Consider the following 61,149-nt stretch of genomic DNA (forward strand, 5'->3'; position numbering starts at 1 on the left):
GGCAGGTGACACTCCTGTTAGAAATAGGCTTGGTGTCACACGAAGAAACACCCCAAAGTGGAAGCATCTCACAAGACAAAACTTTGCTCTTGGTCAAGAGGGCGCATTGCCCAGAATTAAATGAGGAGAATGAACTCACCAAGGCAGGACGCAAGCTTGGTTTTCATTCTAATGCAGGAGGTTCTGGTTTTCCTTTCTTGGCTGGGGTCTGACCTCACAGTCTTTCATCACTGGCTAGTTTAAAAAGAATCAGTTCAAAGGAAATGAGGGACAACAGGAAGGGGTTGGTCACTTAAGACCTGAGAATGCAGCAGAGCCTTGGTGTAAACAAATGCTTTGGGGTGGAGGGACCATTAAAATATTTGCATAAAGGTTTTATGGGAGTGGGTGAATTCCTTGTCTGGAATCAAAGTTTTATAATGTTTACAGACAAATACTTAATGCTTCTTACACCACAAAGCAGACACTTGTCAAGTACCAATTGTTTCCGAGAGTGAAGGGACTACAATAGTTCTCTGTGTATTTCAATAGGTTAATATGGGTGGAGAATAAGAAAACAAGCAAGCAGTCACGGTGAGACCAGAGGAAGTATTAGGTTATTAGATGGGAAGTGGAGAGAGGGATGTGCAAAGGGGGTGGGGGTAACTGAGGCAAAGGGGAAAAATAGGGTGGGTATTCCGGGTCTTTGGCTAATGGTAGACTAAAAAGAAGAGGTAAAGATATGCACCCAGATTTCATACACTAGGCCAGCTCCTGGGCTTTGGGAGATGTAACAGTAAGAGGAATGGGGCCCACTCTATTTGGTGTTCTGTAGGCTTCTTGTACCTTCATTGGCATGTAGTAAAAATGGCAATCCTGCCAAAAGCAATCTACAGATTCAATGCTATCCCCATTAAAATCCCAGCACAATTCTTCACAGACCTTGAAAGAACAATAATCAATTTTGTATGGAAAAACAAAAGACCCAGGATAGCCAAAACAACCCTGTTCAACAAGGCAACGTCCGGAGGCATCACTATCCCTGACCTCAAGCTCTATTATAGAGCTATAGTCCTGAAAACAGCTTGGTATTGGCACAAAAATAGACAGGCAGACCAATGGAATCGAATTGAAAATCCGGGTATTAACCCACACACGTACGAACATCTGATCTTCGACAAAGAAGCTAAAAATATACAATGGAATAAAGAAAGCATCTTCAACAAATGGTGCTGGCATAATTGGAGACTGGCATGTAGAAAAATGCGGATCGATCCATGTTTATCGCCATGCACAAAACTTAAGTCCAAATGGATCAAAGACCTCAACATAAATCCAGCCACACTGAACCTCTTAGAAGAGAAAGTGGGTGGTACCCTTGAAAGAATTGGTACAGGAGACAGCTTCCTGAACATAACACCAGTAGCACAGACAGTGAGATCAACAATTAATAAATGGGACCTACTGAAACTGAGAAGCTTCTGTAAGGCAAAGGACACAGTCAGCAAGACAAAAAGGCAGCCCACAGAATGGGAAAAAATATTCACTAATCCCACATCTGACAGAGGGTTGATCTCCAAAATTTACAAAGAACTCAAGAAGCAAGTCTCCAAAACAGCAAAGGACCCAATTAAGAAGTGGGCTGCAGAACTAAATAGAGAGTTTTCAATAGAGGAGTCTAAAATGGCTGAGAGGCACTTGAGAAAGTGCTCAACATCCTTAGCCATCCGGGAAATGCAAATCAAAGCAACTCTGAGATACCATCTCACTCCTGTCAGAATGGCTAAAATCAAAAACACCAATGACAATTTATGCTGGAGAGGATGTGGTGAAAGGGGGACACTCCTCCATTGCTGGTGGGAGTGCCAACTGGTTCAGCCACTTTGGAAAGCAGTATGGAGATTCCTCAGAAAAATGGGAATAAACCTACCACAAGACCCAGCAACTGCACTCTTAGGCATATATCCAAAAGATGCCCATTCATATAACAAAGATGTCTGTTCCACTATGTTCATAGCAGCTTTATTTGTAATAGCCAGAACTTGGAAGCAACCTAGATGTCCCTCACCCGAAGAATGGATAGAGAAAATGTGGTACATCTACACAATGGAGTACTATTCAGCAGAAAAAAATAATGGAATCATGAGATTCGCAGGCAAATGGATGACACTAGAAGAAACCATCCTGAGTGAGGTAACCCAGTCACAAAAAGAGAAACATGGCATGTACTCTCTCATATATGGATTTTAGACATAGATCTGGGGAGTGCCAGCCTACAATCCTATTGCCAGAGAGTCTGGGAAACAGAAACTTCATTTACTGGCTGGTTAAGTACTGAGCTGAACTCAAGAAAGCCAGTATCAGAGAGGGAGGACTGATGATCAAAGGGATTAAGACTGGGCTGGTTGAACCCCCAGAAACAGCTGACCAGACAAAGGTTAACTCTTGAATCCCAGGCATCAGCCTGGGAATCCAGCATGGGACTGATCAAGACCCCCTGAATCTGGGTGTCAGTGAGGAGGCCTAGGTAATCTATTGAGCCTTGGACAGCAGATCAGTACCCATCCCAAGTATACACACGGTCTCTGGACTCCCATAGAACAATGTGAGGTGCACTCTCACCCTGAACTCTTGGGGAAGGGTCTAGGCCCTGCCCTATATGAAATGACAGACTATGGACACCCCCATGGAGGGCCTCACCCTCCCTGGGGGAATGAGGGGATAACGGGGGGGGGATGGGGGGTGGGCACAGGAGGAGGGGAGGGAAAGGGAGAGGGACCTCGTACTGACTTGTGAAGCAACCTTGTTTCTTATCTAAATTTAAAATGGAAAATAAAAAAAATATTAATATAAAAAAAAAAAAACACTCTGCTCTTTCAGAAAACTGTCACTTATCTCAGATGACTAACCATGAAATTGCAGTTACTATGCCATGCCTTTTTGCAAATGATTTAACAGAAGCTGACCCTATCACCCAGAAGTCCCACCCCCTAAAAATATACTCAAGAGAAATGAAAACATGCAAGTGTCTATAGAGTTTTTCTAACATTGTTATTCATAATAGTCAAAGATAGAGCCAACTCATGTGTCCATTAAAGGACAAATGGTTATATCCACACAGTGGGCAAGCTACTGGCAAAGGAAGGGAATGCATTACTGATTCATTCCACAGCTTAAATGAACCTGAAAAAAAAAAAAAAAAAAAAAAGAGGAATGGGGCATGGGGAAAGGAAAGAAAAGAAAGAGAGTAAAAGGCGTGGACAGTTGGGAACATCTGCTGCGGTGACTACTATACCAGTGTCCCATCAGGGGTTTCTTGGAGAAATTAAACTGAATCAAATTCATAAGGAATTTCAAACTGTCAGAATCAGCCAGGCTATCTTAAAAAAAGAATCATAAGATTTGGGCAGGCCATGTGGTTCACCACATGAGGGGGCTTGCCACCAAGCCTGATGGCCTGAGTTCAATCCCTGAGACCCACATAGTGGAAGAAAAGAGCCCACTCTTACAAATTGTCCTATGACTTACGTGCTTGCACTACAGCATTCACATGTGGGTACACACACACACACACATAAATAAGCAAATGATAAAAGCTATAATAAAATTATGCTGTGTGGCCGGGTGTTGGTGGCGCACGCCTTTAATCTCAGCACTCCGGAGGCAGAGGCAGGCAGATCTCTGTGAGTCCAGGCCAGCCTGGTCTACAGAGTAAGTTCCAGGACAGCCTCCAAAACAATACAGAGAAATCCTGTCTCAAAAAACAAACAAATAAACCGGGCGTTGGTGGCGCATGCCTTTAATCCCAGCACTCGGGAGGCAGAGGCAGGCGGATCTCTGTGAGTTCGAGGCCAGCCTGGCCTACAAAGTGAGTTTCAGGACAGCCTCCAAAGCCACAGAGAAACCCTGTCTCGAAAAAACCAAAAACCAAAACAAAACAAAAACAAACAAACAAACAACAAAAGAAGATTCTGGCCAGTTCTGATGCTGAACACCTTTAAACCTTTAATCCCAGCATTTGGGAAACAGAGGCAGATGACTCTCTGTGGGTTCAAAGCCAGACTGGTCTATAAAGAGTTCCAGAAGAGCCAGGACTATATGGTGAGACTCTGTCTCAATAAAATAAAATGAATTCTGCCCACATAATTCTGTGTGTGTGTGTATGTGTATGTGTATGTGTGTGTGTGTATGTGTGTGTGTGTGTATGTATGTGTGTGTGTGTGTGTGTGTTACTGGGGACAGAATACAGGATTTCAAGCTTGCTAAGCAAGCACTCTACTAGTGAATTACACTGTCACCCTCAACACAGTCTCTTAAATGGTCTCTGACTTGCATCTTTCACATGCAGAATCATGTTATTAAAGATGATTTTTTGAGATGTTTTGATTAGAAGGTTTACGGCAAGAAGCCCCCTTGTAAAGTTTTTGTTAAAGGATAACCCTTAGCTGTAAGAAAAAAATTTTGATATCTGAATGAGCTCCTTTTCTGTTGCTGTGATAAAACACACAGCCAAGGCAACTTATAGAGAGAAGGGTTTGTTACTGGTCCAGAGGAATAAGGAAGAGTCCTTCATCTTCATGTGTGATGGTGGCAGCAGGCAGGCATGGGGCGAGAGCAGCAAGATGAAAACTTCCGTAGTGGTTCACAAGCACAAGGCAGAGACGGGAAATGGGAATGAATGGCGTGTGGATTTTGAAACCTTAAAGCCCGCCTCCAGTAAGGTCACACCCCCTAAACCTACCCAAACAGCACCACCAAGTGGGGACCAAGTATTGAAACAGCTGTGCCTGCAGGGGACATTTCTCACTCAAACTGTGCCAGCATCCAAAAAATACACAGAGCCAGATACACTGACAGCATTTCTGAAGTTTTATTTTTTAGCCTAATCGCAAAGTTGAAGTCCCATCTTCCCCAGATTTAACCTCCAGGAGACATGCTCATCTTCCCTACACCCCCGCCCGCCGGGAGTCCCGTGAATGCATGACAGAATGGCTGAGCTGGTTCCCCTGAGCTGTTTCCTTGGGGAGTCTCCTGTGTGAGAGTGTCCCTACCCTGTCTTTCCATGAGAAAGTGGAGAGTCTGAGGTTTAGGCATTCTCCTCAGCCACCCATCCATCCACTAGCCAGTCAGAGAATCAAATTGTGTGGCGATGATGTTCGCAAGGTCACGGAGGGCTTATCCAGTCCCCTTCCAGCTTCAGTTCTGAAAAGCAAGCAAACAGACAAAGACGTGAGTGTCTTATTTGCCAAGAGTGCTGTCCTAAGACCCAGGACCCGTGTCACCTAAGGGTTCTCCTCCCTCTAGCTCCCTCACTTTCCTTTTCTCTGTCTGCCTCATGCATTTTATACAATGAAGATACAGTATATAAAAATAGGAAAAGTCCATCTGTTTTCTAAGCCAATAGAACAATTACTGTTTTTAAAAATCCCACAGGGAGGCTGCAAAGATGGCTCAGTCAGCAAAGCCCTTGCCTTTTAGACATAAGGAACTGGGCTCATTTCCCATAACTCATGTAAAAATAATACACCTGCATTCCCAGTGATGGGAAGGTGGAGACAGGAGGGTCCCTGGGGCCCACTGGCCAGTCAACCTAGACAACTTGGTGAGCTCTAGGCTAATGACAGACCATATCTCAAAATAAGTAATAAATAAATGAATGAATAAATAGAAGGCTGATCCCAGCACTCGGGAGGCAGAGGCAGGCGGATCTCTGTGAGTTCGAGGCCAGGCTGGACCGACAGCCTCCAAAACAATACAGAGAAACCCTGTCTCGTACAACCAAAAATAAATAAATAAATAAATGAATAAATAAAAGGCTGTCCTCTGCCCCACTCCCACAGGAGGCATACAGACAGACATATGTATCCTCACAATACACTCATAATCATATAGAAACCATCATACAAATGCCACTATTAGTTTTTTTCTGATATGGACTATGGAGACATTGTGCTCTCGTCAAGACTTTTTTAGGACAGTGTGGTACTTGGGAAACTGGAGTAGGAGGTTTACAAGTTCAAGGCCAGCCTGAAACACAAAGCAAGACCCCACGGAAGCACACTGTCACCAAAAGAAGTTTCCAAAGACAGTAACAGTATCTCAAAGGAGAGCTCTCTCCCGGAAGTCCTCTTCCTTCTGGACAGTTCCACCCCATCTGGACCTCAGCTTCCCCTCTCTGCACTCACCTCATTCACAGGGATCAGAGTACTGAGTCATGGCCTGCTCATCTGCGAAAGGAATCGACACTGTTACTCTTGGGGGAGTGCAGAGGTGATCCTTCAGAGGTAAAAGTTCTGCTTTATCCCTGTTCAGATGTCCGCATGTGTCGTGAGCACATAGAGTCACAGGCACTTTCAGTCACTAACGCTGTGTGTTACAGTGAGTTATTAATTACATCAGAAACATCAGCACTCACCAGTCTCCTGAGAACAGTGGTCTACTGCGTTCCTTTGGTCTAAAGACCACAGCATGGAAAATATCTCTTCTGTAGATGAGCTTTCATTATCTATTGATTTTATTATTTACTTCATTTGTTTGTTTTGAAACAGAGTCTTGTGTGGCCAGCCTCTACGTAGTTGAAGCTAGCCCTTATCCTTCTGTGTTTGCCTTCTAAGTGCTGAGATTACAGGCATCCACCATGCTCGGCTCCCCTCACCTCCACCTGCATTCCCAATACTGGAACTGAACACACGGCCTTGTGAATGCTAGTCAAGAGCTCTACTGGTTAGCTATAGCTCCAACTTTTTTAGATGACTTTAAAAAAGTGTTTTAGGTCAGGTAATGTGATTGCATGCTGCTTGTCTTGGGAAGGAGTGTTTGCAAACTTAAGAGCACGAAGCCGTAAAGGTGAGGTAAAACTGGCCAGGGAGATGCATGGAAACTCTCCATACTCACCCTGCAGGTAGTAGTCATAGACTTTGATGGTTGCAGGTTTCAGATTGGTGACCAACACACTTTGGCTGATGGTCAAAGTGTAAGTCTGAGTCTTCTTACTGAGCTGTAGAGAACACAGATCAAGCACATCAAAATGAGGGAGCCAGAGAGATGGCTCAGTCGTTAGGCCCTGCTGCTCTTCCAGGGGATCTGAGTTGGGCTCTCAGACCCATGTTTGCTGTCTCACAATCACTTGTCACTCCAGCTCTAGCGGATTCTATGAACCCTTCTGGCCTTCAGAGGCACCCACAGGCATATCTCTCACACAGCTCCAGGATACCTAGGACTGTTACATGGAGAAACCCTATCTCGAAAAGAAAAACAAAACAAACGAACAAACAAAACCCAAAAGCACATTTTAAAAAAGACAACTAAAATGAACCATGCATGATGACAGCATGGTAACACACACCTGTACTCAGGAGGCTGCGACAGGAGAATCAAGGGCCTAAGGTAAGCCTGGGGGACACAGCAAGACCCTGTTTCAAGGAGAAGAAGGGGAGGAGGGAGAAAAAAAGAAAACTAAAGTGAAAAGGGGGACAGAGTATAGCTCGGTGGTGGCTGATAGAGCTCGGTGGTGTAACGTACAGCTCGGTGTTGGGTGCCTCCTGAGCACATGTGAGGCCGTGGGTGTGATCCTCTGGACTACAAGCAAACGAACCAATACGTCTTTCTGGAAGATGAATGGGCTGGGCAGAGGGTTGAAAATAGGACATGGATATTCACAGTAAAATTAAATTTTAGTTTGGTACTCTCTTTTCTGTTGGCTATAAAATAAAGTACCTTTATTCCCTGTGTGGAACAAAATTTGAGTAAAAGTAGAGAAACTGTTACTAGGTCCTTGGGAACTTCTAATTTTATTGAAATAAAAACAAGCTGAATTAAAATTAATCTTATCATCAAAATAAAGCAGTATGGACATATAACATGTATTGAGAGCTTATTTTGTGTCAGGAACACTTTCAAATGCTTTTATAGTCTTAAACCATGTAAGCCTCTCAATAGCACTCCAGGGTTAGCATGTAGTTCAGTGCTGGAGCACTGGGTTCAACCCTCAGCACTCAGATAAATAAATAAAAACGGAAGAGTTCTAGGGCAGATATAGCTATCTGTCTTTTACCAGTAACTCATATCACAGTTACGGACAGAGACTTTCAACAGTTCACGAAGCTACACAACCAATAGCGAAAACCAAGAGCTCACAGCAGCAGTTTGGTTGAAGCTTTTGCTGTTAAGCATGCATTGTAATCTAGAGTCGCAATGATGCTTGTGGCTACTGAGCACTGGAAACTGGTCAGGAAAAATGGAGAAGGACTGACAGTGTAAAACATATGCTGGAATGCCAAGGTGTAAAGGTGGTATTTATTAATACATGTCTTATTTTATGTTTCAGTATATTATAAAGTTTGAAATATTAGGGAATATAAAGTTAAATTTAAAAAAATTTCTTGAGACAAGGTCTCCCCAGGCTGGCCTCAAACTCATGGAGATCCACCTGCCTCTGCCTCCCAAGTACTAGGATGCACCACCACACCCAACTAAAAGTTTCTCGATTGTGTCTACTAGGTTCAGCTTTTCCAGACACGGTTTCTCTGTGTATCTTTGTAGATCAGGCTGGCTTCAAACTCACAGAGACCCACCCGAGTGCTGAGACTAAGGGCATGCATCTCCACTGCCTGGCAAAATAATAGTGTTTTAAGATTGTAAAAATATGTAGAACTGTTGCTGGTGAAAAGTGAGACCTCAATACATGCATATATTCATATTATCCTTGTCCTATTAAGTTTCATTTAAATCAACACGTAGCATTTAACTTCTCATTTCAACAAAGCTCAAAGTTCCCAAGGATTAGTAAGTACGATGCTAATTCTCATCATATTGTTTCTTTTCTTGAATGTGTCTATTAGGAATCTGGGATGGTGTGAACAGCTCAGGGTATCAACCTGTGGGAGGACATTTGTCCGCAGGGGCAGCACCTGCTTCGTGGTGCACCATCACGGAGCAGACCTCCTCTGACACTGACACTCCCAGGTCCGGCATGTCCGTGTATGCGACAGTAGGACGTGCAGATTTGAAGGGAAGTCAGCGGATGCACACACAATCCGGCTCTTTGGTTAGTTCTGAACACCTACCTCTTCCAAGTAAATGTTAAGTGTGTCTTTGCCAGACTCAACCTTCTTCACCAGGGGTTGTTGCAGAAGCTACATTTTAAAAGGAGAAAAGGAAGAGATTAGAAGTCAGAGCCAGGCTCTCTACTATGCTGGGGGTAAAGTATTTTATTCAATTTTAAACTCCCAGTTCTAACAAGTATATATTCTTTTTTCTTTTCACTACACCCTTGAATTCCAGCATGTTTCACCTACTGTTGTACATGGCCCTGCTCTTTCTGGCCAGTTTCAAGTGCTCCAGAATAAAGAAAGCATGGCATGCAGGCCAAATGTACAGTATCCGCCTATTATGTGCAAGCCCTGGCTTCCATCCACAGCAGAGGATAAGAATAGAAACCACAACTATTACTGCTTCCATTTGATATATCTTATCAGACAGTCCATTCTTGAGTTGTAAATGTGTGCACATAGAAATATAGAATGATGCCAACTTCACCCAACTTCACCAGGTTTTGGTTCATCAATAATGTTAGGTTCCCTAAGAGATAGTTAAATAGAAGAAATAGAAGCCACCTACTAACTGCTTGGTGCCCTCTATGGGACTGAACCCAGACAGCATCTTCACTTCCACGATGGCCATGTTGGAAGAACTACGGCTCCCCACGTAACTGAAGGCAGAAAGAAGTAGACTTGTGTCAACCTACTCTTTCCACTCTTGCTACACTCTGCACGCATGCACACGCGCGCGCACACACACACACAAGCGGTGGGGGGCATATGCACACCCCCACTCCACCTACCCTCTCCACACACAAATTCAGTTCCCAAGACCCAGGTGCCCCCAGCTTTCCTTGCCTAGTATGAATAATGAGAGTCAAGGACCGAGGCAAAGTGAGTTTTTCACAACTAGCTTTTCCTGTTTCCACCTGAAGGCTAAAGGTCTCCGGAATTTTAGGAGGGAAAACGTTGTATCTCAACACCATCTGGTGGAAAGGAAAGAGATAACCAAATCAGAATAAGGAACTAAGGAAGGACTTCAAATTTATATATCTCAGATCCGAGAGAGACAGAGAGAGAGAGAGACAGAGAGACAGAGACAGAGAGAGAGAGACAGAGACAGAGAGAAGGGGGGAAAGGGGGAGGGAGTGGGAGGGAAAGGGAAAGGGGAGATACCAAAGGAGAGAAAGGGAGAAGAGCGACAAGGGAGAGGGAGGGAGTGGGGAGGGAGTATCTGAGGTGAGAATTCTCTGATGCTGTTTTCCCAAGCACTCCATTCTCCTGGCCCTCTGCTTGCCTGCACAAAGACACAGCCCTGGCCTGAGGCCTCCACAGTGTACACTCCAGGGATCGTGGGCAGCGCCTCCTGCTGCAGGACCAGTCGGTTGGCACACTTTATGTTGAAAGTGTGATGGAACTTCTCAGCAGATTTTACAACCACGCTGACTTCCTCGGAAGGCACATAGGCAATTGCAGCATACTTGGCGAGCGCTTGGAGGGCAACTACAGTATCCTGAAGTAAAACAGGCATGGTTTACAGGTTTGTGAGGCACGAAAATTAACTTGAAGGTCCCTGTAAGCAATGCATGGTCACTGGAGCTGGCTTGAGTGACAGCACTCCTCAATGTAGAGAAGTGTAGCCACCTCTTCTGGGGAAGCTGCATAGAAAATCATGTATAGACAATTATCACTAGCAAGTTGTTATTGAATAGCATTAGGTCATCTGGCCATTCTGGTGAATTCACACTCAGAAATAGAACTTGACTTCAAAGGGGTTATTTCTAGAATCAAGTGGATAATGGCTTATTGTACATTTCATAGCTCTCTTGTTGGAGGAATAGCAACTACTTGATGCCCTAGAAAATTCACACCTTCTGCAGTCATATATGCTGCAGTCATCTGTGTGATGACCTCTGTCCGGTTGGAGAGGATACCAGGACCCTTGGGCAATATTTCCTTTCAGTCCAAGGCTTCTTTTTTTTTTTTTTTTTTTTTTTTTTTTTGGTTTTTCGAGACAGGGTTTCTCTGTATTGTTTTGGAGGCTGTCGGTCCAGCCCGGCCTCGAACTCACAGAGATCCGCCTGCCTCTGCCTCCCGAGTGCTGGGATTAAAGGCATGCGCCACCACTGCCCGGCTCAGTCCAAGACTTCTTAGCTACTGGGGCACATGATATCTTTTCTTTAACTCTGGATAAGACAGACTGTCGCTAAGAGCACGTGGCATTGTGTAGCCTGAAGCTTTCCATTTCAAAAACCACCATTTATACAAATTACAATAAAAGAGCGAGAAAATGAGATGGCCAGGAAAACTGCTATGTTCTACTCTCTGCTGTGAGAATTTCTACATGCTTGACACTGTCAAATACATATTACAGAATAAAGAACCTCACTTTTCGTATCCCAAAGAGACCAAAAGAACATGCACGTTTAGACAGCATTGCTGTCCTATAAGTAGGGAGGCAGGGCAGTCCTGCGGAGGATGCAAACAAGCTTCCCCTGTAATGCTCGGTCTACCCTTTGTGAACTGGAGCCATGGGAAAGATGGTCACTGTCTCAACACATTGAAACAATTAATTCAAGAGGATCTCCCATGGGCTGAAGATTCAGGGTGTGTGTGTGTGTGTGTTTGTATATAAGTGTGTGATTGTGCATGTGTGTGAGTATGTGTATATATGTGTATGTGATTATGTGTGTGTTTGTGTGTATGTGATTGTGTATATGTGCATGAGAGTGTGTGAATATGTATATGTATATATGTATATATATGTGTGATTGTGTGTGAGTATGTGTATATATGTGCATGTGATTATGTGTGTGTTTGTGTGTGTGATTGTGTATATGTGTATGAGAGCGTGTGTGACTGTGTCATTGTGTATGTGTGTGTGTTTGTGTGTAGTAAGTATGTATGTGTGTGTGTGTAGTAAGTGTGTATGTGTGTGAGAGGAAAAGACACTTTTTGTAATCACTAAGGATTTTAGTGAGAAACAATTCTGACATGCTCTGAAGAATTCTCTCACTGCTTGTATAGAATATTGACATATATTCTAATTACTCAAGGCTAGAAAACAAGACGTCTTTCCTGACCCAGAATTTCCCAGAGGGCTAGGGTATAGCCAGCTGGCAGACTGTACCCTTAGCAGAATTTCCCAGAGGGCTAGGGTATAGCCAGCTGGCAGACTGTACACTTAGCAGGTGCAAAGCCCAGGTTTCAATCCCCAGCAGCAAAAAATGAAAATAAATAAAAACCATTTTCAAGTCATAAAGAAAAACAACAAAAGAAGTTCCCTGAAATAAGGTACAGTACCAGATCTTTTTTTAAAAAATCATTAAATTGGTTGGGTGTGGTGGTACATACCTTTAATGTTAGCACTAGGAGGCAGAGGCAGGCAGATCTCTGGGAGTTCAAGACCAGCCTGGTTTACACAGTGAGTTTCAGCACATCCAGGGCTGCAAAGACAAACCCTGTCTCAAAACAACAGCAACAACAGCAGTAAAACGTGGTGCTGGGATTGAAGGCGTGCTCCACCACTGCCCAGCCTTACGCTCATTTCAGTAAATCAATTTGTAATTTCCATGAAGACAAGAGATTCACTTTATTCTCCAGTCAAGTAATTTTTTACAGTTAGATATTTAAATTTTCAGAACAATGGACTAATGACTAATCACCCTGTTATAAGCTGCACATATGTGCACGTGTGTACTTGTATGCATGTGCAATGACTGTGGATTGAACCCAAGGCCTTGCCCATGGTAGGCAAGCGCTCTACCACAGAACTACACCCTGAGCTCTAAGATAAGTTTTGATACATTTGAATTTAACATAAATCCTACCTTTCTTCTTTAACCCCTCCTGTTACTCTCCTAGTTTAATGAAACAGTCTCCTGGTCCCCCTAGTGCTGGACCTCTCTCCTCTGAATTAACCCACATACCAAGCAACGGGTTAATCTTTCTGAAGCAAAGTTTAAAAACCAAAACAAACCACTATTAACCTCTGGGAATTATGTCCCAGCTCGAAGGCTGCCACGCAAGGCCCTGCCAGAGCGCGGGCTTCACTGACTTCCAGGCAGCTTCCGTTCCATGGGCTCCAACTAAACCAGTTTTCCCAGTAGCCAATCTGTATCTTTACAGGTTGGTGTCTGTGTTTCTTTTTCCTTTCAGTAGTTGCCTACTAAATTTTATATTCCGCTTAGATCCCTCTCTTTTAACCACTCTCTTGAAAAATGTTTTTGTTTTTTTTAAATCTGGACTGGGCGTGTAACTCAGTGGTAGTGTGCTTGATCCAGTAGGCACATACACACACACACCACACAGACACATGCATACACACACACACACACACACCACACAGACACATGCATACACACACACACCACACAGACACATGCATACACACACACACCACACAGACACATGCATACACACACACACACACCACACAAAGACACATGCATACACACACACATACACCACACAGACACATGCATACACACACACACACACCACACAGACACATGCATACACACACACACCACACAGACACATGCATACACACACACACACCACACAAAGACACATGCATACACACACACATACACACACACCACACAGACACATGCATACACACACACACATACACACACACACCACACAAAGACACATGCATACACACACACATACACACACACACCACACAAAGACACATGCATACACACAAATGCGCGTGCGCACACACACACATACACACACCACACAAAGACACATGCATACACACACATACACATACACACACACACCACACAAAGACACATGCATACACACAAATGCGCGTGCGCACACACACACATACACACACACACACCATTATCCTTCAAGCTGATGATGAGTACATAGACACACACACACACACACAGTCTTTCAATTAATTTGATAAAGTTTGCACCATTATAGTGTTTAATTCCAGAACCTCCTTCGTTTACACAGTATTTTGAGACAGGGTCTGATTGGCCTTGAACTCAGAGATCAGCTCTCTGACTCTCCCTCCCTAGTACTATGATTAAAGATGTATGCTCCTTTCCTTTATATGAAATGTGACCTGGCTTTCCTTCTATGGTACAAATATTTAGAGTAGAGTTTATATCTTATTAACTTTTCAATACCTGCAATAGTAGAGGGGAATATGTTCACGAATCCTCAATTTTTATATGTATCCCCAACAGGTTTTATAATCTGCTAACATATAATTTCTGCCATAATTATGGATGTTCTATTCCTATTTATATGTTGTCCTAGTTTGGTTGCTTTTGGGGGGCTTCAAAACAGGGTTTCTCTGTGTAACAGCCCTGGCTGTCCTGGAACTCACTCTGTAGACCGGGCTGGACTCGAACTCACAGAGATCTGCTTGCCTTTGCCTCCCCAGTGCTTGGATTAAAGGTGTGCAACACCCACCTTCCGGCTCCTAGTTTGCTTTCTATTGCTGTGATAAACACCATGAGCAAAAGCAGTTTGAGGAAGAAAGGATTTACGTAGTTTATATGACCAAATTGCAGTCCATCCCAGAGGCAAGAGCTCAAGCAGGGCAGGAGCCCAGAGGCGGGGACTGAGGCACCAGCCAAGGAGCAACCCTGCTTATTGGCTTGCCCTCCTGCTTGCCCTCCTGCTTGCTCGGCTTCCTTCCTTCCCTCCTTCCTCCTTCCTTCCTTCCTTCCCTCCTTCCTTGCTTTGCTTTTGTTTCGTTTCTTTTTTTTTTTTTTTTTTTTTTGTTTTTTCGAGACAGGGTTTCTCTGTGTAGTTTTGGAGACTGTCCTGGAACTCACTCTGTAGACCAGGCTGGCCTTGAACTCACAGAGATCCGACTGCCTCTGCCTCCCGAGTGCTGGGATTAAAGGCGTGAGCCACCAACGCCCGGCTTCTTTTGTTTTTTAAGACAGGGTTTCTCTGTGTAGCCCCAGCGATGGACCAGGCTGGCCCTGAACTCAGGAATGCCTGCCTCTGCCCCGAGTGCTGGGAGTAAAGGTGTGTGCCACCACCTGGCTCAGGCTGCTGTGTTTTATATATATACACCACATAGGACTACCTGCCCAAGGGTGGCACCTGCCCACAGCAGGCTGGGCCCTCCCATGTCAATCATAAATCAAGCAAATGCACCACAGACTTGCCCGCAGGTAACCTAATGGAGGATCCCTCTTCCTAGGTGACTCTAACTTGTGTCTAGTTGACAGAAGCTAGCCAGCACACATATAAAAATACTCTACAAAGGAAAGACCAAATGCATCTGGTGTCACTCACATTGTAACAGGCCGCCAGACCTTAACATAACTGATGCCATGTTAAAGACACCATTAGGTTGGCCCCACGTACCTGCTGAAATGGAAACAAAGACCTAATCCATAAAGCCCTAGTCCACAGTTGCAGAAAGGTCCCTAAATGTACTGACTCTGTTTTCCGGCTTCTGTAGTTCTGCTTCTTGCTTAGTGTGACAACCAGGATGTGGTCTGTGTTCACAAAAGACAAAGGGCCATAAGGCTCAGAGCTGCAGGATTCGGGCAAGGTCTCAGTCCAGCTGCCAGCCAGCAACAAGACTTTCTTCTCTGTTTTAAGAGTGGCCTTGTCTCTGGTGGGCTTATCTTAAACAACATGTTCACATGACCTGATTTAACTAATCCTTCTGTATATTTTTCATATGCTTTTTCTCCATTTCTATAAGATTCTAAGGACCCAGAGGGCAAGGGAGATATTTCTCTTTAAGACAGGGTTTCTCTGTGTAGCCTCAGTGGTGGACCAGGCTGGCCTTGAACTCAGAGGAATGCCTGCCCCTGCCCCCTGAGTGCTGGGAGCAAAGCTTACCTGGCCATGTCAGAAAAGCAGATTGCTCACCTGAGTGGAAGAGAAGCCCCCGTACGCGTTGCGTTGCTTGGTCAACCAAGCCACTATGCTAGTAGCCTTGGCTATTTCCTCTTGAGTCAGGCTGTCTTTGGTGAGGCGGGCCAACAATACATAGGCTGTAAGCTCTACATTCACTTCGTTAGGCTCAGACCAAGGCCTGGTATCTGAAACTGCGGATTTCTGGCTCCAGTGAATGGATTCTCCTACAGAGAAGAAAGCATCGCTGCAAAGGTTTGCCCAGAACTGACAGACTTTCCCATTTTCACTTAGTAATCATCACACCTTAAAGTGGAGAAGTGGCAGCCAAGAATCAATCGTGGGTTAGAAAATACTTCTCCGAACCAGCTGATTCAATTAGCCCTAAGTACATATGGTGTGTGTGTGTGTGTATGTGTGTGTGTGTGTGTGTGTGTGTAAAACTCCCTAAGGTGAAGCTAGAAGGTCAATAAATGTTTCTGCAGAAATATGTGAGAACCATTCTTGTTAGTTTATAAGTTCTGATGCTAATGCAAATAAGTAGGCAAAAACTTCATAAGAATTTTGTGTGCTTGGGGCATTTGTTGTTGCTGCTGTACAAGGTTTTAGTAATTTTTCTTCATTTTCTTCACTTATTCAAAGGCTGGTCATTTTGAAAATAAAAATGGTAAGACAGGTATATGAATGCTAAGGAACCATAGAAGAAAATGTGCTAACAAAGTTGATCGAATAAAATATACTGATAGGGCAATCAGATAGAACATGGGGCATAATTAGCCTTGTCGGTGGGTAACGTGGAAAAAGAACGCATGGAAATAAAGAGTGGAAGAAGACGTCTTAAAAAGAAGCTGGGATAATGAATAGCTCAATGAGTAATTGAACTGGAAGGACAAAACAGAAAACATGTGGGCTGAGATTCAAGATAATGCAAAAGAGACAAACACAATAAATCAATCTAATGGGGAACAGGTGCGTCCCGTCCACTCGCAACAATGGTCAAATACAAGACAAGCTATGCTAGCTCAAATGAGAGGCTAGTGTGGCACCGGTGTTCATACAGATGAAAGCGGAGATTGTCTTCCTGCCTGGAAATATGGTTCTACAAATATAGACAAAGAAAGTGTGCTGATGTTTCGCTTATGACTCTGTTATAACTTCAAATATTATTCTAAACATGCCCATATTGATCTTAGACCAAATATCTCGGAAACAGTTCTACAACACCAGTAAATCTGATCAACTTCAACAAATACATTCCCATGTTCAGAATATGCAATGATGTCTTTTGATGACTTAAATGGCCTGTCTCTCAAAACTCTCAATGGTGAGCTTATGACTCAACTTCTACCAAAATAATCCCTGAACATCTGTGAGGCAGAAGACGGCACAGAAAACGATGGTTAATTGACAGTACACCTTCACAGTTCCAAATAATGCCCAGCATAGCCAACACACCTGAGACAGTGGCCTGTTGGTCTAACTTGTGCAGAAGAGCATTTCTGATTTCCACGTCTCCAGCCAGAGAGAAGGTATAAGCCAACAGGGCCTGGGTGTAGAGGTTACTAGTGGAGGTGACAGACTTCCTGAGACACTGCAGACCTTGTTTCACCATCGGGTCCTAAAAGGTCAACATGATCAATTGAATTCATGAGGCATTTCTCCTAAGATGGGAAGCAATGAGGATAGCATCATCTCTTCCTTGACTTTAACAGAGTGGGCCAGTGGGTCAGCGGACAAAGTCGCCTGCCACCAAGCCTGATGACCTGAGTTCGACACCCAGAGCCCGTGGGGTAGAAGCAGACAACCAACCCCTGCAGGTTGTCTTCTAATCTACACATACACAAACACACACTCACACGAGCACAGATACAGAGAATAAAATGCAAAATATACTAGGGACAAGGAAGAGTAAGTGTCTGTAGGAGCAGGCAGGACGAGGAGTTAGCAAACTCACGTTGACGGTCTTCCCCATCTCCAGCAGTGCAGCTGTGATGTAGGCAGTCAAGGAAACCTCATCATCAACACCACCCTAGGGGGAAGCAGGGGTACAGGACATCAGAACTGCAGCCAACATCTTAAACAATAATGTGTAGACTGCAAGAAGAAATCGTCATCCCTGGAGCTTTCCACAGCTCTGACTGCCCAGGACATACAGTGGGGTAAGAAAGACTCGAATGGAAGCCACAGGAGGAGGCAGCCTGAGGTGGCCAGCTGGGCAGGCCCTTAGATTAGAGGTTAGAGGTGGGGGAACACGTTTCTCACAGGGAACCCCCATCCCCACCCCAGGAACACAAGCCCAGTCCCTTATGCAGGAAAGATTAAGTGTAACCTTCCCTGCTCAACACTGCTCCTAGAAAGAGCTTCTGAGATTTGGAAAAACCGTGGAGTCTAAAATTTCCTTATTCCACAGATAAGAACATTACTACTTAAAAACATGAAATGACTTGTCCTCAGATGCACAGCTAAAACACCGTAAGTCTGTTTAACTGGTGTTTCTATGCCAAACCACTGAACTTTATGACACGTGTCCAGTTTCTTTTTGTTTTGTTTTGTTTTGTTTTTTGAGACAAGGTTTCTCTATATTGTTTTGGAGGCTGTCCTGGAACTAGCTCTGTAGACCAGGCTGGCCTCGAACTCACAGAGATCCACCTGCCTCTGCCTCCTAAGTGCTGGGATTAAAGGTATGCGCCACCAACGTCCAACCCGTGTCCAGTTTCTTAATGGGCTGTTTGGCTCTGGTAAGAAAGAAGGAGAAAAAAACCAAACCCCTGGAATCTTGTTCTAGTCAACTCCTGCTGTGTACCTGGACGTACATGCCAACAACCCCCCAGAAAAAAGGCGCGTGTGTTGAAGGCTTGGTCCCCAGCGTCTTGTATAAGTGGGGTGTGGTCAGAATTCTAGGGGTGGTTTGTGGGAGGAAGTTTGGTTACTAGAGGCATGCCCTAGAAGGAGACAATAGGACCCTCTGCCTTCCTGCTTGTACCTCTGCTTCCAGTTTTCCACTAAGCCACATGACACACTCAACCACCCAAAACTGAAGTGATGGGGCCAAGCGACCATAGACTAAAACCTCTGCAACTGTGAGCCAGAAAAAAACATGTTCCTCATCTATTTTCCCTCAGTGGCAGAAAGCACAGAGTGTTGTAAAGAGGAGAAAGATGGGGGACTGATATGATCGGCATGAAGATGTGGTTTCAGAGTGCAGGATTACTAGTCCAGGTCTTAGGATTGCAATGGGAACTATTCCTCTAGGATAGCTGGTGCAAATCTCTCTCTCTCTGGTTGTGCAAGCATTCCACATACCCGCACTTTGCCCTGTGTTGGAGAGTGTGATGGTTAATTCGCTAACTTGACGAGATGCATGATCACTGGGGCGAGAATCCTCTAGGCATGCTCGAAAGGGATTAGCTAGGTTGATTAAAGTAGGGAGAGCACTTGAGTGTGGCCAGTCCATGGACTGGGGTCCTGGACTGCATACAAAGAAGTAAATGAACCGAGCATGAGCAGTCGTGTCTCCCTGCTTCCTGATTGCAGATGCAATGTGACAAACTGCCTCCTCAAGCTCCCATGCCATGACTTCCCCGACACCATGCCATCAAACCGTGTGCCAAAGTAAATCCTTCCTTCCTTACACGGCAGAGGAGTAGAGGCAATGCGGGGTGGGGGAGGGGGACAGCGCACACCTTTGGAGTCAGAGTGAGCAGTTCACTGCATCTCTGGGCCTTTGTAAATGATATTAATAGTAGCATACGGGTACTTAGCTCACTGATTTGCTGTAAATGTTAAGTTCCAAACAGGTACTGAGAACAGTACCTGGTACAAAAGACACTGGGAAATGGCAATAGCAAGGGACCCAGAGACCGCCTGCCTGGTCCAGTGGTCTGAAACTTCAGTTTCTAATTAGATCATCACAGGCCGCCAGCTCTCACTGTGTCTGAGGTAGGAGCTGGGATCTGTATTTCAGACAAATTTTCAGCTGATGCTGATGCCCTTGATCTGAACACTAAACTAGACTCTGGAGACTCTTCTTGTTCCATAGACATGAAGACTGAAGACCAGACTGGTAAGCACTTGACCGAGAGCACCCACAGCAGGCTAGACCTGAAAAGGCACCCCCAGGCACTGTCGGGGCTGCAGGCTCCCCCAAAGATCCCACCTTCATAGCTGTGTGCAGGAGCTTTCCCACATTGTTGTAGCAGCCACTGGGGAGCTGGTTTCCAGCCATCCACTTGAGGGCATCCTGGATGTTCTTGTCATCGATGAAGATGAATTTCTGAGCTTGGCCAAAACATTTTGTGACAAAGGCTGTCAACCTACACAGGTGAGGAAAAAAGCATAGCAAGAAGCTATGGTGCACAATTCCAGTTTGTTCTGGTTCTAGAAGGGGGTCAAGACACCTAGAAAAGGGTGAACTAAGGCCCTGGGAAAAGAGTAAGGGACTTGACCAGATGTGAGCAAAACTAAGCAGCATTGAAGGGCAGAGCACGAGGAAGGGGATTGCAGGGAGAGATGGGGAGAGAGGGGGTGCTTCAAGGGTTGGGTTCTGGAGTGCAGAACCTGTGGAAAGCAGGCAGTGTTACCATGTATTGCCATTTCCATCTTTTTCCCCAAAGGCGCTGTATGAGCCGTTGCTGTGTTTATACATCAGCTCCTTCTGGTACCCTGAGGAACCAAGATGTGTCTTTAGATGTCATGACAACGTCAACTCACATCATCAAGATTTTCAGGGATGTGGGACACTTCAGAAACTGAACTTCTCCATCGCCTGTCACCTAGTGCAAGCTTTCCAGAAGGGTGTCCAATGAAGAAAGGTCTGACTTACCTATCTCCAGGAAGCCTACTGCCCGAGACCTGATCTCCTCAGTCAGCAGCCCTGTCTTCTCCAGGTACTGCAAGACGTAGATGATGGGAGCAAAAATGACCATGTTCTGCTCTCCGCAGCCACTGGGCATCTGTACCAGACCATCTAGGTGTTGGAGAGCTGTGCCCATGATGTCTCCTGTGATTCAGATAGAGAAACAAAGGGTGTGGTAGCTGTCCTGGAACTCACTCTGTAGATCAGACTGTCCCTGAACTCCGAGAACGGTCTACCTCTGCCTCCCAAGTGCTGGGATTAAAGGTGTGCACCACCACAGTACAGGTCGAGTACAGGGATTTTAAGTGGACATGTTGCCAGAGATGTTGCAAGTGGCATAACAAAACCACCACACTTAGCCTTAATACAGTCTTAACACCTAAGCTCCTTGACTGCATAAATATTCATTCCCAAATGAGCACATTTGTCCAAGACACCCACAATACGGATATTTTCTCCAGTTCAACACAAGCCAGCTAGCAGGGTCCTGTAACTCCTTCGTGTTTTAGGCATTAGGTTCAATTCAAACCTACAATATGCACTTGACATCGACTGTATTGAAGGAATTTGTCAGAGACAGAAAGGAAAAAGACACGACCCATGTTCCCAGAGTGAAGATGGATCTTAGGTGTATCAGCACTTGAGGGAATGCATGCAGTAGCCAAGTTACTGATAGGTCATGGTCACAACAGAGAAGGTGACCAGGAAGGGATGTTGGCAGGGGTGAGAGAATAAAGAAAGTACTGGCCAGTATCCAGCATCTGCCAGGTGCTAGATACTGCAGTGACAACGCTACATCACAGGTCTTAGTCCTGTGTCAGTCCTGAGAGGTGGTCGCTGTCACTGTTTCACAGAGGGGAAGAAGGCTGGGGTCATCTGTGACCTTGTTCAGGTCATGCAGGGGTTCAGTGGCAAGATGAACATGCCAAACTCCATGTCCGCTCATTTCCGCTGTTCTCCCTAAGGAGTGAACTGCACTGCGCACTGTGTGCATTGTGCTCTATGGCTGTTGTTACCTTCTGAGCTGAACACAGACACTTCATTGCTAAATGGCTGGGGCAAACATATTATCTGTTCTCTACCCAGGTTATAGATATATTAAACCCAAATGTATATCGAACATCTGTAACAGCGAGCTTCCTCCTGCCCCAACGCCTCCATTGTTTACAAGGTTTTATTTTTATCCTGCCTCGATTCCTTCATTTTAAAAAAATATACGTTTTATTATTGTGTGTGTGCACGTGTGTGTTTGCATGTGTGTGAGTGTGTGTGTGTGTGTGTGCACAAGCACGCGCAGGTACCCTCAGAGGCCAGAAGAGTGCACTAGATCCCCTGGAGCTGTGCACGTGTGTGTACACATGTGTGAGTGTGAGTGTGTGTGTGTGTGTGTGCGCGCACGCGCGTGCACGGGTGCAGGTACCCTCAGAGGCCAGAAGAGTGCACTAGATCCCCTGGAGCTACAGTTACAAGCAAGTTTGAGTCAACTGGCACTGCTGCTAGGTCCTCTGGAAGAGCGGAGTGTGCGCTTAACCTCCGGGCACAAACAGCACCTTCCTTGCATTCTGCATTTGTAGCCCATCTGGGGCATTGCTCTGGTCCAGGACTTGCTTCCTTCTTTCGCTCCTTCAGCCCTGGATACTTGCTTCAGGTGCGCATGCTGCACACTATGCACCTGCAGCTCCGGTCCACCTTGTCTTCCTGAGCAAGCCGCTTACCCAGAGCAGTAATGTGAGCCTTGGCGGAGTCGGGAACAGTATCCACAGGGAGCTCCAGGGAGACAGAGTCTGCAGCCACCTCTCCTGTGACCACAGAGAAAAGGTGACATGGATGGTGGGGTCCTGAGATTCTGAGTCAAGTTCTGTAACCAAGGGTTTTCTAAACCCAGTGTGCTCCAGTATTTTCTATGGGGTGGCATGCAGCTGGGTGTAAGCCAATTCACAGGGATTTTTGCTGAAAATAAATCTCAAGGAGTCACATATGGGCTCCTTAGAATTTTCCTTTTATTTAATCCTCCTTTCAGTTCCTTGATCCCAGCAGGGGTAACAACCTAAGCTCTCTTTTCCCTTCCAATCTGCGTACTCCTCTGCCCTGTTTGTTCATTTGGTTGCTTAGTTTGGTTTGGTAATAAGGTCTCTCTCTACACAGTCCTGGCTAGCCTGGAACTCCCAGTGTAAAGCAAGCTGACCCCAACCTTGTGATCCTCTTGCCTCTGCACTCAACTGGAATTACAGGTAGCACCACCACATCCAGCACCATCCTCCTTTTATGTGTGAGCATCACCTGTTGCCCAAGGGACATCTTCCCAGTCACCTGCTCAGGTCCACCCACCTTTGGGACACAGCAGTGAGCTGTGAGTCTTCTCCACAAGGACGCCTTCAGGCTGCACGATTCAATGGGGAGAGCATCAGATAAACGCATGGTGGGCATAGAAGCAGGGAGGCTGGTGAGGAGGCCCTTCCCATGGTCCCCTGCTCCCCTCCCCTCAGAATGTAAGAGAAGGGAGATTTTCTTTGAAGCATGGAAGGACCCTGTCTCCATCCAGGGAAGGGCTTTTTTTTTTTTTTTTTTTTTTTTTAACAACCATCTTCCAGTCACAGCCTACAGCTAGGGGATTTAGAAGCAAGGTTCAATAGGGTTTGTAATGGGTTAAAAAGGCAACTGATGAGGCCATGGGTTTTAATAAGGGAAGCTAACGTTTGAGTATTGGCAGTCAGTGAGCCCGGCATCACGCTGAGCGCTCCCATGGGTCACGGGTACGGGCTAGACAATTGGCTAGGGCAGAAGGGCCGAGGGAGAAGAACACGGAAACGTCCAGACTGGAGGCAGAGTGTGAGGGCTGTGAAACTGATGGGCAGGGTGGGGTACTGAGCACCGCGTGCGGTTGTCGTCTCCACCTGACACCAGTCCTGAAAGACACTCACCTTGACGAGAACGGGCTTGATGAGCGTGTCGCTCTGGCCTCTATTAGGGACAACCCCCTTCCGGTCCCCACAGAGTTCATGGCTGTCCACAATCTTGGTACTAACAGTGAAGTTGACATGACCTGAGCAGAGACAAAGGAAGGGGAGTGTCAGCCCAGGGGGCCAACGAGGCCTCTTCCCCTTTGGACTCTCAAACTGGTGTGGCCCAGCCATTACCTGGGGCCGTGCCACAGTGCAAGCCCTAGCTCAGAGGCCTGCTGTGCAGCCTGGGTGATGCCAGTGATGAGGAGATGGTGTAAGGGCACGGGAGCCCTGCGTTTTGATGGTTACTTCCTTTGGCGTGTGGACTGGGTTGAGTGACTCCATTGAGTAGGGTAGGGTGTTTGGCTTTTTTGTTTTTTTGGTTCTTTTTTTTTTTTTTTGTAGTGTTGGTGCTGAGGATGGGACTATCGGCCTTGGGACACATACTAGGCCGTCAGTCTGCCATTGAGGTGAGTCCCCGACCCCAGTGACTCAAGACCAAGCAGAAGCAATGGGCTAGGTCTTCTGATGCTCACACAAAGGCTGCAGGCTCTCTCCAGTGTGCAGACTTGCCAGTCGTGGGCTCTGGAGAAGGACAGCTGCTTTGTGACAAAGCTGCCCAGAGAAGACTCCTGTGAGGCGTGGAATGCAGGTTCCAGCTCACAGCTGAAGCTAGGAAAATGGCATTCGGACCATGAGCCTGCCAGAAACAGGGCTTCTGAAGTGAGCTTCGAAGCAGATCTTCTCTCAGCTCTCAGCTGAGACCACAGCCTTGACAGCTTCATGACAGGCCTTAGTGCCACATCAACCATGCATGGTCACATATGACTATAATCTGAAGCTCAAGACCGTCCTCAGCTACATAGTGAATTTGAAGCCAGCCCGGAATATATGTGATTGTGTATAAATAAATAAATGTTTGTTCTTCCAACCCATTAAATTTTCCAATGGTTTCTGACTATTAAATCAAAGGCCATCTTTTGGTTGCAGGGATTTACTCCATGCGAGACAGCCAGTGGGTTGGAATGAAGATTAAATGAGTCAGTACAGGGGCTGGAAAGATGGCTCAATGGTTAAGATCCCCAGTTGCTCTTGTTGAGGACCCAGGTTCAGTTCCCAGCACTCACAGGGTGACTCATAACCATCTGTAACTCCAGTTACTGGGGATCTGGCGTCCTCTTCTGACCCTCACAAGCTCCTGCATGCACACCGCACATGGATGTACACTCAAACACGTGCACATACACATGAAAATAAGTATTTTCTAAAAACGGGTCCCTATATTAAAGCAGTTGGAATAGTGCCTGCCCCATGGTGGGTCCTTGTCCTGTCATAAACACAGAAACTCTCCTTTCACACTCAGAATACTCTAGATTGGATACATTTGTTTGGTCGTCTCTTGGAGCCCTTGCTTATTTACATGTCGCATAGTCTCAGAAGGGAAAGAACAGAGGTAAATAAAAGGGAGGGAAGCAGAAACAAGCTACGAAGCAGGAAAACACAGAGGTCTGTGGTCCTCTCTTACCCAGCTTGACAGCCGTGATGTTCCAGTGAAAGGTCTTGGCTTCATCTGCACCCAGGCAGCTGGAGGCCTGATACTCTGCCCCCGACTCCACATGGTACTCATCTGATGGGGCCAGGTGCGTCTGAACCTGCGCGATCAAGAAGTAAACGGTAAAGAAGTGCAGCGTGATAGTGTAGGCCTGGAAACCCCGACGCCTCGGCCTCGGAAGGGCAAGCCTGGGTTGGGCTACAGAGGGAGTTCAAGGCCAGTGGAAGCAACTTTGCGCGCCTCTATCGCAAAATAAAAAGTAAAAAGCAGGAAAAAAAGTTAAAGGCAGGCTGGGGTGTGGGAATTCAGTGAAAGAGGACAATGGGAGGTAGGAATGACAAAAATGCATCCATGTGTGGAATTGTCAAAGAATAAACATATAAATAAATAAATAGAGTGCTGGGATATAGCTCAATGGTCAAGCATTTGGCTAGGGTGCTTGAAGCCACGCACTCAACTCACAGTATGAAAGAAGGAAAGAAGGGAGGGGGGGAGGGGGAGAGGAGGGGTCGGTGACCTAGGGACTCAGGGCCTATGACTCCAACACCGCCTCTCCCAGGAAATCTGGTATGCTTCCGCTTTAGAGAGGGACTTGTGGGCCCCGGGCCGCACTGCTTCGGGCATCCCGGTTCTCACCCTGATGGGGTCCTTTAGATAATTGAAGACGGTGGCTGAAAGGCGGAAGGATTCTCCACGAACGACCGAGTAAGGTAGTATCAGGTCAACGAAGAACGGCTGGAAAGCAGTCAGCCCTACAGTAGCTGACAGGCCGAAGCCTCTGGACTGGGAGGTGCAGAATGTCATAGCCTTCCACTCAGTGATGGTGTCGGGAACTGTGACCTGGACCACCTTGCTTCCCGAGTTACTGTGAATACAAGAGCCCATGGAGGTGCGGACCGAGCGCATTCCAGAGCATTGGTCTGCAAACGGAAAAGGGGAGGCTGCTGCCCTGGGAGTGAACCTGGGGGAGGGATACGTGCAGATGTGGGAGAAGGGGTGGCTCGTGGCTTTCAGTGGTTCTAAGCATCAGTGTGGACGCGGGGCGAGCATGCAGTGCGCACTACGTGGGTGTGAGGTATGAGTGTGTTCTGAGAGCTTGCTTTGGGACCCCAGGGGAGGAGTTCCTGACACTGAGACCCTCGAAATGACGGTTCTGAGTTTTCTGCAGACTCCACCGCATCACGTACCCGACCGGAAACAGTTCCCACAGCCAGGTCTCTGGGAAGTACTGGCGGACCTGAGAGTCCTCTGTCTGCTGCGCCGATGGCCCTGCGAACCCCGTGTTCGGGGCAACACCGCCACCTACTGACGAGGATCAGAAGACTGGTTATCAGCGACACTGCTAGTAAGAAACTCGGCAAAGCAGAGAACTCCTAAAGCAAAGGACCGCCAAAGAGAGGAGAGGCAGAAAGGTCATTGGCGAAGTACGGGCCAAGAGCTGTGGCCAGAGACTGCACAGACAAGGGGCCCAGGCTTCAAAGGCTCTTCCTGGAGACACTGTCTGGAAACGTCCTGCCTCTACGACCCAGTACCAATCTGAAGCGGCAGACTCAGCCCAAGGGCAGAGGAGGTTGTCGGAGTCCCGGGGACCAGAGTAGCATCTTACTTATCTTACTTCCGCCCTCCATGGTGGTGCTGTAGTGTGGATGGTGGTGACTGCAGTCTACCGGCTTCTTGATTTTGGCATTTGATAGGATTTTCAAGCCCATGTCCTGGTATGCACCAAAAAGACCAACAAATGAAATGTGAAGGTGTCTTTATCCTACGACCAGACCCACAGCAAGGAATTCCACCCTCAAAGGTTTGAACCAAAACATGCTTTTGTTATTCACGGTGAGACCAGTGGTTTTGAACGGGCATTCAGCCACAGGGACCAGACCACTCATCAGGTCACTTGTGGTCTGGGTGCATAGGTCAGTGGCATGCGTTTGGGGCCCTGGGGTCCATCCCCTAAACCACCAGGAAAGGAAGATAACATTGTATGAGACTTCAGTATGACTAATGAGGGCCTAACCAGCTCAGCCTTAAATCCATCAAAAATAAAGATGTTTATGCCTCTCCCGAATGTCACTGTGTCCTCAGATTTGGCTTCCGAGGGCAGAGACCATACCAGCTTAATCAGTCCTACAAAAATACAGTGAGTGTTAGGGAAAGGCATGCATTAGAAAGGACACATGGTGAGCTGGAGAGATGGCTCAGAGGTTAAGAGCACTGGCTGTTCTTCCAGAGGACCCGGGTTCAATTCCCAGCAACCACATGGTGCCTCACAACCATCTGTATTGAGATCTGGTGCCCTCTTCTGGCTTTCTAGCATACAGACAGATGCTGTATACTAAATAAATAAATCTAAAAATGTTTAAAAAAAAAAAAAAGGACACACGGATGAAATGAAGAAGACGTGGTCTCTGACCTCGGACGTCTCCTGGTTAGACCTGGCTCACACAGCATCTCAAGCCCTGCTCCTTTTTTTTTTTTTTTTTTTGGCTATACATTTTCTCCTACTCCCCTTCCCTCCTTCTCTCTCCCCTTCTACCCTCTCTCCTGCCCTCCAACACTCCCAGTTTACTCAGGGAATCTTGTCTTCTTGCCCTTCCTAGACAGATCTATGTATGCCTCTCTTAGGGTCCTCTTTGTTACCTAGGTTCTCTGGGGTTGTGCCCTGTAGGCTGGCTGCCCTTTGCTTTATGTCTAAAATCCACTTATAAGTGAGTGCTTATTACCCAAGCCCTGCTCTTAAAACCCATACAAACCGTTCTACACAGCAATACAGACATCTGGGCTACCTCCAGCACTGTTCCTTCTCAAGTGTCCCCTGTGAGGGCCACAGAAACAGTTCTAGGACAGCCTCACACAGTGGTTCTTTCACCAGACACGTTCTGCAAGCAGAGGAGCCCAGTGAGACTGTCCACATGACAGAGCCCCTTCCACATCCCTTCCTGCCAGTGCCCACGGGAGCTGCTCTGCTTTCTCAGCTGTGGGTTTCCCTTCCCCGGCTCCCACAACCGTCGTTTTCAAGAGAACAGAAGTGTCAGGGCATCCACCTGGAAGAAACTGAACACATCCGCGCCTTCAGAGTACCAGGGTCTCCAGATGATTGAGTGCTTCCTGAGTCCCTCTCTGGGCACGGGATCAATGAGGGGTTGAGGGGAGCCAAATGCTGGGCACTCATCATACTCAGCCACTTGGTAGGGGTAAAAATTGTACCAGGATGGAAACATCCCATAGACCTGCGATGAGAGGAGGAGAACAAGCCCGATCAGTGCAGCCGGTGGGAACCACTCCATTCTGCCGCCACGGCTCCTGCTGTCTCACTTCACTTGTATAGACTCTTCTGTTTATTCCACGGCGACCTCTACGGCGCTCCCAGAACCTCGTCCCTCCTATTTCACCCGTCTTCCTTCCCAGCACCCATATTACTATGTTCCTCAAATACCTTTATCTCTCCCTCCCCCTCCCCCTCTCCCTCCCTCCCTCCCTCCCTCCCTCCCTCCCTCCCCGTCTCTCTCTTTCTTTCTTCCTTTCCCTCTTGCCTCACTTATAGCCCAGGCTGGCTATGAACTGATAGCCTCTCCGGTGCTGGCATTGCAGGTGTGTCCCACACACAGGGCTCCACTGTCAAACGACAGCTTTTCTGGCGCCCTTCACCAGGAGGCTACTTCCCAGGACTCCTGCCCCCTCCTGTATCCGATGCAGTTAAACTGTTCTCCCCATCATGTCCTGTGCCCCATCCAGTCCCTGATCACTCACAGAGCTGTTGCTCAGCTCCCTCTCTGGCCTGAGGAGCAGGACACTCTCGTCCACAGCCCGGACTGCACACAGGGACCCAGGTGCTGCCTGCAGCTGTAACTCCACATCTGTTCCTGGGAGCTGCTGGGAAGGTGAGAAGCCAATGGAGACCTGGGCAAGAGATGGGTATGCGGTGGGGATCCAGTCATCCCGGACAGCAGCTGAAACAATGGGACCTGGATCATCAGCCAGCATGCCTCTGCCTGGGATCCAGCCCATTCCATCACTGTTATTTATAATATGTATGTTATATTCACAACATTTTAATTAATGCATAACATGAATCAGCCTATTTATTAGCATTAATATTTAATTAACATACAACGTTCACAACATTTTTGTACTAGAATGTGTGCACAGAGATAGAAAAGGGGTAGCTAGTAATGTTTAAAAGGGACACTGCAGGCAGGGGATATGGCCAGCTGTGGTGGCACATGCTTATAATCCCAACACTCGGCAGAGGCAGGCGGGTTGCCGCCAACCTAAGGCCTGCCTGGGCTACATAGTGAGGCCTCGTCTCAAAAATGAAGAGAAGGGAGGGAAGGGAGCTGAAAGGGAGGGCGAAGGGAAGCAGGAAGGGAGAGCGCATGGAACAGAAGCCGTCTTCTGAGACAGGGTCTACTATAGTCTAGACCATCCCTGAACTCACAGTCGTCGCACCCACCCCCAGCTCTGCTGTGACTTTAGGAGGGGGGGAGGAGGGGGAGGGAGAGGGGGCTGGGAGACCAGTAGGGGAAGAAGAAGAAAGACTTCCGCATGGATCTAAGCTACGAGAGAAACAGGTACAGTGTGACAATCACGGTCCATGTGCTCTTCAGATCACCCTAAACTTGCTTCGTCTCCAATTCTGTCACCCGGGAGCTTTCTCTTCACCCAACTCATTTCCGGGGCTGTCCTCAACTGCCGTCTTACCTGATTGTCAAAGCACATTTCCATGGAGAACTGGATTTTGTCGGCTATGACACCTCCGCTGGGAAATACGGTGTAGATGATGAGGGAAGGGGAAGGTGCCATTCTGGAGGTGAAGGTCAGGGAGAAGGAGAAGGAGCCTTTTGGTCCTGAGAAAGAAGAGGGCAGAAGAGCCAGGCTGCACCCACCTGTGCACCCAGCATGCACGCTGTTCTCCAGCACCGGCCTGGCGAGCCCAGGCCGTAGGGGCCATGCTGCCTCTCCTTTCTCTCTAGTCCCTGGTCGACAACTGTTAGCGGTCTCCTCCAGATGTCTCTGTGCACAGGGGCGCTTCTCCAGGGTTTCCTACACCTCTCACATCCCGGAAGCAAGTGCACTCACCTTTCTCTTTAACCTTCAGGTGTTTCTGCCCCTCGGCCTGCAAACTCCCTTTCCCTGTTACCTATCGAAGGGGGAGAAAAACCGAAGGCTCAGCAGTCAGTTTCTTTCCTCTGGGCCCTACCGCTGAGCATGTCTGCCTCCCCATCATGTCCACATCCCCGCCATGCCTGCGTCCCCGCCATGTCTGCGTCCCCACTATATCTGCGTCCCCGCCATGTCTGCGTCCCCGCCATGTCCATATCCCTGCCATGTCTGTGCCCCCCCATGAACTCGAGCTCTTTGCACACATCAAGAGCCTGCACAGTCCAGTCCCTCACCGAGCAGCTCTCTGCTTATCGGGTCCTGATGGCTCGTCTCCAAGTGGAGGCCTGGCTGAGAGCCAGGATGAGGGTGGAAGGAAGCAAGGGGCAGACAGCATAAAAAGAAAAACATTCCCTCACAGTAGAAGTCCGGGACTTCTCTAGGATCTCCAAGTTGTATTGTTTTATACTTCTTGTAGCATAAAGTCAGCTAAAAACCCATCCTCACAATCGTTCTTTATGACAGTTCGATTCGGTGGGAATGAACCTTACACTGTCCAGAGCTGATGTGGCGTCTGGCTCATGGGAGGAGAATGCTATTTCCCAAGCACTTCCTGTGTGCTCGCACTTGAACTAGAACCCTGTGGCTGTCCTGCTCCACCCAGTGTTCACTGCCAGTGCTCAGCCACTCACCTGACTCTCAGAGCTCCTCAGGCCCAGGCCCCCAGCCTCGCCTCCCACCCCTGTCCAGAGGATCCTGTCTGTAATCGCCCTGAGACTTGTTTTCTGCACACCCCTCCCCATTCTGCTGGGTTTATTGCTTGCTGGAAGCAATGAAATGACAGAAGTGACCAGAATGATCCAGAGGAGAGAAAGTCTGAGAATCTGAGAGCAGAAGGGAACAAGAAGACTATCTGGGTCATGCCTCCTAAGGCTTATTTGAGTCTAGTTCCTTGTCGCCATGAGTGGCCAGTAACTTGCTTATCTTTACACACTGCTTTCTGTCCAATTTAGGATTTTGCTTTCCCACTGAAGCTGCTGTTGATATCAATTTTCAGTTTATAACATTGCTATGAACATAGTCCAGAAGCTGGGCAGTGTGGCACATGCCTTTAAACACAGCACTTGGGAGCCAGAGGCAGATGAATCTCTGTGAGCTTGAGGCCAGCCTGGTCTACAGATCTAGTTCCAGGACAACCAGGGCTACACAGAGAAACCTTGTCTCAGGAAAAAAGAAAGAAAGAAGGAAAGGAAGAAAGGAAGGGAGAGAGTTCAGGGCTGGCAGGATGGCTGGATAGCTCAGTGAGTATAGAAGCCCAGGAACCCTGGAGTCTTTGTTCAAGCCCCAGAACTCACAGAAAGGTAGACGGAGAGAACCAATTCCACAGCGTTGTCCTCTGGTCTCTGTATGCTCACTATACCACACACATGCACACACACGTACACACACACACACACACACACACACACGCACACACACACACACACACACTGCAGTATGTGTGCATGTGTGTAAACGCATGGCATTGAAGGACCAGCGGTACAGCTTGATGGTACTGTGCTTGCTGGGTTCATCTGCACCAACAAAGACTCTAACTCGAGACTGAGCAATGAAACGGAGTGGACTCGCTTCTGAGTCCCGCATTCTCTTTCCTTCCCTCCCCACTCATCCACCTTGCTCCAGCCCTGGCTGGCAGCATTTTCTCAGTTAATTTCTCATTTGTCTTCCTACGTAGTTACAATGGGTTTCTGAGAAAAAAAACCAACAACCCTCAGATGTTTGGGCGACTTAGTAGACTTCCTATGGGAGGCCTTACTTTCTCTGAGGAGCAGGTGGGGCTTGGGGGGAGAGGGAGAAGAGGAGGGAGGGGAACTGGAATTGGAATGTAAACAAAAAAGTTCTCTGTCTTCAATCCCTCATCCCCCCATTCATTTCTAGGGGGTGCAATGCAGTTACCAGCAGGTGTGTGCAAACACCAAACGCCTCACAACATCCAGCATCACCAACTGCGGAAGTGCATTGACTCCCAACTGAGGTAGGCACACTGTAAGGAATAATGCGTGCCGCTTCAAAGACTTAGTTGAGAAAAAGATGTAAATATCTCTTATTCTTTTGGCTTTTTAAGACCGGGTCTTCACAGCTAAACTAGCTGGGTTTTGGGTTGTTTTTCTCTTTCTTCCCCTTGAAGGGGAAGCTGCTTTTTTTCAGTGGTACAATTTAAGTTCCCCAAGTGTGGGGCAGTCCCAGTTCTGGACAAGTGCCACTGCATCACAGAATGCTCAGAGGATCTGAACTTCTTAACCCTGAAGATGAAATTCACTGTTGGCCACTGCCAGGTCTCATTGGTGTTTTAAGGAATACTGGGTGCTTCATATAGGAACTGAAGGGGTAAACTTATTGAACCCATTCAACCTGCGATTGGTCATGGTTTCCTGTCATTTTAAGAGTCTAAATATGGGGTGGGAGGGCAGATATAAAAAAATTTTGTACAGTTTTAAAATATCACAATTAAATGTGAGGTCTTTTTCCATTAAAAAGAAAAGACTGGGTCTTGCTGTGGAGCTCAAGCTAACCTTGAACCTCCAGCAACCAGTCTGCCTCCGCCTTCTCAATGCTGAGATTACAGGCACGGGCACCATACGCCTGTCTGGGTTTTGTTGGTTGCTTGTTGAGATGGGATTTCATGTAGCCCAGGCTGGTCTTGAACTTCTGACCTCCTGCTTCTACCTCCTAAGTGCAGGAATTCTAAATATACACCACCATACCCACCTTTGGGATGTCTTTATGTTTTAAGTGCGTCTCTAAAGTTCGGCAGTTATACACATGTCCTGCATCTTATCTCCATCCAAGCATTTGTCTCTCCTCTCTGACTGACTCTCTCTCAATACCCTTTCACAAGCCCCCACTTCCCAACTCACATAGTAGGAGAAGATGACTTCTTGGTCTGGGCTTGCATCCTTTGGATCAATGGAATAGTCCACTAGCACCTCCTGGGTCTGGCCACACCTCACCAGGCCACTTGGCCGCCGGATGCCCAGGAAGCTGCGGGTGGTGTTGTAGAAGGGACGAAGGTGCAGGTAGGCGTTTTGGTAGTAACGAGGCACTTCCTCTGGAGTATATACCAAATCTTCCAGCTGGAACTTGCCCTGGGAGAAAGAGAAGAGATGAGGACGGAGAGGAGAAGAGAGGAGGAGGAGGACGGAGAAAGGAGGATGTACATTCCTCTCTTTCTCTGCAATTTTCACTTCCTGACAATGACAAATGACAAGTGGGCATTTTCCTAGAGGCCCAGCCAAGGACGGGGGGGTGGGTTGTCTACGAAATGGTGTGTGCAGGACCATTGTGATATAGAAGACTGTCAAGTGATGGGCACTTGGGAGTGATATGCCTTCTGAAGACTGGCCCCAGTTGGGCAGAGAGGCATGAGCAAGTTTATATTTCAGGGATAAGAAAGGTCTAGAGGATGAGGAGGTTGAGAAGTAGTTATTTCTGAATGGGATAATTGCCTGAAGCCTAGAATAAATGTCTAGTTAAATTAGCTACAAGACGAATTTATGTGCTTGCTGAGTGACTGCCGTGGTGGCTCTAGTTTGCCATATCCCTGTACCAACACTTTTCACCAAGTAATTGTGTTGCTTCCCATGTGCCTGCCACACGACTCCCCGACGGCAGCAGGATGTTAACACATGCTAACCAGCGGCTGGGGAAAGCCCTGGTGAGTGAGCTCTGGGCCTTGTACCCATCACTGCTGTATGCATACACATGGACTAACAGGTTGGGATATGAGAGAGAGAGGCGGAACACCAGCTTGCAGCCAGTCGGCTCACAGACATACACAAAAGTCCACCAAGATCACCTGCCCAGCTGACCAGTGTGGGTGGGCGGGCAGTGAACCCTTTCCGTTCTGTATGGGCGATGTGTGACTGCTTCATGCATTCACTGCTCAGCTGTCCCGCTAATCACTGATATAGCCAACCCTCCCTATACATCATCTAAAACCCACAGGTCTCCCTGTGAACGTCCCCCAAAGGCTGTGTTTTGAAGGCTTGGTTCCCAGCCTGCGGCACTATTGGAAGATGGAAATAGAACCCGGCGAAAGTGTGCCCTGGAAGGGACATTAGACCCTGGCACTCCCACTTTCTGGCTATTGTGAATTAAACACTTGCCCCCTGCCATGATGTACCGTGCCACCGCAGACTCAGCGGCAGGGCCAAGTACCATGGACTAAAAACTGAAACCATGAACCACATTCAAGATTTTCTCTTTTTTCAGTTGGTTATTTTAGGTGTTTTGTCACGATGGTGGAAAACTGACCCCAAAGAGCCATTTTCACAAGTAAGAGAGAAAGAGAGGAAGAAGACCTCACTCAGAACCACTTCCCTTCCTACTCGGGTTTCAGGTCCATCCTCAGTCAGAAACGAGGATGAACTATAAGAGCAGTGTAGGGATTCGGGTATGAGGGTTTTCATCTGATTAATACTAACACAAAAACAATCCAAGAACACTTGGTGGGTCGAGTGACTGACAGTGGGAGCCACATGCCCAGGGAGAACTACAAAGAGAAGTCTTGACCTTCCGCCGGGGAAGGCTTCTCATCTGGATGCTGCCTCCCCAGGGCTCACCTCCAGAGAAATGTCTGTCGCGTTCCAGGTGGCTGTATCCAGTGTGAAGGGAGCAAGGCCATCGTTGTCAGTAGTTAGCGTCTGCTTGGTGGTTCCATTTTTGCCATAAATCACCAGAAATACCGGATGATTCTTGAGGAGGGAGTTGTCACGGCCTCTAACTCTTATCTGAGGGGTGAAAGTTACTTTTTTTTTTTTTTTTTTTTTTTTTTTTTGGTTTCGAGACAGGGTTTCTCTGTGGCTTTGGAGGCTGTCCTGGAACTCTCTTTGTAGACCAGGCTGGCCTCAAACTCACAGAGATCTGCCTGCCTCTGCCTCCCAAGTGCTGGGATTAAAGGCGTGCGCCACCAACGCCCGGCTGTTACTGAGGTTTTAAAGTTAGGTTAGGAAGAGACCTAGGTAGGAGGCCAAGTGAAATTCCAAGAACACATTTCAGGAAGAAGCCTAGGAAAAGACAGATTCGACTCAAGCTTTGGGAAACATACAGAAGTCGTTGGTTTGTTTTGGTTTTGAGAGGAGACCTTATGCATCCTGGATAGGCCTTGAATTCATTGAACTTCTGTTCCTCCTGCCTCTGCTTCCCAAGTGCTGAGATTAATAAGCAAGCACTACCACATCTGGTTAATGGGATTCTGGGGCTAAAGCCACAGCTGGGTTTCTGCATGATAGGCAAATATCTGACAACTGGGCTATGTACCCAGGCCTAGAAACACAGACCTAACAGCCTGGTGTAGAACTTGGTTGGCCGTGTAGCCATGAGACTGTATATAGCCTTTCACTGGCACAGGCCCCTTCTGAGGCTCTGTGCATTGTTTTGATTTCATTTAAATGTCTGTTTTTTTATTTATTTCTGTAGGTCCTGGTTATGTGGTCCAGCTGGCCTCAAACTTGCCTCAGCCCTCTTTCTTTCTCTTAAAGATAGACTTCCTTACCTCCAGTTATGCAATCTTTAAGGTCTAAAGACAACTGGATTCATCCTGGTGTGGATGATGACTAAGAAAATGTGAGTTTAAAGGTGCACAAAATTGTGTTGTCATTTCCTGAAGAAAAAATAAAAAGATATCCAGGTGGTGGTGGCGCACGCCTTTAATCCCAGCACTCGGGAGGCAGAGGCAGGCAGATCTCTGTGAGTTTGAGGCCAGCCTGGTCTACAAAGAGAGTTCCAGGACAGCCTCCAAAGCCACACAGGGAAACCCTGTCTGGGGAAGGGGGGAGATAAGCAGTTGGGTGTGGTGGGCTATAACCCTAGAATTTAGGAGACTGGGCAGGAGGACTCAGAGTTCAAGGACAACCTGGGCTATGCTTCCAGACTCTCAAAACAACAAACAAACAAACAAAAACCAAGAAGAACAAAAAAGGGAGGAGAAGAGAATGAGGGGGAAGAGAAGGAAGAGAAAGGGAAGAGGGCAAGGAGAAGGAAGAGGAAGAAGAGAAGGAGGAGGAGGAGGAAGGGAAGGAGGAGGGGGAGGAAGGGAAGGAGGAGGAGGAGGAGGAAGGGAAGGAGGAGGAGGAGGAGGAAGGGAAGGAGGAGGAGGAGGCCTCCCAAGGGAGCGGAAATTCAGTCAGACAAATGAAATTAGAAGTCTCTAAGGAAAAAGATTAAAGCTCTGAAAATGGCTGTCTGTTGAGAAGTGGGGTGTTAATCTTTCCCAGACACAGGAGCCCACCTAAATGATTTCCCCAGATGCACTGCAACTCCTAAGCTCAAAGATCTGGGTATTAGGAGAGGAGACTCTGGGGTTTGTACAGATGGCTCAGCAGTTAAGAGCATTGGCTGCTCTTCCAGAGGACCCAGGTTCTGTTCCCAGTACCCACATGGCAGCTCACAACCATGTCACCCCAGTTCCAGGGGATGCGACACATTCTTTGGTCTTCCACAGGTACCAGGCGCACATGTGGTGCATAAACACACGTGCATTAAAATCACCAAAATAAATTAATAATAATAAACTTTTAGGAGGAGGAAGTGGATGGCAACACCACCTCTGGTCTTAGGAAGGGCTTAAAATTTCACTCTGATGTTGAAGGCATCACAAAAGGAGTTAAGATGCTCATTGCAGATGGATTAATCATAATGAGGAGCAGTGAGAAACCTATGGAAAAATCATTTACCTTCTCTTGTCTCAGTTTTGTCATTTGTAAAATGGGGCCAAATGGCAGTGTCAACCTCATAGGAGTATTGTAAAGATTAAATACACAAAGGGACCCAAAGCACTTGGGACAGCAGGAAGCCAGCAGGTGGGGATGGCTCATTCGGTTTGATGTGTCTCGGGTCTGTTGCTTGGTTGGTTGGCTGGTTTGGGCCTATACAAAGATAAATTAGCATACCTTCCCACTGAAGGGGAAACTGGGGTAATAAAAATTATTAGTGTCTTCGAAGGTCATGGATCCCATCTTTGAGGAAATATAGATGTCCCGGGTGGTATTGGCCTCCAGTCCTGTAGAAGGAAACAGATGTGTCATGTCCTGAGTCCTGGTAGACTCATCTTCATGTTGAGCGTAAAATTCCAGAGAGGGTTGTGTCATGGGAAATACGAAGTTGATCAAACGTCAAGACAAATCAACTCTGTCTCCCCAAACTTTGGGGGAGAAGGGGTAGACAGGCGATAGATGACAGGAATGGCTGGGATTTCCCTGGACTAAGGACTACGAGCAGGGTACCCCCTTTTCCCTTCTCCTCCTCCTCCTCCTTCTTCTCGATCTTCTTTTTGTAGTTTATTTCCTTACTTAATTTGTGTTTGTGTGATATTGTATGTGCACCGTGGCGTATGGGGTTGATCCTCTCCTTCCACCTCAGGGATTGAACTCAGGCCATCGGGCTTGGCAGCAGGCTCCTTTATCCACTGGGCCGTCTCACTGCCCCCTCTGAGTTCTTCATGGGTCAAGCAGCACCTCTCTTACCTGTCCCTTCCTCCACCACTGAAGCCACAATGTTAATGCTGTGGCTGTACGTATATCCAGTGAGGTTGAAGGCAGACATGTCCACAGAGGCGGAGAAGCATCCTGCTTTGTCAGTCTGTGGAGGCAATCAGAGAGAAACACGCTAACCCCGGCTTCCCCTTCACAAGGTGTCATAGAGGCGCTTGGCTGCTGCTCTCTGTGCCTCGGTTTCTTCAAGAGAGAAAACTCTGCTGCAGCATGAGAGTACACCATTGCGGATCTCTGAGTTCGAGGCCAGCCTGGTCTACAAAGTGAGCTCCAAGACAACCAGGGATACACAGGGAATATACACAGTACACAGGCTATCACACAACGTCCTTGCCACCCTGAGCTACAAGAAGAGGAAGGGAACTGGAAACATGGATCTTTCCTGGCTCCAGTGCAGACTGAGAAGCTACATTCTGGTGAGAAGTGCTGCTGCTTGACTTGAATCTGGGCAAAAAACACCACCACCACCACCAGCAGCAGCAGCAGCTTTCACTCTGTAATTTTTTTTTTTTTTTTTTTTTTTTTTTTTTGGTTTTTCAAGACAGGGTTTCTCTGAATTGTTTTGGAGGCTGTCCTGGAACTCACTCTGTAGACCAGGCTGGCCTGGAACTCACAGAGATCCGCCTGCCTCTGCCTCCCGAGTGCTGGGATTAAAGGCATGCGCCACCAAAGCCCGGTTCACTCTGTACTTCCTTATGCTGCTGTTTACTGATGCTGTGAGTGACACTGGATAAGCTTTCTCTTCAGTCCTCTTGCTCACCCGTCCTGAGAGGTTTTTGCATTTGTCAGGTAGCTGTTCCCGCTCCGATTCTCGGTACCAGTACGTGTATGCCTTCTGACACGCCGAGACTTTCACTGCCCCTTGAACAGGCTTTCCATATGTGTACCTGATTTAAAACAAACAAACAAAAAACCCACAAGGAGACAGTTATGAAACTCACACACGCACGCACGCACACACACACACACACACACACACACACACACACACACACACGCACGTACGCACGCGCGCGCGTGCACGCACACACACACTTCCCTCCCACACTCCTGTCTCGGGTGCTCCCACAGTCATGCGGTGTTCCTGCTCCTTCCTTCTCTCCTTTACTAAGAGCCCGAGTGTTTCCCTTACACTCAAGCACGTGGACATAGAGGTCACGCTCCTCCTCCCTCCCTCCTCCCTCCCTGGTTCCCTCCCTCCTCCCTTCCTCTCTGTCTTTCCTGCAACTGAGGATTCAACCCAGAGCTTTGCAAATGCTATGCAAGCCCCGAGCCACCACTGAGCCACACCCCCAGCTCTTCCGTGTTTTTTTATGACGAGCCTGGAACAGCTTTGAAATTTCTCTGCAGCCCTGACCGACTGTGGACTTTCCATCCTTCTGCCTCTGCTTCCCGAGCAACGGGAAAGACAGACCTGCACTACCAGACCCAGCGCTCCTTTTATTTCCCAGGGGGAATCAGTGTTGTACTCGGTACAAAGTAGAAATTAAATCCATAATCTTGTCTAAATTAATAATGGAAAGCAAGAGCACATGGGTGGTTATAAGATTTCCTGGATAACTCCAAGGCGCAGCAAATCACCTACATAATCCCTCCTCTTACACCCCTCACCTACATGACCCCTCACCCCCTCACCTACATAACCCCTCACCCTACCCCCCTCACCTACATAACCCCTCACCCTACCCCCTCACCTACATGACCCCTCACCCCACACCCCTCACCTACATGACCCCTCACCCCACACCCCCTCACCTACATGACCCCTCTCCCTATACCCCTCACCTACACAATCCCTCACACCACACCCCCTCACCTACATAACCCCTCTCCCTACACCCCACACCCCCTCACCTACACAATCCCTCTCCCCACACCCCTCACCTACATAACCCCTCACCCCCTCACCTACACAATCCCTCTCCCCACACCCCTCACCTACACAACCCCTCCTTTCTCACCCACTCAGCTCCATCTCCACCTGCGCCTCAGCTTCAGAACTTACTTGGCACAGACTTTTACAGAGAAGACGTCATCCATGGTCGATAACTGCCTTGGTTCCAACACATCTACCTCAAACCTAGGCAACACTGGGGAGAGTAGAAAGAAACACTCAAGGTCCTGGCATAACTAGTAAGTAATAAAGGAGTATGGAAATAGCAACAAGTTAATTAACTAGTTCATTAATGGAGTGCTGTTGAAGTTAATGTTCTTGAAGTTAGACTCAGCACTTATTAAAAAGAACCAACAGTCCCTTCCCCTTGACATTACCCTTGCTGATTTGAATCAAAACTGCGCCCAACGCCGTGTCTTGTTCGTCCCCACCTACCGTATTCCTCCACACTGAACGTGCTGAAGGTCTTGCCCTCAGCCACCGTCACCGTGTAGGTGCCCAGCGTTGCCTCTGGTGCCAGTTGAAAGGTTAAGTCTACGATGCCTTGCCGGGGTGCCACTTCCAGCCACTGTGCAATCCTGTTGTTATTTGGGTCCTGAACCCAACAAAGGAAAGCTGCATGAAGTGCCTGGGCCCTTGGCTTGCAGCTCTGCTGGCAAAGGGCAGAACAAATCCCACCCAGTGCTTGTCAGGCTCCATCCAAGAAAAAGAGGCAGGGTTTGGAGAGCTGGATCATCAGTTAAGATCACTGGTGGTTCTCCCAGAGGACCTGGGTTCGATTCCCAGCACCCACATGGTGGCTCACAGCCATCTTTAACTCCCATTCCAGGGAATCAAAAAAACACATTATTTACAAAAAAAGTAGCTGTTTGTGTGATTTATGACCTTGTTGCTGTAAATCCAGCCTCACTCATTCGAGTCATTCGAGAGAAACCCTTTGAGCTCGTGTAGGTGCCATCACTGGCTTCAGAAAACAAACTTTAAAGCCCTACTCATCAGGAGTGCTTGCTCGAGTTTAGTCTTTCTTAAGAAACAAGGCTGAGGGAACTAATTGATTGGAGGCTGCCTAAAACATGGGTGATTTTGTCTAAAAATACAAAATTGTCACATTGGCCTCCCACTTTGGGACATTTCTCAAAGCATTTGTGTTGTCATTGCGCTCCTGAGTTTCTCTCTGAAAGATGTTGTAACCTGAGACAGACAGGACAAACAACATTGTGGCAAGTGAACGTTGCACAGAGAGGAGTCAGAGCAGGGCCTGGTGTCCTTACAGACAGATTTTAGGTCTCGGGGCACGGGCCAGGGGTCATAACACGATGGGGAGAGTGTGAGTAGGCCTACGACTTCCTGGTGCTGGAGTGCAGTCTGGAAACTCTGGACCACGGCTGTACAGTTGTACAGTTTCCGCCTTCAACTTGTCTCCCCAGCTCCCAGGAGAAGAGGTGCTTCTGCTTACCTGCAGCTCCACCATGGAGTACTGAAAAGAAGCCAGAGAGCACAGGTTAGCAGGCTGGCTGCACACTGACGTTTCCTAAAAGCACCCCGGACAGAGGACTCCTCCTTCCCCTCTGGCTTCCTCCTGTCTTCTACAGGGCTCTTTTGGGCCCTGAGAAGGTTAGCACTGGGGTCATAGACTCATCCAGCAGAGAAAGAGAGAGGTTTTCTCAGAGGGTCGCCAGTCCTAAAAAGTGAAGGGCTGCAGCTCCAGTCCCTGAAGGGAAAATGTTAGTACCCTGGACTCGCACACTTTAGCCTCCTCTTGGGAGCAAATCATTTCCTGGCACCTTCTTTTGACACCCAAAGCCTGTGGATAGCAGAGACCTCACTTTCACTCGTGGTCGATTTATTTTTAAAAAAGGTTTAAAAGTGGCCCACTGAAAGGTCTTGTACAGTTTCCTCTAGAGGTGGTTGATATATGAATGCTAACTCTGTAAGTTCGTAGTGATGGGCTCCGGGAAGGCATTGGGCCATTCAAAAGAGGCCAGTTTACATCCAAGTCCAATGGTTGGAGTCACAACAGTGCACGCCTTCGAGGCTTGGGTAAGTGCCATGTGATGCTAACCCTCCCTAAATACAAACACAGATGAGGAAACACAGGAAGGAGGAGTAGCAACCCTTCAAAAGCCAAGGGGGGGCAGAAAGATGGTTCAGTGGGTAAAGGCATTGGACCTGAGTTCAACCACAGTATAAGTGAGGTGTCAGGAGAGCTGACTCCTGTAGCCTGTCCCCTGACCTCCACATGTGTGTCATGGCTCTCACATGTGCACACAAAAAAGTGTAATTCAAATACAATGTTAAGAGCCAAAACCTTGAGAACAAAGTGACACAGACCCGGGGATGTTTAGGCTGCCAGGAGACAAATACCACTCTTATTGCTCTGGAGAGTCATGGTCCCAGAGAAAGAAGACCATCAGATGACAAAGTGCCGTCTTAACACAGGGGCCAAGAGGCAAGGAGGAGGCCAGTTAGCCAGAAGCTTCTGGGAGGGAGCAATCAACAGTTTGCCTTGGCCACATTTTATTAGATTTACATATATACTTACAGAGAGAGAGAGAGAGAGAGAGAGAGAGAGTTTCAGAGGACAGCTTCTAGAAGTTGGTTCTCTCCTTCCACTATGTGTACTCTAAGGACTGAAGAACTCGGGTCATCAGCTTGGCATCTTTTCTCACTGACCCATTTCCACTGTGCTTTAGAGGTCTGGGTATAAAATATTGTGTCCTGTATTTATTTGAGGGTGGAGGATGAGCTGGCATCTCATGTAGCTCAGGCTGACCTTCAACTCACTATGTAGCTGAGACTGGCCTTGACCTTCTGATACTCCTGTCTCCTCTCTACCTCCCAAGTGTAAAATCACTGTGTTCTTTAAACTTGTCATTCTGTCCCAGAGCTTCTCGGTAAAAGTCCTTTTGTTAATGTCAGTTCTCAACCTAGAAGGACCTATGTAAATGGAATAGGGAGGGAGGAGTCGATTTAGAAGAGAAATCAAGCCGTTTAACAAAACCCACAACCTTTTCAGCAATCTGGGCAGAGGAAAAAATTTAGCAGGGGTAGCTAATGAGATCAACCCCCGGGGGGCAGTAGAGTCTAAGCACTGGTTGATACAGCGCCTGCAATTTTGGAATCAATAACCAATATTACAGCAAACTATAGAAGGGTTACTGGCGATGGGAAAGAAAAACTGAAAGCCTGTTGGGAAAGAATGTAGCTATGGCTGCCAGCTGGTAACAAGTACATGGGAAAAAAACCTCTGAAGCCATGGAGACAGAAAACAGAAAAAATGCCCTTTGTCGCGTCAGCTGTGCGGCCTGTGTCCAAGAACGTCTCTGCTCAAGGTCTGGTGTCCCCACAGCCCTTCCCGTATTTAAGTTCCACTTGAACACACAAGAAGGCTGCAATGAGACATCAAGGGGTAAGGACCAAAGCTCAAAAACAAAAACAAAAACAAACAAAAAAAAACCACCACCACCACCAAAAAACAAAACAAAAAAAACATCGTGACCCAAACAAGATCAACCAAACCAGTTATTAAACCTAATGATCAGAGTGGGGTTCCATGGGAGAGTGCTTGCCTAACATTGGTCAGACCCCGGGTTCCATATTTCACAACAGGAAAAGACACGATGTTAAGGATTGAGTTGAGGAATATTGGAGTATATTTTCCAAGTGTTACCACACTTTCAGTGTTCCCTGAAGGAAAAAGACTACTTTATAAATCACCTTATTTACTATCTTGCCTCTTAAAATTTTTTTGGTTTTGGTTTTGTTTTTCAAACAGGGTTTCTCCGTGTAGCCGTGGCTGTCCTAGAACTCACTCTGTAGACTGCCTGCCTCTGCCTCCCGAGTGATGGGACTGAAGGAGTGGACTACCACCACCCAGCTACGAAGAGTCTTTTTAAGCAAAGGCAGCCATCTCTCGGGAGTTAAGTTATGCTAACAGAATTGTGGACGTGAGGCTGAAAACCAGTCACCTTCACAGTTTCCCACAGAGACAGGCCTGGGCGGCTGCGGGCTAGTGCCCAAGGCTAGGATTACTTCCTGAATGTGTTCTACAATGACAGCCTGCTTTCTCTTATTCATTCTCAAGGGCTGGGCACCTTTCCCTCCTCCAGCTAAATTCTTACCTTGTCATTCACTGGGATGAAGTCTCTGCTCAAGGTGACAATTCTGAAAAGCACTAGAGGGAGAAATGGGCATAGTTAGTGGAGGGAGTACCCCTCCCGGAATTGTTCTTCACACACATATTTCTGAGTCAGGAAAATCCTGACTAGAAATCCTGTTAGGTTGAGGAGAGGTAGGAGGTTTTGTTTTCCAATGTGAGAGACAGGTGAAGATCACACAGCTTCTCTCCAGGGCTCAGAGTGGAATGGCCCACAATGAAAATGAGCAGAAGAACAGAGGTTCAAGCCAAAGACTGGCCACTTTCCTACCCACAAGAACCATTAACCCGAGTACGTGTGACACACCACCCTCTGGGACGCACTGAAGCTCTGTTTTAGACATCCAGAAGCATCAGCAGCTCCATTCACACTCTTGCTAGAGTGAGACTCACAATCAGGCCAGAACCCTTCATTGCCACACTTCCCTGTCCTCTCCTTCCTTGTTCCCTAAGCCCGCTATCCAACTCACAAATCTCCATCATGACGCAGAACCAGTCCCTGGCCTTGTCTGTCCCTAGATAGGCGTGCCTTACCTCGCTGGCCTGGAGTGTAGACAGGCTTGTCAGTCTGCACAAATGTGCCGCTCCCTTGCCTCTGGATTAGAACCTTTTTCTCCTCTTCAAACCTGGAGTTCTTTCCAACTCCTGACACTTGAATTGTGGCCACTTCTTCCATGCCACCAGCCGGTGGGGGGACCTGGGCAGGAGAGCAGAGCTCTGGGGAGGAGTAGGGTATTGGGGGACATAATCAACAGTCTCAGCCCAGCAGTGGGCTAAGTCAAACGGGGGTAGAGAAGTCCTAAGACAGCCCTAAAGAAGAGAAGTGGTGTTACCAGGGGCTAGGGACGAACTGAAAGAGACTCCAGGGCAAGGGAATTGTGGGTAAGCTCGCACCTGGAACTGAAGTTTAGCAGAGACCAGACAAACCCAGCCAAAGCACAATAGCAGAAACCATACTTGAAGTCGGACTATGCACTATCACCACAGCAACTCTTATAAGGAAAACATTTAATTGAGGAGGCTTGCTTATAGTTTTAGAGGTTGAGTGCATTATCATCATGACAGGAAGCTTGGTGGCATACAGGCAGACATGTTGCTGGAGAAGTAGCTGAGAGTCCTACGGGAAGTTGACTGCCACACCGGAAGTATCTTGAGCATAGGAAAGCTCAAAGCCTGCCCACAGAGTGAGCAGCCTGGGAGGAGACCAGGAAATCGAGGGGTTAGCTTTAAGGCCTAGTCAGCACTTACTGAAAATGAGATACAGTGGAAGTTCTCCTTGTTCAATCCAGAATGTTCTAGCAACTTCTGTGTCTTGTCCTTGGTCTCCAGGGTAATAGTGAATTTTACATCACACTTCCCAGGGCTCAGATCCAAACAAACCTTCTGTGTGGAGGGGAAGGCAAGCTGGGCTGGAATTGTCACCAAGTACTTTCTACTAAGGGAGAAAAAGAATTTCAGAGAGCCAATGATTCATCCTTCAGTGAAAAGCTAATCCCTTCCCTTAGAAGCAACCAGCAGTAAGCCAAGCAGAGCAAGCCCCTGGCCTTATGAATCTTTTTTTTTTTTTGTAATAAAGGAGAAAGCACGGGTCTTAGCATCCTGCCCTAAGCCTCCCCACTTCCCCAGCAACTACCACTGAGAGCCCAAGCCTGGTTGGAGTATCAAGGACAAAATTAGGCCTGTCCACAGAGAACAAGATACAAAGAGCCTACACATTTTCACATTTTAATATTATCTTATTGCTGGTGTTAAGATCAAGTTTAGTGTTTCAGCTTTTCATTCCAGAAAAGGAATGAAGGAAAAAGAGGAGACAGAAAGCAAAGGAAACCATGGGCATGTCTTTGCTTGTCCATGTTTATGCTTGGGAAAGACAGGCAAAAAAAAAAAAAAAAAAGCCATTGGTCCCCAATCAACTCTGATAGCCCCCAGTCAACTCTGTTCACCCTTAACTCACGGACAGAGGTCTGCTGCCACCGACACTAGGGCCAGCATTCCCAGGAGGAGTGCAGCCTGCATCTCTGTGAGTGAGCCAGATTGGCCAGGAGCAGGACCCAGGAGTTCTGCTCCCCGTGTTCTCCTGCTTAAATCCTAAACACCCAGGTGGGGTGCGCAGCAAGACTGAACACTGGCCAATCAGTTACCATGCCTTAGGCTGAGGAGGCAGAGCAGGGTAGGGCCACTGCTCCCTTCCTTGACTCTTTCTAGAACATTCATACTGGTCCAGCCAGTCCTTAACACTAGTTTTGGGAGAGGCTGAGTATCCCTGGAGGTGAAGCTGCAGAACACATCCTGGACTCTTCCTTTAATTTCTGGGTTCATTCCTAAGTCGCACTCTCCTTTGATCTCCTCTGCTAAGCACACTGTGGGACATGGAGCCTGCAGGATCAGTGCAGGACAGCCAACATGGCCCTGTGTGGGGTCTGGGGTCAGAAAACACAGCACTCTGAGGGACAAGCAGGAGGATCAGAGATTTAAGGGTGGCCTCGGGCGAGTTGTGAGCTTGAAGCCAGCTCAGACTACATGAAACCCAGTCTCAAAAAGGAAAGAAAGGGGAGATAAGGTATGTTGTGGGATACTAAAGATGTGTTACATCCATTTACGCTGTTTGACGATGCAATGATGTGTTGCATTCTTTCATGTTGCATTTGTTTAACTCTGTGAAGCTGTGTTACTGTGCCTGTCTAAAACACCTGATTGGTCTAATAAAGAGCTTAATGGCCAATAGCAAGGCAGGGGAAAGGTTAAGCAGGGCGTGGGGGGTGGCAGGCAGAGAGAATAAACAGGAGAAGAAATCTTGGGAGAGAAGATCAAGGAAGGAGAAAAGAAAGAGAGGAGAATGCAAGGGGGCAAGCTACACAGCTAGGCATGGAATAAGAAGTAAAGAAAGGTACACAGAAACAGAAAAAGGTCAAAGCCCAGAGTCAACAGGTAGGTGGGATAATTTAAGAAAAGTTGGCTAGAAACAAGCCAAGCTAAGGCTGGGCTTTCATAAGAAAGAATAAGACTCTGTGGGATTTATTTGGGAGCTGGGTGGTGGGCCGCCAAAGGAGTAAAAGAAACTAAAAAAAAAACTATAGAAGGGAGTGAGGGAAGAGGGAAGAAAGGAGAAAAATAGGGAGGGAAATGGGGAGGGAAGGAGGAAGGGAAAGAGAGAGAGAAGGAGGGAAGGGAAGGAGGGAAGGAAAGAGGGAGGAAAGCAATAATCCTCTAATTAGGCGCTACTGATTTCTTTTGAGATGCCTGGTATATGTGGTGCTGGGGATCCAACCCAGGTCTCTGCACATTAGGCAAGCACTCTACCGACTAAGCTAGCTCCACCCCTGCCCCTAATTAGGATTTTTTTTAAGTTTAATGCTATTTAGTATTGGTGTGGTTGTGTGGAAATAGGGACATATGTAGAGCTAGAGAAAAGAATAAATTATATATATATATGTGTGTGTGTGTGTAATATATTATATAATATATATTATGTAGTGTGCTGAGAGCAATGTGTCCATATGCAGTAAAAGCCTTTAAGATGTGCCTCTGCATCTTAGCCTCTGCATCTTTGCCTCTGCATCTCCTAATCTGGGAACGAATCTTACGAGAAAGTAAGAGATGCAGCCACTTTATCTCTTTTTTATAATATAGGTTATACAGGCTATAAATCAGTGAGGATGCTTTCTTGCACAACGACCAAGCCATATCAAAACAACTTAAACAAAAAATGCTTCCAGTAACTGGGGCACCTCAGACATAAAGAAAGAACCAGAACAACATAAGACGATTAATGATCTGGGCTTGGGCTGACAGGCCTCGCCTCTCCAAAGCGCCCACTCTCGGGACAGACTGTTTTGTGCTGTGCACTCAGGCGTTCTACGAGACGCAAAGAAGATGGCTGCTGGGTCCACAGTGTACGTTCTTGTAGCTCTGTGTCTCCAACTGGCAAAAGCTCTGTCCCTCCACGCACTTACTTCGCCCTGAATCAGTCATTGTAAGCAAGGTGCTGTGCTGAGCAGAACCAGCGCCCCCTACCCATCCCAAGGCCAGGCCCATGGGGTACTAGGACCAGTGGCCCCTGCCCACCCTAAGGCCAGGTTCATGGGGTACTAGAACTGGCAACCCAGCTGATGCCTGCGATGCTGGCAAGAGAAAACTCCCCAAGGAAAACAGAGACAATTACCAGAGGAGGCAAATTGGATTAAGATGCCTAGAAAACAGCGTTCAGTCTATACAGTGCCCAATAACACTGGTTTGGTTAAGCAAGCTGTCATCTTAACATAAAGCAGTATCGGGAAGCCACTGGAAAAAAAAAACTAAAGCTCCTTGGGCTGGGGAGATGGCTCAGCAAAATAAGAGAACTTGCCATCAAGCCTGACAGCCCAAGTTTAGTCTCCAGAGTGGAGGGAGCAGGCTAACTGCCAAAGCCTGCCCCAAGCTTCCATCCATGCACTTTTGCAGATGTGCGTATGTGTGCACACACAACAAGTAAGTGTAAAAATAAATAGATAAATAAACTTCTTGATAACAATTTTAAAAATGCTTCTTAGGCCGAGGATGGCAGCCATACATGTAATCCCAGCACTAGGAATGCTGAGGGGGAAGGATTTCAAGTTCAAGGTCAGCCTGGACTACATAGTAAGATCCTATCTCAAGCATTAAAAAAAATTAAAGTCAGAAGTATTGTTTTGTAGGACTGGAGAGCTGGTTCAGCATTTAAGAGCACTGGCTGCTCTCCCAGAGGACCAGAGTTCAATTCCCAGCATCCACATGGTGGCTCACAACCATCTGTAAATCTAGTTCCTGAGGATCTATGTTTGCCTCTCTGGCACCAGGCATTCAAGTGATACACAGACAGACTTGCAGGCAAAACACCCATCTACATAAAATAAACATTTTAAATGTTAAAAAATTCATACACATGAAACAAAAATACATTATGAAAAGAAAGAAATATTGTTTTCTGAACCATATGTTGTGTGTCTCAGACCTGTGGTCCGAGCTACTTAGCAGGCTGAGCAAGAGGGCTACTCATGTGTTCAAGGCCAGCTGCGCAGCAGGGTGGGACGGCCACATACTTACGGTGTGTGCTCAGTGGTTAGAATGTGTGCTTTCTATGTGTGAGGCTCTGAGCTAGTCCTCAGCATGATAATGATTGAATGGAATTTCCCTGTTAATAAGACACAAATCAACAAGTGTGAAGTTGCACCGTCACTCAGAATCTAGAATAGTGTGAGCCTTGCTCCCTCTCTGAGACTAGCAAATGCCTGATGGGTACTGGAGGGATGGCTAAGCCTTTAAGAGCACTTGCTGATCTTCGAGAGAACCTGGTTGGATTCGCAGCACCACACAGTGGTTTTCAACTGTGGAAAACTCAAGTTCCATGGAATCCGATGCCCTCTTCTAGCCTCTGCCTCTGCTTCCTTCACTGTAGCAAAACAGCAATTGTCAAAATACTAACGGCACGCCTCTTACTGGCAGGCAAGAACATGGAGAGAGCCCTGAGCTCCGTGAAGCAAGAGTATTGAGAAACCTAGTGCTTTCCCGACACCGCCCTCAGTGTAAGGCTTTGTAATGGGAAACTGTGCTACAACGAAAGCGATCCTGGCCAAATCTCATTCCAGCACTCGTTGTAATGGGGCTGACTCAGCCTCCTGCACTGCCTACCTGTGGAGAGATGTGCTCATTTCCAGGAGCAAGCACTGTTTCCTCAATTTTGTTCCAGTTCACACAAGATGCTACACAGTCAATGAAAAACTTTAACATCCAAGGGCTGGGCTGTAGTTCAGTGATGGAGTTCTTATCTCCCTGGTATGCGGAGATTCAATCCCCACTGCTGGGGCAAGAATGGAAAATGTGCTTGGTGTAGTGGCAGATGCCTGTAATTCCAGCTGCTTTAGGGGCTAAGACACGAAGAACAATTTCAAATCTCAGGCTAGCCTCGGCTACATAGTGAGACCCTGCACAAAGGAGTTTTTTTTTATTATATTTATTTATTTATTTGTATTGGGGGGGGGAGTTGGGAGAGGAAGCATGTTACAGCGTGTTGCTTGGAGTCGGGACAGCTTTTAGGAGTCAGCTCTCTCCTTCCACCAAATGGCACCTGGAGATTGCACGAAGGTCACCAGGTTCGGCAACAAGCCGCCTTGCTGTCTGAGCCATCTTACCTGCCCTCAAACACAATTTTCAAGGATGGGGATTACCTCAGTGGTAGACAGCTTACCTCTCATGTACATGGCTATGGGTTTGATCTCCAAACCATGCCAAAAACCAAAGCAAACAAACTCATAGCATACTCCAAAAGAAGAAGCAAACAGCAACTGTCTCCTTTGCAAAAACACAGGGCCATCACCAGGCATGATGATGAGGGCCTTAATCCCAGCACTTGTGAAGTAGAGGCAGGCGGATCTCTGTGAGTTCCAGGCCAGCCTCTACTACAAAATAAGTTTCAGGACAGGCGGGCTCAAAAAAAAAATCCACACAAAAGCCTAAAATATAGGAAATGACATGTGAAAGGATCTAATGAAAATGTATGGGTCATGTGAATGAATAGGCAGGGAATTTCAAAAGAAAAATAAGAAGTTACAGACATTCTAGAAAATAAAAACACAAGTGTGCATCCTCATCACAAAGAAAGAGGAGGAGGAGGAGGATGAGAAGGAGTTGGACAAAGAGGAGGAGGGTCTAGCAATACAACATAAGAGGTGAACAACTTTGGGAAGTCCATTAGTAAATCCAGCACATCGAAGAAAGCAATTAGTCACATTGGATGTTAAATCCACAGAAATTACCTAGAGTGAAATATAGTGAGGGGGAAAAAGTGGATAGACATTGAACAAGGTACCCAAGCGCTGTAGGACAAAGTCGTAAGTGGCTTAGCGTACTTACTGGAAGCTTAGGAGTAGAGAGAAAGAATCAATGGAAAAACAGTTTAGGGTCCAGGATGCAGCTCGGTTGGTAGAGTGCTCACCTAGCACAAAACCTTGGGTTTGATTCCAAGCCTAGGGTGGAATTGGATGTGGCAATGCCTGTACTCAATCCCAGCTCTCAAGAGGTATAGACAGTGGGACCAGGGGTTCTAAAATCATTCTCTTTTACTTACATGGTGAGGTGAAGCCGGCCTGAGATTTGTGAGGCCCTGTCTGTAAACAACAAATAAACAAATAAATGGTTTAAAGAGTGGGAATCTTCTAGATGTAATAAAAGATGTTAAACCAGGTCAGGAATCACAGAGACTTCCAAAGATAAATATCACATGAAGTGTGCCACTGGGAGTGGTGGCGCACGCCTTTAGTCCCAGCACTCAGGAGGCAGAGGCCGACAAATCTCTAAGTTCAACGCCAGCCTGGCCTACAGAGAGGGTTCCGGGACAGCCAGGACTACACATAGAAACCTGTCTTTAAAAAAAACCAAAAGAATAAAATGAAATAGAGCTAAATGCACATTCAAACTGTTAGAAATAAGAACTCAAGAGGAGACCTTGAAGGTGATCAAAGAACAGAGACATGCTACATAAGATAAGAATCCAACCACTTTGTGCCGGGCGTTGGTGGTGCACACCTTTAATCCCAGCACTCGGGAGGCAGAGGCAGGCGGATCTCTGTGAGTTCGAGACCAGCCTGGACTACTAAGTGAGTTCCAGGACAGCCTCCAAAGCCACAGGGAAACCCTGTCTCGAAAAGCCAAAAAAAAAAAAAAAAAAAAAAAAAAAAGAATCCAACCACTTCATGTGGCTAACTAACCCATATCACCACGTTTCATGAGAAAATGCACACCAGAAAAATGCACTTATAACATTAAAATACTTAAAGAAAAGAAACGTGAAAATTCAAATTTCTCGGTACAGCAAAAGCATCTTCCTACTAAGAGAGGAAAGCTTTATTTTATGTCTGCAGGTGTTTTGCCTGCCTATGTGTCTGTATACTACATGCATGTCTGTGGCCCAAGGAGGCCAGAGAGGATGTCGGAGCCCCTGGAGCTGCAGCTACCGGTGCTGATGAGCCACCGTGCAGGTGCTGGGAATTGAACACAGATCCTCTGAAGGAGCTGCCAGTGCTCTTAATCCTTGAGCTATCTCTCTGGCAAAAAAAAAAAAAAGAGGGAATTTGTTGCCATCAGTAATATTAAAGGAAGGTCTTTGGGCAGAAGATGTACTGTTGGGCTAACTGTGGCCCCAAGATCAAACCCAGCCTGCCATCTATTTTGTAAGTAAAGTTTTGATGGAACCAGTAAGAATAACTCAGCTCGGCGGTGGTGGTGCACGCCTTTAATCCCAGCACTCTGGAGGCAGATGCAGGTAGATCTCTGTGAGTTCAAGACCAGCCTGGTCTACAAGAGCTAGTTCCAGCACAGGCTCCAAAGCCACAGAGAAATCCTGCCTGGGAAAGAAAAAAAAAGAATAACTCATCCGCCTGTCACCGGCTCATCCGCCTGTCACCGGCTCATCATTAGCTACAGCTGCTTTGTGTGGCCACTCTAGACTTGAGGGAGTCGAAGGGGCTATGCCAGGCTGACTGCAGAGAAGACAGACAACCCAGCATCTTCTACTTCTGTGGGCAGAGCTAATCCTCCTTTGTCTGTGTCCCCAAACCTCGGTGCCCTGTGAGCGTGACCACAGCTCTAGCCATTTTGTCTTGTCCCCCTGCTTCAGCGTGACTTTCCCCACTCACACTGTGAAACCCTTCAGAGTGGTAACCACCATTTCCCGACATGCTCTCCCTGAGCCTCTGAAGGAAGAGCGCTGGCGGGAGGGGGTGGGGCGAGACAAGTGTCCCCCTTTCTGTCCGCCTTCCTATGTCCTCCACAGTCCCACTCCTGCTCCCACAGACCCTCTCGACGGTGTTTGTGTTTGGAGCTCTTGCTTGGTGAGGAGTTTATGACTGCTAGCGTCAGAATTGTTCTTTCTGGCAACTACCATTAGCTGCTCTAGATTAGAGACGGTGGGGAGAATGCAGTTTTTGTCCCAATGAATTTATCAGTGATGGAGACTTGGCACAATGGTAAAACACATGTTTCTTGGTCCCGGTGCCAGGGTCTGTGATCCATTGTTCTGTGGTGGGGCCTAAGAATTTGGATATGACTGAATCAAATTCTCAGGCAGAACTGGTGTTGCTGGTCCGAGGATGATGCTTTGAGAACCACTGCTGTAGGAGGGAGCAGTGGCCAGAAAGGCCGCCTGGAGTTTAGAGCAGAAGTTCTCAGAAAGCCCATCCCATCTCCACACCTCCCTTTCCAACAGCCAACAGAGAGAGGCCAGGAAACCCTTTTCAGTCTGTTCCTCCCAGGACGTCTCTGAGCCTATTATCCCTATTATCAGCAATTTTAGATTGGGACTGTGCTCCCCAGGGCAAGATGGAAATAGCAACCATGTGGGGTGGAAGGAACAAGGTACCGGATTAATGAACCCTCCGTGGAATGAATCCAGATGCAGAGAGTTACCTCAAAACTATGAGGGCTTGTTTCAAGCTTTTATTGTGTGTGACTTTCTTTTAAAACACATCCCTATAAGCAATACTGCATGCATAGTAAAACAATGAATGCTAAATTTAATCCACACCTTAGGGTCTTTGGTTTGCCCCAGAAGGCCCAGAATGGGATTCAAATCAACATCCTTGCAAAACTCTCCTCTGAGCAATATTCAGAGCCCGGGCAGACTGTGCGTGGCTGATTCTGTCTTCCAAGAGTTGTATGGTGCCTGGAAGTTTTCAGTAAATACTGGTATAACTGTGCACACCCATGTACATATATATCATGTACATCTGTGTGTGTGTGTGTGTGTGTGCGCCTACATAAGACTGGCTATAAATGATTTAAGTGTTCCTTCAGAGCCTCGTTAGGGAAACTCTGGGGAACTTGTTTCTACAACCCAAGATAACCCCTTGTATTGCTCCTTACTCCCCTGCCACATGCAAATAGTGGGCAGAGCCGACGTGCACTCTTTACTAAACATGGATCTCCAAGAGTCTCCCTGGAGGCCTGGATTGATTTGTGCACAAGGGAAAACCTGTATATCCAGTTAAACTTTCGATATTCACCAAATAAACTCTCAAACAAACAATTGCTTACTACAAATAATTCTTATTGTGAACTTACAGAAGGTTTCAACACATAGATAAGCATACTATGTATGTATGTATGTATGTATGTGTGTGTGCGTGCGTGCATGCATGCATGCATGCATGTGTGTGCAAGTATGTGACCTAGTAGAAGGAAGTGGAGTTATTTGACTTGGGGCTTGCCTTTGAAAGCAATTTATGACTCCATCTCCTCTCTGCCCCTTTTGTTTTCTGGCCAGCATGGTCTGGGTACCTGTGCTTAACCACAGGCTTCCACGGGGAAGGTCCAAAAACATGGACTGAAACCTCTGAGCCCATGGATTAAAATTAACTTTTCCTCTGTATAATTTGTTTTTCTCAGGTATTTTGTCAGGCCATTGAAAGCTCACTGACATACATATGAAGTGTTCTCTTTACTATCTGCCCTTCCTGGGGTGTTTGCATGGCTTTTAAACTGCCAGAGAGAGCCAACCTCACCTCTTAGAATTTCAAATATCCAACAGTTTAGCGCTATGTTACATTAATTAAGTCTAGTACTGTCGAATCAACTCCATTTACTATCTGATTAATACCTGCTTTGGATTTTAACCAGAGTCCCTCCATGTCTGCTTTCAGCTTAAATCAAACTACAGTTGAGATCAATTTCAGGGAATGAAAACTCCACAGGGCCCACGAATGGGGGTTGGTCATAACACCGGCATGTGTTAGAAACACATGAACAATCACTGGGTAAGTCTCGATTCTCTCTGTCCCACCACTCTGCCTGGGAAAGCGCTGCGCCCAGGCCCAGTAACACTACCTCCTCTGCAGGAGACCAACTGGCCTCCAGTGGGAGCTGTGTGTCCACACTGTCACTTATACCAGGCAACTGGTCCTCTAATGTCTCCATCTCCTCTGATCTCCTCTAAAATCTCCCTTTGAATACAATTATCAGCTAGATTCTCTGCCTGGAATTTGGGGGAGGGGAGGGTAGTGTAGCTAAGTCATTCCAAGTGAGGCTGACTCAACCCCCCTCCTGGCAGATTGCGTAGTCCATGAGCAGCCCTTGCACACTGTCGCTGAGCGCACAAATTAGTGCAGCAACTGTGGAAAACAGCATTGATTCCTGAAGAGCATCAAAATTTAATTTTAATTTATTTTTTTGAAGATTTATTTATGTGTTATGGATAGTGTTCTGCCTGCATGTATGCCTGCAGGCCAGAAGGGGGCACCAGATTTCATTACCATGTGGTTTCTGGGAATTGAACTCAGGACCTTTGGAAGGACAGGCAGTGCTCTTAACCACTGAACCATTTCTCCAGTCCAGAATTTAATTTTTTTTTTTTTTTTGGTTTTTCGAGACAGGGTTTCTCTGTTTTGTTTTGGAGACTGTCCTGGAACTCACTCTGTAAACCAGGCTGGTCTCGAACTCCTCTGCCTCCCGAGTGCTGGGATTAAAGGCATACGCTACCAACACCCGGCTTCAGAATTTAATTTTTAAAAGGAAACGATCGTGTGACCTAGGCATCTGACTGTCGTACAGAGGATATGAAGCCATTGAACCAAAGAGATCCACACTCCCCTGCTCTCAGCAGCGCTATTCACAACAGTCAAAACGGGAACTATTGGAAGTGTCCACTCCTGGCGCACCAGTAAGGACATGGCACTACCAGCAGCACTGGAGAGTGTAGCCTTAAGTAAACTAAGTTGGACACAGAAAGACAAGAGCCACATGATCTCGTGCGTGTGAAATCTGGAAGGTGGAGCTGAGAAGCCGGGAGAATGGTGGCCGCTTTCCTTCGCACAGTGGTGGAGTTGTGCGATCACAGGATGGTCCACTCTAGACTGTTTTGAGGAACCGCCATGGTGTTATATAATCTCAGTAACAGTGGGCAGGGGGCAGAGGCAGGGAGAGGGAAGAGAAGAGTTGATTTTTGAGTACAAAATTCCAGTTAGCCAGGAGCACGAGGCTCTGGGCTTTGTGGAGGCCATTCTTGGTTGTCAACTTGACAACATCTGGAATTAACTTAAACCCAAGCAGCTGGGCACATCTGTGAGGGATTTTTTTTTCCCCACAATCAAATCATCTGAAGTGGGAAGACCCAATTTTAATCCGAATCTTTTGAGGTAGAAAGATCCAACTTTAATATGGGCCACGCCTTCTGGCGGTAGCCTATATAAAGTACATGAAGAAGAAAGCTCTCTCTGCCTGCTTGCCCTCACTCTCGCTGGCAAGGCCATTCCTTCACTGGCATTACAGCCTACTTCTCCAGGATTCTGGTGCATACTGAAGACCAGTGAGACATCCAGCTTCATGCGTGGACTGAACAACTACTGGATTTTTGGACTTCTTATTAGAAGACAACTATTATTGAGGTAGCTGGACTACAGCCTGTAATACTCTCTAATAAATCCCACATAGGTATAATACATACATATATATCTAATATATATGTAATAAATCCCACATACACACATATAGACATATATATTGTCACATATAACATATATTTACACACACTATTTTAGTCAGGGTTTCTATTGCTGTGACAAAACACCATGACCAAAAAGCAACTTGGGAAGGAAAGGGTTTATTAGGCTCACACTTCAGCATCCCTGTTCACTGAAGGAAGTCAAGATAAGAAGTCAAACAGGGCAGGATCCTGGAGGCAGGAGCTGATGCAGAGGTCACAAAGGAGAACTGCTTACTAAATGCTTCCCATGGCTTGCTCAACCTGATTTCTCGTAGGACACAGGACCAGCAGCCCGGGGATGACACCACCCACCATGGGCTGGGTCCGCCCCCATTGATCGCTAAATGAGAAAATGCCTTACAGCTGGATCTCATGAAGGCATTTCCTCAACTGAGGCTCCTTTCTCTGATGATTCTAGGTGTGTCAAGTTGACACACACACACACACACACACACACACACACACACACACAGAGTCAGTTTTGTTCCTCTAGAGAACCATACAGTGAACAGACAGTGATGGTGAACACTTTTAATCCCAGCACTCAGGAGACAGAGGTAGATGGATCTCTCAGAGTTCAAGGCCAGCCTGGTCCACAGAGTGAGTTCCAGAACAGTGAGAGCTATACAGAGAAACCATCTTGAAAAATGAGAGAGAGAGAAAGAGAGAGACAGAGACAGAGACAGAGACAGAGACAGAGAGACAGAGAACACAACCGATTTATGGCTTCAGAGTTTTAACATACATAGATATTGCATATTATCTGGAAGGACTTTTCCACTTGACTCTTTATTGTAAAACTGTATTTTTAGAATAAGAATTACATAAATTCTATATTATCATAATAGTGTATTATCTTGTGCTATGGTTTGGCTAAGTTTGTCTATAGTGGTCACTTTTCTTGTTCCCGTAAGGAAGGAGGGTTTTTGCTGGGAATTCTGGGTGCAGTCCATCACAACAGGAACACCATGGTGGCATAAGTGTGAAGCAGCTGATTGCATTGTATCTGCAGCAGGAGACAGAGAGGGAGACGAACACAGGTGTTCAGCATGCTATCTATTTTTTAATAGTCCAATCCAATCTTCCCAATTTGTGGAATGATGCTTTAGGCAGTTTCTCTGTGTCCCAGCAGCTACTCCCAAATAATCACAGAGACTTAATATTAATTATAAATGCTGGGCTGATAAGCTCAGGCTTGTTACTAAGCAGCTCTTAGAACTTAAATAACCCATTTATATTAATCTACATTCTGCCACGGGGTATTACCTCTCTTTCATCTTGCACCTCCTGTGTCCTCTCTGTGTCTCACCGGTGACTCCTCTGCCCTTCTTCTTCCCAGTGTCCTTAGTCTGGTTCTCCGGCATAACCATGTCCTGTCCAGCCATTGGCCAGTCAGCTTCTTTATTAAACCAGTCACAGTGAAAAATATTCACACAAATGGTGCCCAAATGACCTGCACCTACATCCACATTAAACCCCAAAAAGCTTTTAAAAGGTTCTAAACACTCAAAAACGGAGCCAAATGTGGCTTCCTAGTCTCTTGTGTATCATGCGGGCTACAGTACAGAGACGTCTCCCAGCAGCTGCCAGCACTCGGGAGGCAGAGGCAGGTGGATCTCTGTGAGTTTGAGGCCAGCCTGGTCTACTAAGTGAGTTCCAGGACAATCTTCAAAGCTACAGAGAAACCCTGTCTTGAAAAACCAAAACAAAAATAAATCACAGATGTAAAGACAGATCCAGGCCGGGTGTTGGTGGCACATAGCTTTAGTCCCAGCACTCAGGAGGCAGAGGCAGGTGGATCTCTGTGAGTTCGAGGTCAGCCTGGTCTACAAAGAGAGTGCCAGGATAGGCTCCAAAGCTACACAGAGAAATCCTGTCTCGAACCCCCCCCCCAAAATTAAAAAGACAGGTCCAGATGGTGGAACAAAAACTTTAAATGGATTGCAGTGTATTTAAAAATGTAAATTGGTTTGGGAGAGAAAAAAATGGTACAGACAGTGATCATATATATGTTTATAGTTTTAAAATAATAAAATCCTTAAAAAGGAATTAAAGTAATATTTTAAAAAACACATAAAAATGTAAAATATTCAGAGAATCTGCATCCTGTATGTTATTGTGTTGTCTTTAAGTTTTTGGGCTGCCAAGAGACAATGGATTATAAAAGCTGCTAGATTAAACATATATATATATAATATGTATATATGTATATATATTTTTTTGAGACAGGGTTTCTCTGTGGCTGGAGGCTGTCCTGGAACTAGCTCTTGTAGACCAGGCTGGTCTTGAACTCACAGAGATCTGCCTGCCTCTGCCTCCCAAGTGCTGGGATTAAAGGCATGCGTCACCACCACCCGGCTTAAACCTATATATTTTTAAAACTATCTTGGCTTCAAAATGGAAGTCAAAAGGTATGTTTCTCTGGGAGAGAGGTTATGTTCTTATTTCCGTAGGAAACAAAAGGCTGTGGATTTATTCCAGGTCAAAGATGATCAGGTTTGCTTAATGAAGACCCTCCTAAAAATCCTGACTATAAACATAAAAAATAACCTAAAAAACTACAAAACACATGGCTTATATTTTACCTGCTCAAATATAAAACACAAACTCATCTTTGGCTTACTTGTGTACAACACAGTCTATATGTGTACTAATACATATACGTATAGATCATCAGCACTCAGGAGGCAGAGGCAGGCAGATCTCTGTGAGTTCAAGGCCAGCCTGGTCTACAGAGTGAGTTCCAGGATAGGCTCCAAAGCTACACAGAGAAATCCTATCTCAAAAAAACAAAAACAAAACTAAAGCAAGCCAGACCTCTATGTATTTGATATTTTTTTCTCTAAAGCATTCTCATACACCACTGGTCTCATACCTGCAAATATTTATTGTGACTGTTTTCATTCTCTGTCATGTGGTTTCAAAAATGTTCCTAATCCACGTCACTTGGTGACACCTTAAGAACATCCTGGTACCTTCTGCAGGGGGGTGGGGGTGGGGATGGAATTCTTGGCAGCTAGGTTTTTATTCCAGAGGAGACCAGAAAAGAGAGGCCTCCTTCTGTCTCACTCCAGAAATGCTTACTCAAGACTACATCTGGAGAACTGGAGTTACAACCAATCACAATACAAGAAAAGAAAAGGAAGAACCAGTGAAGCTTGGCCCCAGTGATCCCTTTGTGTCCCCTCCACCCTTGACTAATTACAGGCTCGATTGTATTTCCTTTCCCTCTGCAATGTGCCAAAGCTCACAAATGAATGCAAGAAGGCAAATGAGATGACCATTAACCCCACCCAAGCTTAGATGACTGCGTGAGAACATACAGTTCACTCCCTAAAGTAAGAAAGAAAAGAAAGTTTGTGTTAAAAAATGGAAAGAGAAGCAGGGAATCATGTGCTCAGGTTACTCTATGAGAGAAAACTATGTTATCAATAAATATTTCTAGAACAGTTTATGTTTCCTTCTCCAAATTCATGCTGAATTCTAGCCCATGGTTATCTTAGAGTATGCCTGTAACTGGAGGTAGGTTCAGCCTGACAGCTTATCCTGCAGACTGACTTTTTGTGCCACCATACACATTTTGAGATTGTTTCTCCTACATCTGTAAAATATCACCCTGGAGTTTTTATTGGGATTGTATTGCATTTGTAGATTGTTTTAAGTAGAATGGTCATTTTTACGGTATTTAATTTTTCCAACCCATTAGCATACAAGCTCTTTCCATCTTCTAAGTGTCTTCCTCAATTTCTCTTTAGTGTCTCAAAGTTTTCATTGTAGAGGTCTTTATTTGCTTAGTTAGGCTTATTCATATGAATTTAATTATTTTAGTAGCTGTTGTGAATGGGGTCCTTTCCCTAATGTATCTTTCAGTGTGTTTGATGTTGGTTTATAGGAAGGCCGCTGATTAGGTGTGTTAATTTGTATCTTGCCACTTTGCTGAAAGTGTTTATTTGCTCTAAGAGTTTTGGGTTGGGTATTAGTGTCTCTTATATATAAAACTATACCATCTACAAATGGGGATACTTTCCCTTCTCATCTCTTAATGCACTACCTCAGACTTCAAGCATTATATTTAGTAGGAGTGGAGTGGACAGTCTTTATTCCTGGCTTTAGGGAGAATTCTTTGAATTTTTCTCCATTTAACACGATATTGTCCATAGACTTGTCACATATAACATTTATTATGTTGAGATGTGCACCCCTCACTGCTAGTTTCTTCATGACTTTTATTGCAAAGGAATCTTGAATTTTGTCAAAGGATTTCCTCTATGGAAATGATCATGAGATTTCTGTGTTTGAGTCTATTTACATAATGGATAACATTTATTGATTTACATATTGTGGTGGTTTGAAAGAAAATGGCCCAAAAAAGGAGTGGCACTATTAGAAGGTGTGGCCTTGTTGGAGGAAGTGTGTCACTGTGGGGACAGGCTTTGAGGTCTCTTTTGCTCGAGCTTCCCTCAGTGTGACAGTCAGTTGATTTCTGGTTGCTTGCAAGGTGTAGCGTTCTCTGCTCCAGCACCACGTCTATCTGTATGCCACCATACTCCATGTCATGATGACAATGGACTAAATCTCTGAAACTGTAAGCCACCTCAACTAAATGTTTTTCTTATAAGAGTTGCTGTGGTCATGATGTCTCTTCACAGCATCAAAAAACCTAAGGCACATATGTTGAGTCACACTTGCATTTTTGAAATAAAGTCAACTTGGTTGCGATGAGTAATATTTTTGATGATTT

At 46.6% G+C, this 61,149-nt stretch overlaps 1 protein-coding gene across 4 annotated transcripts; it reads right to left on the bottom strand.

The window, feature by feature from the left end:
• Nucleotides 1–4,827: 4,827 nt before the first annotated feature.
• Nucleotides 4,828–46,006, bottom strand: A2ml1 (alpha-2-macroglobulin like 1). Of its 4 annotated transcripts, none has more exons than XM_040738489.1 (36): nt 45,876–46,006; nt 45,170–45,356; nt 44,456–44,618; nt 43,887–43,939; nt 41,222–41,242; nt 40,201–40,360; nt 39,877–39,961; nt 38,632–38,758; nt 37,845–37,959; nt 37,272–37,381; nt 34,944–35,111; nt 33,240–33,467; nt 30,301–30,361; nt 29,923–30,068; nt 28,972–29,121; nt 28,266–28,451; nt 26,840–26,936; nt 26,412–26,529; nt 25,861–26,089; nt 25,198–25,324; nt 23,652–23,773; nt 23,059–23,110; nt 22,446–22,529; nt 20,698–20,874; nt 20,456–20,537; nt 20,032–20,188; nt 17,830–17,904; nt 17,331–17,493; nt 15,891–16,102; nt 10,315–10,530; nt 9,876–10,003; nt 9,598–9,688; nt 9,045–9,113; nt 6,874–6,976; nt 6,165–6,206; nt 4,828–5,181 (listed from the first exon to the last, which is right to left on the bottom strand). In XM_040738489.1, exons 1-35 carry the CDS (start codon nt 45,935–45,937, stop codon nt 6,166–6,168), a joined length of 4,365 nt encoding a protein of 1,454 aa, XP_040594423.1. In that variant the 5' UTR covers nt 45,938–46,006; the 3' UTR covers nt 4,828–5,181; nt 6,165. The 4 variants fall into 4 exon arrangements, with proteins under 4 accessions (XP_040594423.1, XP_040594422.1, XP_040594420.1 ...); XM_040738488.1 differs by having other exon boundaries at nt 26,412–26,526; nt 26,831–26,936; XM_040738486.1 differs by having other exon boundaries at nt 26,831–26,936.
• Between the last annotated feature and the right edge of the window lie 15,143 nt (nt 46,007–61,149).

The sequence above is a fragment of the Mesocricetus auratus genome, unplaced genomic scaffold (genome assembly GCF_017639785.1).
Source record: "Mesocricetus auratus isolate SY011 unplaced genomic scaffold, BCM_Maur_2.0 Super-Scaffold_100676, whole genome shotgun sequence".
Classification (NCBI taxonomy): domain Eukaryota; kingdom Metazoa; phylum Chordata; class Mammalia; order Rodentia; family Cricetidae; genus Mesocricetus; species Mesocricetus auratus.

What these genes read in the sequence shown, in the direction of transcription:
- A2ml1 (XM_040738486.1), bottom strand. Translation starts at nt 45,937, where the DNA reads ATGCAGGCTGCACTCCTCCTGGGAATGCTGGCCCTAGTGTCGGTGGCA. An exon ending in GCAAAAACCTCTCAGGACGG is followed by an intron (nt 37,960 to 38,631) that starts GTGAGCAAGAGG and finishes TTGCCTCCACAG; the next exon opens with ACTGACAAAGCAGGATGCTT. An exon ending in AGTAGGCTTCCTGGAGATAG is followed by an intron (nt 20,538 to 20,697) that starts GTAAGTCAGACC and finishes TTGGTTCCTCAG; the next exon opens with GGTACCAGAAGGAGCTGATG.